We start from the raw sequence: 72,089 nt of genomic DNA, 5'->3' as shown, positions 1-72,089 counted from the left end.
TTTCTGCCCTTGCCTACCGAACCTTTTGGAACCACTGCCTCACTAAAACACTTTCTGTTGCCATTCTCCTTAAACTGTCACCAGTCTGCATGGAAGTTATACATCTACATGTACTTGAGGAGGTTGGGGCTGCTCTGCATGGTGGAGTAATTAACTTAAATGACTTAGTCTCAGTGGGTCTAATTACCTTGAGCAATTCAAAAGTACTTAGTAATAAATGTAATGAAAATGGCTGTGACATAAATTCATGACTAAAATATTAAAATCACACTGCTACGGAAAACGTTAAAACACAGCAGCACCATTTTTGGTGAAGTTGTAACCAAAACAAATACAAAATTTAAATCGTATGCTTATCTGCTGGAGTTTGCCCAACAAGCCTCCATGTAGTCTGTCGACTCGGAGGATACATTCGTCCCTCAGGTTTCCCTCTGGGAGGTCCTTTCAGAGTTTGGGGTATCTGGCCTCTTGTTAGGGCCTACTCGGTACGACCAGAGTGAGATATAGTTCCAACAGCAAATCAGTTGTTGATGTTGCACTAAGTTTCTCCTGTTCACAAGGGAATTAGGAAGCAGGAGGATAACAGATGGATTGGTGAGGTGCATCAATCTGTGAGAAAACAAAGTTCTTGATCTACTGATCAGTCTGCGCTCCTACCCCGACCTGTGGTCACGAGCTGTGAGCAATCACTGAAAGCTTCCACCAAATGATGTCTGGGCTCTTCTTTAGAGACAGGGTGACCTTGGTGGCTCAGAATATGGACACTACTCCGGATCCAAAGGAGTCAGTTGAGGTGGTTTGGGCATCTGACTGGGAGGATACCCTGGGGCAGACCCAGGCACGCTGGAGAGATTTTGTCTCTCGGCTGGTCTTGCAGCGCCTCGGTGTTCCAACAGAAGAGCTGGAGGAGCTGGGCGGGAAGAAGGAGGCCCAAGCACTTCTGCCTAGACTCCTGCTCCCTGACCTGGACCCAGACAAGCAGCACAGAGTGGATGCATGGATGAATTTTTACATGAATTTTGTAACAGTTTTGGAGTCAGTCAGTAGGTTTTGGAGCTTTTCTTACTTCTAACATCATTCATCCTTTTCCATTAGTATTTCAAAATGCTCAGTTTCATAAAGTATTAATAGTACACACACACTTTCAACCTGCAAACAAAACATTCAAATTTAAAGATATTATCATTGCGGTCAGCAGCACTCACAACAACAACACGTTACAGCCCAGTCTCATAGCAACACAGGAATCAGTTAGGAAAAAGCACTTTCATGGTCACATGCTGTCACATTTTTTCATGTCAGCACAAATTAGTAACTAACGTCAGCCATAATAGGAATTACATATGGTGTCTACAGCAGAGAGCGATTATTGTAGAAGCTGTGAAAGGAAACAGTCATTGGTCCAGATAAAGAACATGTCAGACATGATAACCAAGAAACAACGTTTTAAATGACATCAAGTAACAGTTTAAAAATTAAGAACCTATTTAAAAATAACACAAATATCTGTGATTTGTACGACTCGAATCTCTGGTGTGATCGACCCCCCCGAGTTAGTACATAGCAGCGAAAAGGTGGACATCAGGTTAAAAAAATGGCAGAATTTACATCCAGAATCAATAAACTACAAGCTGTGACTACTTGATGGCCTGCTGTGAGACTGCTCTGATTTTATCATAAAGTTTTTCAGGTCAGCAGAGCTTTCGGACCCTGAATGCGTTCAGAATATTTTATTTGCCCTTCTTTGCTGTTCAGACTATAGCTGCCTTTTTTCCCTCTGCCTGCTGGATGTTCAACCCAAACAATGAGATTATCTCTGCATATTTATTTAGTATTCGTGTAACACACAGAAACAAATATTTATTTTATGTTTAACATCAGTGTGTTGCTGTCAGATCCCTAAAAGCTGAAATACCGAAGACAAAACATTCCCCATACTGCACATCACGGCGTCACTCTCGGCTGTATGAACGAGACATAAAAACTTTTCAACTTCTCTGCAGCTTTGCTTGCACCAACTGTAAATAAATAGCCACAGTCCCATGAGTAGTGTGTGTGTGTGTGTGTGTGTGTGTGTGTGTGTAAAAGAGAGTGTATACGAACACTGGCAGGAAGACTTGTACACAGCAGCAGGATTACCACCCCCAGACTGGGACCACCCTGACTTTAACACTTAATCCAGGAGGAAGTGGAGCTGCATCACAGGGCTCATGGGGCCACCACCCCCTCTGCACACACACACACACACACACACACATGCAAAGTAGAACTTGTGTTGCAATGGAGTTTGTATCCTTCCATATTCAAACATACACACACTTCATTTGAGCAGTTCAACCAAAACAAACCAGTTAAGATTTATACTGCACAGCTGGTCTTGTACAAATCCAGCATGTTTGCAAAATGTGGTATTTCCAGAGTGTCTGTGAATGCATCACGGTTGTGTTTGTAAGTGCAGTCCTTTCAGTGTCAAAATACATTAATAGACGTTACAAATAAGAAAAAAAAAAAGAGTTCTGGAAAGTATCGTGATGTTGGAGCACTGAGCGAAACGTACGAATGATTATTGGTTATTGATTTATTGGATTAGAGGTGATTTATAATAGAAACACATTTTTGTCTCCGAGCAAGATAAACAAGAGACGGAGAGAAAAACAAAGGATTACACAAAGCGACTTTAAAACAAAGCTAAATACACTCACTGAGCACTTCATTAGGAACACCGTGACCCTTTTAAGCAGTAACAGTTTGCAGATGGACAGAAATGCACATGCAGGAAACCTGACGACATATTTCCATTTTACATCTACAGCCTGTGTGAATTCAATATGCTGATCAACATTCAAAGCTATGCAGGGAGGATGCACTCAATAAACCGGGAATAGTTTTATTTATCATTGCTGCAAATAAACAATGTGCGGCACATAAACAAACAAAAGGCTCTAATCAGTATTCGTGTGACCTTTAAAACAGAACCAGCTCTCCTGGGTGCAGTTTACAGTAGACTCAGTGGGCATGGACCGATTCTGAGCGTGAAAAGTCCCACAGAAGTCATGTAGCACCTCCTTTAAGTCTTTTGTGTTTCATCTCGTTGTAGTTGTTCCTTCACAGTTACAGTGTATCTCTTTGTAAACGTTTACGTTTCTTTGTAAACGATTGCTTGTTTCACTGTCTTTACAGACTTTGTGTTTCTTCATACTTGTTGCATATCTTTGTGTTGTTTTTGTGTCACTTTGTAGTTGTTGTTCTATTTCTTTTACCCTGTAAAACCTGAGCCATGAAATAATTGCCAGAAGATGTAATTTCTTTGAAACTGGAATATTTATTGAACCTCAGTTTGCAGTTTATGTGAGTTTTAATTTGTATCATTTCTTGACACATCCAACGTTTTTTGTGTAATTTATTGCTCACAGCAGCAGCGCATGAGTCGGATTTTATGCGTCAGATTTTTCAGGGAAAAAAGAATCACGCCGGCACACCGTGGGGTAATTTAATCGCCTTTGTGTTTCCTGTTGTTTTTCTCCATTTGCGGTGATTTATTTGTTGCTGAACTGGAGTTGTTTAGTGTCTCTTTGTAGTGATTTCATCACTCTTGTAGTTGTTTTATATAATGATCCATTTTCTTTCACCTTTCCAATTCAGGGTCACACACGGTTCTTGGAGAGTCTGTCCCAGCTGCCATGGGGTGAGAGGCACGGTACACCCTGCGGTAAGGCTAACACAGAGGGACAGACAGACAGCCATTCACACTTATTGGCAATTTTGAATAGCCAATTTACCTCACCCCACTAACTGGACGGACTGTGGGAGGAAACTGGAGAGAACCCCCACAGACACATGGAGAACACAGGAAGGTCCCGGCCAGATGGTGGACTCTAACCCCAGACCTTCTTGTTGTGAGGCAACGGCACTAACCACTTTTCTACCATGCTGTTTTATTTATCTTTAAGGCAATTTTGCAGTTGACTGACTTGCCAACAAGAAGTGCTTACACAAGCTCTGAATAGCCATATTGAGGCCCCGAGGCCTTTGGCTCGTAGAACCACAATTCTTCTGTAAGGCTGTCTCTGTTTTCTGTCTCTTCATTTAATTCCAGATTGAGTCAGAGAATCAATCCACTTGTTGCGTGACTCCTCGTTCTTCTCACAACTGAAGAAATGTCTTTACCAGCGCACGTTTGGGCTCGTTTTGCTCCTGCAGACTGAACCTGGGGCGATGACTCGCCTGGTATTCTGATCTGAGCTAAATGTAAAGCCTTTCCCTCAGTATGTGGCGTGGCCGTGTCACATATGTCTAGGCCTGGTATTAATTAGACAGCACAGAGTGCTCACGGTGTGATGCTGCTGACTGGCCTTTCACAGCTCATTACATGGTATCCAATCAGAGCGCAGTCAGCATGACTGCTGTTTATTTATACGAAGAGCTGAAAATGGCAGAGTGCGGGCAGCTCGGAGCGAAGCTCAAACACTGGAACACTCCAACACATTGTACTGTTGCAGAGGGTCGCGATCAACACCCGGCTGTTATTGACACAGACGTATACAAGCTCAAAGAAACAGGCACTAGTCTGCGGTACCTTTACTGTCACGTCAACTTTTCCCAAAGAAAATGTTTTTTTCTTTTTTGGAAGAAAAAAACAACACTTTCTGTAAGATTAGTATACAAAAATACCGCTTTATGGATCCAGTATACCAACACTGCACTGACTTTAGCCTCATCACTGAGATCAACCCTATACAGTGGTTACACATAAAGGAAGAAGCTAACAGCACAAACTCTGGTTTTTGATTTTCAAATGCACAGTTTGCAATTTCTGCCACTAGGGGTCTCTCTCTCTCTCTTAACAGCAGCTAAAGTTTGAACCTTACATATGGTCTAAAATAATTCTCTAAACCTTTAGCATAATATTCTGTATTCAGAAGAAAAAGAAAGACAAAGTATTTGTGTACAGTGGTTCACTGAGTCTGACACATTTAGGACCCAAAAGTGAAACTGCCAGTCTTTATGTAATCATTCTTCTTACGTGTCATTACAGCGTTGTCATGGGTTTGAGCTGCATTACATAAAATCTTTACCTCTGCTTCTTTCGTTGTAATTAAACGATTCCTATTAGAAATGAGGGCCGTATCATAGAGAATCACAACTTCTTTAAGATTATTAACGATATTTCACCACCTTCCTTGAGAACCCTAAAAAAAGTGTATTTGACATAAATTAGTCTCTTTAGACCAGAGTTTCCCAACCTTTTGGAGCCACGGCACATATTTCACATTAGACAGCACACCACCAAACAAAAATGTCACAAAAACCATATTGATAATTTTCCCCCACACACCATGTGTAGTAGATTTGGCTCAGTTTGTCCCCAGTATACCTTTTTTCGTTTCTTCTGACCACTACTCATGCTAGGGCGTCTTCATCTGGGTCGGAGTTTTCTCCAGGATCAGGTCAGATTGACTACTTTTTATTTTCAAATATTTATCTATGGCTATTATGCACTGCGTCGTCTCACAACAGGACTAGCGTGTAATTTCTTCTTCGTCTTCTGTTTTACTGGCAGTTGGCAACCCACTTTAATTAGAGCAGGTAGTTGTACTGCCCTCTAGTGGAAGAGAATGTAATTGTTCTGCCCGTTACTAACGCTGATCGCTTAGAGTACCAATCAGGTGGAACCAGATAATCTTCCACGGCACACGTATGTGCTACGGCACAGTGGTTGGGAAACACTGCTTTAGACCACCGTGACCTGGGAGATTGAGATGCATACAAACATCTTGCATTAGTAAAATATTATTTTGGTGTGTGTGCTGTAATGTGCTTCAGTTATTGTGTAACTGTGTGGAGATAGAAACCAAAGTACAAAGATGATTTCCCAACATGTGGCATCACCTCTAAACAGGGGCGCCTCCAGAATATTTTCATAGGCCACCAAAAACAGAATTTCCAGTTTTATTATGCTGTTGTCAAATACAGGTTACTGAAAATAGGTACACATAAAAAATAAATACTATTTTTTTAAGCAGGAATAAATGCTCATTCTAGGGTGAAAAACTATCCCTCTTCGTATTATCTTCATGCAGTCTTTATTTTAAAGTTACACTCATTACTTACAAAAAGTACCTCAAGTGTAATCTGTGCCTACTCACTAAAAATCCTAATGGTATAATGTGTTTCCTCCTTTTTCCATTCATCACCTAAAAATCCAACCCTGAGGAAATTTCCCAAGGAAATTACATCAGAGCCCAAAATGCAAAACAACATTTGTTATTAAGTGCAACCAAATACTATTTTACAGCCTGAAATGGGTATGAACCTTTCTTCTTCTAAATTGAGCTTCTATATCGTTTAGATGGTTTTTGTCAGCTCTATAGCTCTTCTTGATTTCTTCTCATTTCATGCATCATCTGCTATTCATTCCATTTCCAAGTCTTGTCAATCACCTTTAAAGTGCTCTAAATAGACCCAATGAAAGGTAAAAGTTTGGCAGCTAAAGGCTGCAGGTGAATCAAAGAGCACCAAGTGCCACAACAACGTAAGAGTACTTTAATGATTTCACATGGTTTACACTACACAAAGTTAATCTTCAACATTTCACAGCAGACACGCTGGATGTAGAGAGGGCGTGGGCACCACCCATGCAGAGCAAATATAGACATCACTTTATTCAGAGGGAGCTGAGAGTACAGATGAGCCTGGCAGCTAAAATGGGTGTTAAACTACAAGCATCCATTACTGCGTGGGTGGGGGGTATTTACAGTGAGGATGAAAGCAAAGATGTTTGGGTTAATGATGGTCAGCTGTGCCTCTGACAGATGAAGGTCGTCTGTGAATTTGGAGGTTGTTCAGTGGAAGAGCACTCCTCAGAAACCTTGTAACAAACTAACAAATGGAGCTTTGATGAACATTATGTGGAATAACTTTCAACTGAGACACTGATTCCAGCAAAAATGACCCAGGCTCACTGATTTATTGCGTTGCAATCAGACAAACAAAATAAAAATGGAAGCGTCTGATTGTGTAACAGCTGAATCGGTACAGTAAAAGTTTGAGTTGCAGGGATGAAAGCAGGAAGATTGCTTTGCTTTTTCCTGATGATGGAGGCTATGGCGCTTCAAAAACTATGAATTATATAAATAATAAAATATTAAATATATCATCACGATTTGGAACATGTAGAAATTTAAAGAAATTACTTGTGTAACTTTTTACGTACATTTAACCAATTAAATTGTTCTGACTCAGTAACTTAGTTTTAAAAAAAAATTATTTCCATGACACGTTTATTATTTTTATAATAAAAAAAATCATTTATATTTTATTTATTTAGGGTAATATATAGAAGCTTAAAAGGAAATTTGCTGTCAGTTAAAAAAAAATTGGGGTTAGTGTCTCAAAATTGTGACTTCATACAAGTTACATGTGATAGAATTTCAAATAATGTCAAAAATTTAAGTTGGGCATTTTGAAATTCTCAGTATTTCAGGATAATCAAAATTTTCACATAAACTGAAATTTTAAGAAAAATTTTCTGGCAATTTTTTTTTAACTTACTATGGAAACTTTCTGCCAGTGGAAAAAATGTAACTGTTTTAATTTCAATATAATACATTTCATATCAGTTTACAATGCCACTCTTTAATTTCTAATTATATTTTTATAGTGTTTAAACAAAAATCTAACAATATAGCCAAAAAATGATATTATGAAATAAAGTCACCTTTATTTTTTTAATTACATAAACATTTATTGGTTCATTTTATTGGTTCATTTATATCATTTACACAGTTTATTCACTTTGTAAGTTTTTTTAATTCACTTACCACTGAACACTTTGGGGCTCTGTACCTTCACTTACACCTGAATTTGTCTATAGAGGGATATGTTAGAATAAATGTAGTGCAAATTGCTCATGCTTGGCTAAGAAGCACAACCAAAGGCTAACATTAAAAATCAGAGCGTTTAAAGCTGGAACATGGCATGGGGACAAACACAATGGTTAAGTCAGTGTGCACACAGTCTAAGAACGTGGGGAAAAATGGGCTTGGATGATTTGCAAAGACGTCAGTTATGCACGTTGGTCAAGATTGCTATGAACAAATGATTCACATTTCACAAGAACATTACACATCAGTATCTGCACATATGAACACAGCTGGGATGTCCAGGGGGGCACTTACTGTAAGGGTCATATTACAGTGAGACTAAGGTCAAGGTTCACAATTACATCTATGATTTATACATTTATGATTAAACAACAACAGCATACAGAGAAATATACAATATATACATAATAACTTCACTATTGGACAAAAATGGGATTCATCCCGCCTGAATGTGTCAGCCTGACTTTAAAACCTTAATATATTCCTGTTCAAATTCTCCCACTGAGAAGTGCAGACAATGCTGCCCCACAGTGGCAGACTAAAGTAATACAAATATCACATGGAGGCACATGCACCAGAACCAGGCAACATGCTTAAATGATATTAATGTTACATTACAGCCACATGGAAACAGACCACTAACACACACCATCACTGAAGACACAAACAGCCACAGCAGAGGAGCGTATGCCAATGTTTGGTCAGCTGAGTGAGGGAAGATTAAAAGGATAAAGAAAAGGACGCTGACGTGGACAGAAGGCACTTTGGAAAGATAAGGAGTCCCACAGTTACAGTAATAATAACAATAAAACAATAAATAGATAAATAAAATCAGCATCTCTGAATTGCAAATGTGTGAATCTTGAAGTGAAAAACAAAAGGATTAAATAATCATTTCACATAAATCAGAGGCGAAAGATGATTAGCTTAGCATAAAGCCACTAATCATTGTTATATCTGCCTTTTGCATCGATAAATAACTTGATATGATCTTTAGTGAGCTGACGAGAGGAGCTGGAAGGTGGTTGGCCATGTTTGGTCAACACCAGGCTTCCTGTTTCTCTGTAATTCTCATCTCTGTAGCTAAGCTAACCCAATCATTGCTGTTGTTGCGACTTCATATTTAATTTACAGCTTTCAGAATGGATTCATTGAGTAAGGTTGTAACTGTGGTTGTTACCACCGTCTGTAACTGCTGCTCGAGCTAGCGTGACATAAAGGAAGCGGATGCCAGTGCAAAAAGTACAGCTTCTTTAGGAAGTTGTCTTTTATGTTTATGTCATTGCAAAAATTGTCCTTTAAAAAAAAAAAAATTGTTGTTGATTAATGATGTCACCTATAAGGTAAGCCAGGTTAGCTCTTTAGTTTTAGAATAAGAAGAACAAAAGATGTGCTAGCAGATCCAAAAGTTAGCTTTTTAGCCAAATGCTAAGTGAAGCGATGCACCCTGTTTACTAAAACCCAGTAATTGGTTTGCAGTGTTAATTGTTGTGTCCACCATCTTTGTACGCACTGCTCTAAAGAGAACATATGGTAAAATATTGCAATAAAGTTTTGTTTAAATGTAAATTTTATCAAACGATTTTTGTGTATTTACAGAAAAAAAAATGCACAATAAAGTTTTGAGGAATAAAAACTGATCTAAAGCCACCTGAACAGCAGATTAAAGCACAATGAATTCTTATTGCCATTAATGCTGTTAGATAGGTCGCTTCACTTCTTCATATAATAAATATGGTCACTGAGGAACACAGAATAAACAGCATATAGGATACGTAACATACACGTCACTGGTGTAATACATAAATCCAGTGTATCTGAGGCTGTTCGAGGCTTATACTGGATGGTTAATTCTTTTAGTTTACGTCACAGACAGATCTACCAGGTCACAGACACATGACTATTATAAATATTACAGTAACGATGGCCTTATTATTGCTGATCCAGCACACGGTGCAGATGGAAGGGTTTTGCTACAGGTATGGGCACAGCTCAGTACAGGTCGTGTTGTTTTTCAGCAGTGCACCACGCAAAAGCAGCAGGAAATTAAAAAGAGAGCCAGCGGGAGAGTCGGATACAGCGACGTGGAGCTGGAAGGAAACGGCTGATGTGTTGCTGTGTGCTGTCAGATTGTCACGTGGAGGCTTTGAGATGCAGCCAGTCACTCTTAGACTCACTCTGCTGCCATTTTCTCTATGTGCTCAGTCAGCAGCTTGTACTGTTCTGCAGAGGGACAAAATACATGCGTTGTTCTTCCACACATAACAGGAACCACTTTTTAATTATTTACACACAGCATTATGATCACCGACAGACCAGCTGTGCATACAATGAAAATAAAAATATGAGATGGCATTTGGGTATTTTCTGATTACTGAATAACAATTCAAAAGTTTCTATCAGAAGACAATAGGAAAAAAATCCTTATCTTGAAATTTTAAATGATAATTTCAACTTTTAAATAACTGCCTTTTATTATCCTTCTATATGAAAACATTGATCCATTAATACAATAAAACGGACTAATCCAAGGCTACTTCATGCTTTACCTTCATTCAGGTTCCCAATAACAGCCTGCTTCTTCAGGAAGTCATTGCAGAGCTTCCTACTCAGACCAAACGCCAGCATGTTGTGAGTGAACGTCCTGAAAATACACACAGCACCAACATCGTCTCAGTACAAGAGGAAAATATCACAAACACACAACAAATATTGTGCAGTCTTTGGCACATCCTCAGGGCTGTCACAATAACCTTGTTTTACAGTAACTATACAACTGAAACAACTCAGTAATAGCATTACAGATATTATAGATTACACATGTAATATTATAGCATACATGATAATGGTGAAACAAAAATCTGCTATTGGGACAACCCCAATACACCCAGCCGCAGAGGTTTTGCAGCCACCTATCACCTTTTATTAATTGTCTTCATGACTGTGGACTTATGTAGGACTAAAGTAATGGGCCCCACCTTTTAATCTGTATTTAATCAGTATTGCATTTAATCTGCAATACTGTCTGCATTAACAGATGTTTGCGAAAGACTGAGTCAGTGCACAGAGCTCACTGAACACGTGCGTGGCTCGGTAACAGCTTACCACTGACGCAACAAGTCAGTTTGTGAAATTTCTGCCATGCACGCGTTTCACGATCAGCTGTAAATGACGTTACTGCAAAGCGGAAGCACTTAGGAACCACAGCAGTCGTCACGTCATGTAAAGTTACAGAGGGGGGTCTCCGAGTGCTGAAGAACATAACCGGCATTTACATCAGCGCTTAAAATGTGTGCCGGGAGCTTCGTGACGGGGGTTTCATGGCTGAGCAGTGAGCCTCACATGAGTGTTGTAAACGTGGAAAAACACTTCTCATTCTGACAGATGAGTCAGGGTTTGACCAATGCCAGCAGAAAGTTACAAAAAAAAGTTACATACACTACAAAAGTGTGATTTATACATCAAAGCTTATTGTAGAGGTTCAGAAGTCACGACCACTTGTGTGCTGGTTCAGCATTAGTCATGTTTCTACATGTAAACCAGACTGAGGTGCTGCTGCGTGCCCACATGAGCAACAGAAAGGTGACTGATTATTACAGAGATGATTTCAAATTATTTGTTTTTTGAGACACTAAAAAGATGTTCAGATTATTTTATTAATTACCACTTATTATCTTATCACGTGTGTTTTATTACCATTTTATTACCTCCACCTAGGAGGTTGTGTAGGATTTGTGTCATTTGGTCTGCACCATCTGATTTTACTGCACTGCAAACTTCTTAAAGTATGTTTAAAAAAATGAATATACAGAAAATAAAATACTATTCCCTTCAAAGTAAATATTGCCCAGAGAGTGAGCTGCCTTGGCGGGCGTTCATGCTCCTTGTTAGTATTTCTTTCTATTACTACGTGGGAATCACGGAGGTGTTTTGGTTACCCCAGCTGGCCAAAGGCGATGTTCTCATCGATTTTGTAGCTGTCCTTCTTCTCCTCATCCGTCATGTGACACCACTTCTCCCTACAGCAAAAACACAGTCGCAGTCAGACATCAGTTCCACTCGACCTTCAGCTCATCCACAGGAACAGGTCAGGGGTGGGTGTCACACAAATATCGCTGACAGGCAGCACTGGCATCCAGCAAGGTTTCTTTACACAGAACAATGTGATTTTTAAAAAAACTATACTGTGAAAAGCCAAGAAAACCCAAACAAGCATGACGTCCAACCCTGTGACTGTCACTTTCGTTTCATTACACATATAAGGCACGAAAGAGCACATTAACCAGCCATCAGCGAAAAGACACAACAACAAATGATTCATTCACAAAGAATCATCATTGTCAACACATGAAAAGCACTGATTTGGACTTTACTGCTGCAAAACAAATATTTATGAATCTGGAAATGTTTCCAGATTATTGTTGTCTGAGGTCTTTGATGCGAGTTCATTTTCTCGTGTATTATTATCTCGATGATGCAGCTTTACATAGCTGTGTGCTCCGTTTGTCTCTTATAATTTACATTTTACAGTTTTGACTCATTTAGGCGTTAGTCCTGAATTTGAATTGAATTTTTTTATAACGCTTGAAAAAGAAGAAAACATGCCGTCATCTGTCTTTGAAGCAACACGCCACAAACTCCCTGAATAATGAAATCTTATCTGAGTCTGTCCTGGGAAAAAAATCATAACTATAAGTTAAAATGATATTCATGACTTCTGTCACACACAGATGGCTATGTGTGAATATTTTTAATGCACTTATTATTATATCCATTGCTAATATCATCGATTATATATTTGTCGAGGCAGAAATGAAAGAAAACATGTCACCAAAGATCAAACATGTTACATTTCTTTACATTTTTGATTCTTATTTTTACACATCTATATTTAGATGTAATCAGTCTGCAGTGTAAGCACAAAAGCAAGCACACACACCGATTTTTAAAAAAAGACAGGAGAGGGGAACATGCAGATGGAGTCAGAGGGAAAAAAATGCAAGCAGATTAATGGTGTGAACATGCAGTGAGCTGTGAAGAGGCAGAGAGCATCTCCAGACTGCAGTGGATCTGCTGCTATCTATAAATACCATCCCAGACATTATACAAGCCCTCTTTGCACATTCCGGATATTAACTGTGGGTGTGATGCTCGTCAGAGGTAGGCACAAAAATCACTTCAACAGCAGCGTGACAGAGCTGCACCCGACAGCCCCGACAGCCCCGACATGCCAACAGACGCCAAAAAAAGAAAGAAGAAAATTTTTTTATCTTCACAAGCAATGCAACATCTGGTCTCACCGTGCTGTGATTATGCAGATATCCACACAGCACAGCCTCACATTACACTCTGGTCATCAGTCTGGGAATTCACTAACAGAGGATCTCCTCTCACGGTTCACCGGAGCACATGTGACAAATCAGACCCGGGGCAACCGCCAGACCTCGAGACTCAAGTTCGGACATCCATCGGACATTTTTTTGTTTTTTTAGCACAGATTCCTACAGATTACCATCTTTATCCAGCCATCAGAACATCTGGCGAGCACGGCTGTCGCGCAGCGAAATTTTAGGTCGTCTGTTTTGGCGACTATGGAGTCAGAGTGTCACCACAGTAATCGGTCTGGCATAAATCAGTGACACATTTTAAAAAGCTGTAAAGTTCACAATGCTGGGTGTCCACACCGCCCACCGCCCGCTGGTCGATGACAATAGCCCATCAGCCTCTTACGGCTGGGGGAAAAGACTGTTAGTGGTTGTAATACTCATGAAACAGAAGTCATTTTTGTTGCTGTGGATGTTTGAGCTGTCAGCGTTCATACTCATCCATCCAAATCATGGATGGATTTGTGAAGTCACCGCTTCCTATGAGAAATGAAGCTACTCAGTGAATTCACAGTTCCTTTGCATTAGTAACCAGATGAGGTGGTTCTCACAAGCTGCCCCTCAGCAGGCTTCCTGAACGTGGATTTTAAGGTCCCTATTTCAACTTAAGGGGATAGCTTAGCTTCGCTGACAGTGACTCAACCACAAATAATGTAAAGAGAGACAACACCAAAGCAAAAGGAAGCATTAATATGGAGGAAACGGGCACTGCTTGTTTTTTCTGCTCTAAACTTTAAGCTACAAAGACTGAAGGGGGGCAGTTAACTTTTAATACCAAGCACAGCAAACAACAGGGGAAAAGTACTTGACTTTTAGCTAGCAAGGAAGCTATAAAGCAGCCAGACCTCAGTCCAGCAGAGCGCCTTCAGGACGTGGTGGAACAGGAGATTCACATCATTGCAGCCAACAAATCTGCAGCGACTGTGTGATGCTAACGTGTCAACATGAACAAAATCTCTTCCATGAAGAATTACGGCAGCTCAACAGGGGCCCGACCTGCTACTAACAAGGTATCCCTAATAAAGTGGCCCTCTGAGTGTAGTTTGGCTTCTGTTTTGTATATTAGCAGGAAGTGGTATGTACCATGCAAAGTGCAGTATGGCGGCAGCAGAGACCTATGTAAATACAGTGCATGAATCATTCAGATTAACATTCTCAAAGCTCTCTGTCCCCTTCAGGTTTAGTAATCATGAAGATCCGCCCTTCGTCCTCTCCTCCACCTAAACTTTGATCTTTGCTCGTTTAGGTTTTTTTGGACAAACAGAGGGACAGACCTCACATCTTTCTCTTCATCCTGCGTTCCCCTGCCCGGCAGCAAGGCACAAGGAGACAAAGGGTTAAAGTCAGCATGCAGAAAAAGAGAGAACAATAGCAGCTTTTAGAGAGGGAGAAGGAGAGGAGAGCAGACAGGCAGAGAAAACAGAGGAAGGAACAGGTGAAGAGGGGGCTAGAGGCAACAGTACCAAATATTTCATTTAGACAGCAAGTGACAAAGCAAGGGGTGCTCCTTTAAACTCTAGAGATTCATATTTCCATCATTTACACAAAGCTACCTAGTATTAAACAGACTCACCTCGTGGTCGGAGACCTTTTCTTCCTCTCACAATGGACAGCATCAAAAAAGGCAGCGTTCCAAAATCTCAGCGTGTGCCTGACAGACAGAACATGGACACGTTTCAGGCTTCCCGCCTCCACCGCTTCACCAAACAGCCAGAAATAACCGTCACTTCTCCAGGCACAAAGAGGCTCTGGTATGATTCATACTGCAATGCTAACCACTTCTAACATCTGCAGTTCCCAACACACCGGTAATGACTCAGTGAAACTGGGGGGTGGGGGGGCAACAATGTGTAAAAGCTGCTTTTTGAAATTAAGCAGTAAACCAAACAGAGCTCCTTTCAGTGTCGTGCCACTGATTTAAAATGTTACCTTTTTGTTTCTTATCACATTCAGTTCAATATTGTTACTTTTTAATTTCTAATAATTTATGTTATATGATCACTTTATCACATTTTGAACAATGACTGTGAATTAATGTTGTTTTTCATCTCCTAATGTCATATAGTTTATGCCATAATACCACTTAGCACATTTTTCATTTATACAGTTTTCACTGGACTCTGTGCAGTTCTGTGACAAACTCAGTGATTCATAATTTTGGCACACGTTTCCATAGTGTTCATTTATGCACAGCTCTCTGAAGGTCCCGCTGAGGTCTGGACCAATGCAGCATCGTCATTCTTTCCTTTTTCAGTTGTTTTGTTGGAAACGAGGTTCTGTGCGTCGGATCATTGTCCTGTTTCATGACCCAGTTTGGGTGGACCTTTAGCTGTAGCACAGACGGCCTCACATTTGACTCCAGAGGACGGCCAGTACTGTCAAGAACTTTAACATTAAGCATGCTAACTGAGGCCTGCAGAGTCTGAGATGGAGCTTTAGGCTTTTTGCATTTTCTCTGAGCGATACATGGTCAGACTTTGGGGTGAATTTCCCGACGTTCCCGACCAGCAAACCACCCAAACCTCTGCTTTTATAGAGGTGCTATATAGAGGTCAGTTCATCAGGTGCATTTGATTAGCATCACCTGGCTGCTACTTACCCTCTTAATTCACAGAACTCGGTCTATTGTAGTTTTCCCTTAATTGAGTCCCATGAAAAGTTTCTTCTTCATATGACGTGATTCTTACCAGATAGGCTGCTGCTTCAGGTGAGTGTACAGGTACACCTTTTCCCCTTTCTTTTCCTCTGGAGCGCCTGACACTGAAGAGGAGGACGTAATGTAACAAGCAGTGATGGATTCAGGTTTGTTTCTAGAATATTCTTAAAAAAAGTAAGAGCACTGGAGCAGCAAAGTGAAATAAAAAATGATTTCTGAGCTACGATACCTGGTGATTTAGGCTTCGTCTCCCCCGGATTTTCCCCATCGCTACAAAACAGATTGTAAGAGTGAGGAATACAGTGACACGCAAAAGTGTTAATGAACAGACTCAAAGGAGGAGGTGCATATGCTCACTCAGACTTGGGAGCCATTGAGCTTCTCAGCTTGCTCTCCAGGCCCCCAAAGAAGCCTTTGACGTCAGTCTTGGACGTGTGTTTAAGGAGGCGCTCGGCAGCGTCCTTCTTCCCTGTCAGCCAGGTGTTAGCCTTGTTGAGATAAGAGTCCAGACCAGCTGGAGCACCACCGCGATCCAACAGCTCAGAGGGAGACGGCTGAGACTTTCCTGAGAAGAAAAGTTCAAAATGCTGATCTCAACAAGGCATAAAAAATGATTCATATACTAATTAAAGGCGTGCCTTCTGAGGCATGTGCTAACGTTGCCTAACAGCATCTCCCAGCAGCTACCTGTTTTGCGCCGTCTGAGGTGGGGGGTTATTTTCACAGGTGTTCACAGAAGTACTTAAAAAAAAATAGGCCCGTGTGAGATTTAATGAAGTGAACGCTTCACTTTAGCCCAGCAGCAACTCAGTGAGCTGGAAACGAAAACAGTAATTAGTCTGTAAGATTGTATTCACAACACAAAAGCGGAAACATGCTGTTACTCTGTGTTAAATCAGGGCTCTCTGCAGTCTGCAGCAGACCTTTGTGTGTCACTTTGCGCTGGAGTGCAAGTTGTTATAAGCAGAAAAAAATATTTAACTTAGCAGACGTGCCTGCAGACACGCTGATGCAATGTACTGTGTCACAGTGGTGTACTAATCACTCAGTGCTTCCTGCTTGCATAAGCACAAACACTACCTTTATTTGTGATGCTGCTGCAAGAGAAACCACAGAGCCAAACCCTGCTGGTAACATTCCCTGAATCAGCACTGAGGTGACTTTTTTTTATAAAACAGACACAAACACAGATGTCTGTCTTTTGCACTTTTGCAGCTAAAAGTTGGAAAAGAAAAGCCTTTAATTTGGGCTACAGAGGCTCAGCAGCATGCGGCGTTTCTCTTAAAAAGCAACACTTTAAAGTTGCTCTGAGGTGGCGTACAGAGTGTTTTCGAGAACTTCAGCTCATCTTACCAACGTAATAATAAGTGAAGCACATGGTCATGAGGTTTTTTGCCGGGCTGTAGTCGTCCATCTGGTAACACCTGCAACAGAGAAACAAAACAAAAAAACACAGCATTTCTTTAGATGTGATCCTATGAAATAATGACTTTGGTGGAAAATATATGAATGAAATATTATGTAAAGTATGCAGAAGTATATTTTTAGCACCCTTTGTCTGTTTTTGTGGAATTTAAGGAAAAACCACTCAATGCTGTATTTTCTGAAACTTGTTGGAGAGGTAAACAAATGAAGAAAATTCGTCCTTCACTTACACGAAGATGCTGATTAAAGGCTACGAGCACATCTGAGCATTTTAACTGTATTTTATGCATTTACTGCATTGGCGGTGTGTTTGAGGTCATGTTCATGCAGAAAATCTTCAAAAATCCTGGAGAATTATTGCTCAACTCGTTGGAAGTAAAAAGTAAAGAAAAGAGGAGCAGCTCTGTCTGCACATTACTGCAATTTAAAGTTTTTACTTCTTTTTGTTTTGTGGCACAGTTCAATTTTCTAATATTACCATATTTACCTGAAGTTCCTTTTAATGTCAGAATGTAATGTTCTTGACAGATTTATCTGAGCTTTTATGTCATCTGCACAATATAGTCATTTGCGTAATCTGTGACTGATTATTAACAACTGAATATTCTTCAAATTACCTTGAAAATGCACACAGAAGAATAAAAACCTCGAGCTAACGAGAGCGTCACGTTTGGTTCAGTTGGAGCAGCATTTGCAAGACGCAGCTTTGATTTCAGCTCCGCTAAAAACTTATAATGTGCCAGTCACATGACCACTTATTCAAAATGATGGCTCTAGTTCACAGTAAAAAAGTTACAGTTGGACTGTATTTACTTACTCAAATAGCACAACTGCAAAAGACTGCACGAGTCTGTAGAAGGTGGCCTCGCTCACACATTTGGAGTGGCAGCGCTGTGAACACAGTACAAGTACATGTCACTGCAAGGAAACATAACATTTCAGGAGAATATAACACCTGCACTTCTTTCTTCACATGTGTCAGAGTGATTGTTTTCCCGTCACACGACAAACAAGGAAACAATCGAAAACACATCTTGCCCTTTTTCAGCTAACGCCGTATTCACCAGAGTCCTCTCCTTCCTTGATTAAACCACAGTGTGTGGCTTTTCAGGAAATGACTGAGCCTTTAGCTATGAGCTTGTGAGATGCTTTTAAAGACTTTTTTCTTTGTAACAGCCAGTGGGCTCAATGTTGCAAACAGTAAACGAGTCAGAAAGAAGATGGTGGTATTGGTCAGGGTTTGCTGGTGGAAGTTGTGGAAAGAGGAAAACAAATATAAAACAACAGACTTATCTCTGTGGCCACTGCCGAGCCATTTCCTGTTGATGTGAGAACATTGAGAAGGCCAGAAGGAGCTGAGGATGCACAGTGTAAAATCTACACATGATGGTTTTATCAGCAGTTCCCAGTTTTATTCCAAGTTTATCATTTGTTTGAACACTGGTTTGTTTTTGACTCGAAACAAACCCGACGGGTCAGCAGCATCTGTAATTTGGGACTCAGGCACGCTGTCTGCATGTAAAGACAGGTAAGAGAGAGGAGACTAGAATAAAAGAAGAAGAAGTGCAAATGCCTTCTTTAGTGAACTCTGATGGAAATTTGCTACAACTGGCAAACAAAGCCTTCACTGTGGCTCAGCTCTAAAGCGTTTCATGACTACCACGTCGGGCTGGAACCAATTATTTCATTTAATCTGCTGATTATTGTTTGGATTAACCATTTAGTCCATGAACCGTTTCCAATGCTTTGTTCTCGTTTGTATAATTTTGTTTGTTTAAGAAAGCAAACCCAGAGATACATCAGCCTCTGGAACATTTATCAGGAGGGGATCAGGAGCCTTTCCAGAGACACCAAGCCCATTCAGCTGGATATCCAAGAGTCTTCTCAGCTGAGAAGACAGAAAAAGTGGCATGCTTCTTGTAATTGAGGATGTGAAGAATGAGATGCAGAAGGCTCAAGGACTTGAAGAAGCACCATAACTAAAGCTCAGGAACTTTGCCAAGATCTCAAGAGGTGAATGAGAAGCAGAGTTCAAAGTGACAAAACGGGAGGTGGAGAACCTCGACAGAGAACTCCCGAGAGAGAAAAACGAAAGTGGAAATGATCAATTGAAGGCTGTGGGAGTCACAGAGTCTCTTCAAGGAAATAAAAAAAAACATGCAGAAGGTCTCAGAGTCAGAAGAGTGTTCAGCTGAGCTCAGTTTGGAAAACTCAGAACACGACAAATTTCATCTTGAGATCCAGGAGCTGCAGCAAACGCTCAAGTAAGAGAAAGACTCGAGGAACCGGATAGAAACCGCAAATCTTCAATGTGACAGACTGTGACGCTCCGGGAGGGCCGAAGTGACAGATGATCACATTTATGACTTTTCCTGAAGACTGGAGGAGGCCCAAACAGTCGGAAAAAAGCTATCAGCTGACAGCAGGACAAGCTGAGGGAGCCAGAAAAAAAGCAGGAAGTTGTAGTCTGAGACATCGTGGAGCTCACACAGATGCTCAGAAACACGTTTGACGGTCCAGGCAGAGAACTACGAAGCCGAGGCTGCGGAGAAACTGCACCGAATGGCTAAAAACAAAATCAGCTGCCAGAGTGAAGACGGCTTCAATCACAGTTACAAACTTCTCATTTGACAAATAAATAATCATATCTCAGCACATCAGTTATGTCTGTGTCTCTACACAAATTACTCCATCACAGTGCAGAAATGAAACCTTCAGAGTGTTTTGTTTGAGCTCCTTATAGCTCATTTTTGCACAATAGAAAGCAGTAAGATCGTTTTTCGTACAACACAGCAGCAAATGGAAAAAAAATCAAAAGAATTTAAAAAGGACACAGAAGCGACTAAACTGGCTCGTAACAATGTGCAATAACGTGACTGTGTGAGTGTGGACTCTCAGTCATTAAAATGAGAATATTGTAACAAAAACCATCCAAAAACACAAGTTTGAAGTCAGCGCCACTTTAGAGTAATATCACAAACCGAATGCTGTTTTTCAATCATCTGCAGCAGATGCACAGTTTCCACCTCTGCTGAAAGTTGTTTTCCAAAAAGTCCGAATGACAGCAGCAGTCAAAGAGCTCCAACTCCTAAGAGTTTGTTTTCCTTTCCACCTGTTTCCACCTACATTTGGCTTCAGATGCCTACATTTACCCACAGACAGCTCACTGGTTTCTTTAGAGGAGGCTGACTACACTGCAGCTCCATAGCAGTAATTTTCTCAGTATATTCTGCCATGGGTTACTCTTAACATCACTTAATACCACCACTGGTTGTTTGGTTGGTGCTTATAGACTATTATGGGTATAACGAGGGAGCGTTTGATTTTCTCCGCACTTACCTGAGCGCTGACATACTTGGCAAACCACTCCCTGCCTTTTCCATTCTCTCCACTGCACAACTCTCCAAAATGAGCCTTCTCCTCTTGGTCAAAGTCCTCTCTGTAAAAACATGGTGCCGAAAACTCATTACAGCCGCTGTGAAAAGACACTTTAAAGTCTGCTTTGATGAAAATGAAACAGAGAAATATGAAAAATACAAAGAAGATGGTTCTGAAGTTTGGACAGACAGACAAAAAACAAAAAACACTCTGGCAATCACTGATTATAGATCACTGAGCTAACAGTCAGCTCTTACAGGTGATTTTAGAAGATTGCTTATGTTTAGTAATGTGAAAGATGTCACTGCTGTCCCAATGAAACAGCATGGCTTTAATGATGTAGTGAAATTACCTAAAAAGTAGATATAAAAATAGTAGCATTGCAGGGCAGCAAATCTCCAACCGTATACTGCACAACATTCAAAGTCATCCTGCGTATTCACTGTCTGCCTTCATGACGCACAGCTCGCTTAGTCGTGCATTACTGCATTAGCATCTACAGGATCATATCTCTAATCCTTTCACTATTATATTAAGGGTCAATCAGAAATCCACTAAGAGGGTGATGAAGATAATTAGAGATGACTGGACCGTCCCAGACAAAGGTAAAGAGGGCAAACTGCTGAATCAGAGTTCTTTTTTTTTTTTTTTTACTTTTTATTTTGTACTTTTCCAAATTTATAGTACACGCAAACAAAAATATGAAAAAGGAACACAAAAGAAACAAACTCAAAGTTAGAAAGCATACCTAATCTGTGGGGAAAGGAAAACAAAGAATAATTATACACATATATATATAGATGGGGCCAGGGAATACCCAAAGTACTGTCTTATCAGTCCCGTCCCAAAAACACCATCCACCCAGCCCCTTACCCCCATATGAGGACTGCCAAGCAAAGCCTGAATTCCGGTCCTCTCACCGGCAGGTCCGGTTCCATCCACAATCATAACATATTTGAACCCAAAGCGGGGAACAGAAGGACCCCATTCTCTCAGGACCCGGCCATCCGCCTATGCCTCAAAGAACCAAAGACTAAAATTAATTTGAATTAGACAAGAGAGAGGAAGAGAGAAAAAAACAACGAGGAAAGGTCCCTGCCTTATGGAACTGAATGAGTCTTGTAGGCTATCCATTTTGTCCACTGTTTTCGGTGTTTGTCAGATTTCAGTCTCAGAGTGTAGGTCATTTTCTCCATTATATATATTTCCTCGATTACATCAGTCCATTCTTCCAATTTTAAAGGGTCACTTTTCAGCCAGTTTTTTGTTATTACCTTTTTGCTTGACAACAACATAATTTTAAACAAGTATTGGTCCTCTTTTCTTACATTTTCCCATATTCCAAAATACATTACTCGTGCCTCACACGGCACTTCGTACCCCAGCACTGTCTTCATTGTTACTGCAATGCTTTCCCAGTAAGGTTTGATATGTTTACACTTCCAAAACACATGAGAATGATTGGCGTCCCAGTCTCCACATAATCTCCAGCAACGTTGGGATGTTTTCAGCTGCTTGCTTTTAATATAAGGAGTAATAAAGAACCTAATCACATTTTTCCAGCCATATTCTCTCCATCGTCTAGAGCTGGTGGAATTATGCTGTGTGAGACATACAGTCATCCTCTGACAACTCCAGATGTAATTCAGATTCCCACTTTTGTTTGATATATAATGTTTCATTCCTATTCAAATTTTGCAGACCATTATATAATTTCGATAAAATTCTTGATGGAGGATTTTTATATGCACCTGTTATTATTTCTATTATCTGGCTTCCTTCTCTCAAGGGCTTCTTCCAAATTTCTGTATTGTAAAAATGTCTTAATTGAAAGTACCTAAATAAGTCTGATTTATCCAGTCCAAATTGTCTCTGTAGATTCTCGAAGGATTTGAATGTTTTCCCATCTATTAATGTGCACATTGCTGTAATTCCTTTATTGAGCTGAATCAGAGTTCTAATGGCAAGAAGACCGTTCTTTAGGATGAGATGCGTTATGGCATTGACCCACAGAGAGGTCACACGGTGACCTCTCTGTGGGTCAATGTGCAAAGAGCTCAGTGGTCAATGCTTGAGGGCTCAGAAATAAACACACCTAATAAAGTTCAATGAAATATGAAGCTGTCCTGATATTTAGAAGTGTCTTTGACCAACCTCACATTTCACTCCATTAGATTTCTTACGTCAGCAGGCCAGTGACCCCCGTGACCCTGCGGCAGTGTCATGACAGGCTCAGCGTGTAAACCATGAAGCACGAGCACGACTGATAACAGCAGAACCACCTATGCATGTGATATATGTTGATCATATACTGCAAACACTGCTGCTTTAACAGAAACGTGCCCATGGCTACATTGAGACACCCTGGTTGGAGTTCGTAACCCCCTCTGTGTTCAAATACCAACGATATCTTTTCCTTATCTGGCTTCACAGTACAGAGCTCCTGGACAGAATTTAGCACTCTGGTAAATGTCGAGGCCACCTTCACCCTACAGCTCTTTCCCTGCATTGATAATTTGGTGGCTTCCTTCCAGACCCACACAATGCTCACCGACATCTCTCGCAGGCGCTGTGGGATCGTGACATCGGCTCCTCTATGACCCGCTTTGGAGTTTCTGTGCTGTAATTAACATCCTGCATGTATTTTCACAACATTTCTAGTTTCATAAAGACAGGCTGTTAGAAACATTCACTAAATCTGTTGTTAAAACACAAACACATACAGACCACAGTTAAAACCCATCTACGGTAGACTCGTCTCCACGATCAACATGGACGGCTTACAGACTCTTTGATCTAGACTTCTCCACATTCTTTCTTTCGTCATCACAAAAGAGGTTTCAAAAATCTAAAGGTGAAAGGCTAACACCTTTTCATCATACCAAGTTACATTTTAACAATGCAAGTTAATCCAACGCCCTTTTCAGTAAACACTGTCCACATTAACCTCACATGACTCACGGTGCTTTCAAAGCCCACACTTTTGTGTGGAGATCAAAGCATTTCAGCCCAGATCGTCTCACCCTGCCTTGCTGATTTCATGTGGTTCAGATCTGACAGTTCACTTTCAGCAAAAGACAAAAACCCCAGAAAGTTTCAATAGTCTCAAAGGACGACTGAAACAAACAGCGGATTTCAGGATGATCGTTTCTCTCATTTTTATCTGTTTTTTCCACAGATCCCTGTTTGTAATTTCCCACATGTATGGCACAATTCTGATCTGTTTCAAGTCAAGAACATTTCACTAAGTCAGACAGTATTATTTGCAAAACATGATGCAACCAGTACGCCACTGATTCATTCTAAAAAACCACAATTTTCAAGTTGCATGTTTTCTTACGAATGCCGACGCTGTAAAGACAGTGTATACTTGTGCAATTTCAAACCTTTGCATCATTTTTCTGTCATTCTGCAAAAACTGATGGGATTACTCCATCGTTTACGAACGCAGAGAAGCAGACAGTTATTCATGCTCACATTCACAGCTATGGTTATTATCCATATCACTTATTAACCTTTATAATGTGTGAGGAAGCCGGAGCACCTGCAGAGAACACGCAACATCTTCTCTCTAACGTTTCTCAAACTCAGGCAGTCTTTCAGTCAGCTTCACAATCTCATTTATCAAACAAATGTAATGCAGTCCTTTTTAAGACTCACTCAAACACAAAAGTTCAAAATGTTGCTCCTTACTTTCCATGAAACACCTTCTCCACATACGTCTTCATGAACTGCCTCCTCTCCACCGTCTCGGCGTCGGCCTCCTCCCCGCTGTGAGCCGACGAAGACGACGACCTTCTTAGTTCCCATTCATGAGAGGGTGGGTCCATGTCATTTTCACTGTCTGCCGACTCTGTAGCATCACTGTCGTTGTCTCCTTCCTCTGACTGGTGGTGGGAGTTGGGCTTGGTTGGAGCCATGGGCTCTGGCAACTGGTGGACTCCTGTGGAAGAAGCTGGCTCTGGGGAAAAAATGTCTGTGTGTCCTTGGTGTTGACCTCCATCTATGTTGAGAGTCTTGGTCTCTGAGGGTATGTCGAAGTCTATTAGGTTGTCCACTGCCACACCCTCCATGGTGGAAAGCCTCTTCTTTGTGACTGTGCAACAGTGGTGTTAAACAGAGCTATTTACTGCTGTGCAGGAACATGAGAGTGCTGGTCCCAGTTTAGGTTTCCACTGAAGCCGCCGGCCTTGCTAGGTTAGGATTCTGCAGAGCATTCCACCCCTGAGGGTACTGACCCTCACAGAGTGAACTCACAAAGCATCTGTGGACCAATGAAAGAGAGAAATCAGCAATATATCAGCAAAATTATCAGCAATAATTTTAAAAACAAGCTTTACAAATGACCTGCAATGCAAACAAATATTATGTGGTTTGACAACAGAAAATACCATTAACAAAGGAATATATTTGGCCAAAAGCTGCAGTTCCTGCTACGTCCACTTGAGGCTATCCTTGAAAGTGAGCCAGTCCCCACAGACTCCCATTTTAAAGCGCTCACATGAATAATTTTGTTTGCAGTTAATGTGTCCAGTATGTGCGTCTGTGTGTTACATCCAATATACGATGGAGTTTGTTCACCAAGCTAGCTAGCATTAGCTGTTAACTTAGCATTCCACACTCATGCCCAAATATGGTCACTTCTAGCTCCAAGAAATAACTCATAGTAGCTAAAACATTGAAGCCTCAGCAGGCAGACTGCAAAACCAACGGCCATGTCCATCTTTTATATACAGTCTATGCCCAAATCATCCTCCTAATACATCTGTTTTATGCTTAATAAAAAACATGCCATGTGTTACAAATACAAAAAAAAATAATCTGAGATCTTTCTGTTGCTGGTGTGCTGAAGTTTTTCTTGCAAATGTTCTCAGTGATATAATTTCAGACCAGGTACAAATTCAGAGCATTTATGTAAAACTGATCCCTACACAGACATCAGGATTACTCATTCTGAAGCTTTACTAATAACTTTTCAGTTACTGATTTAGGAATTTCCAGCCACTCCTATTGCAGATCACTTCAACTTCAGTTAATTTAATGTGACTATTGAGTCCACTAAATTGTCTCCTAATGGAGATTTCTCTCCCCTCAGAAAGTTTTTTCCTTGTTGATGAATCTAAAAGGTTCAGTTCAATATTTATTAAAAAGCAACATGGTGATCATTTGAAACATTTAGAAAAAAGTGAACAAGCAAATCAGAGTCCTGAATACATTTAGATCACCTTAAATACATTAAAACCTGGTTTAGCTATAAAGCCTTGAACTAACATTTTTTCCCCCCGAGTTTGACCTTAAAGCAGCACTTCTGCAGGACTTGGTGCAGTTTTGCAAGAGTGGTTGGGTGGAGGTGCTGCCTTAAAGGCCAAAGTCAGAGAGTAAAGTAAACAAACACCTCAAATTACAAGAAAGACTGCAACCCTCACTTTGCACCAAACTGAGACAGTGCTTTGCGACGGTCAGGTCTAAGAATCCTTTTCTGCTATGAAAAAGAGAAAACATCCATAATGAAAAGAAAAGAGGGTATCACAGGCCGTGTAGCTGTAAATGTAAATTTAACAGCCAATAACAAATTGTTATGTAAATAAATCTATACAAGTTCACTTCTTTCTAAATTTGAGATGATAAAACAAAACCAGTGTGACATCTGACTCAACACAAGGCCTATAAAATGTGTCTACGGTGACACGGCACTTCTTATTTAAATGGTTGAGGTGTGAAAGTGAATATAATTTCCTGTTGTTTCTGATCGCAGACATTGTGCAGACAGAGTTAGCTGAGCAGAGCAAAGTATGCTTTGTGGTCTGACATAAAAAACCCACAAACCTCCTGATAGGACACACTTGTCCTCCCTGACTGTGATGCTTGAAGAAGGAGAAGAAGATCTTTGTATCCCAGAAAGCTGATCCTTACCTGGATGCATCAAAACAGATCTACTGATCACTTCTCAGAGGGAAAAAAGAGCACGAAAGAAAACGAGCGCATACACTGTCAGTTAGATTCTGTTCAGTTGTCCTTGCTTTGAAATCTCATTCCCCGTTCATCTCTAAACCTCAGTGTTGTATTTTTAGAATCTTTTCTTTGATCATGTTACAGTGCAAACAACAGGAAGTTGAAATGATTGATTAAAAACCACAAAGAAAAAGGCAAACAAATCTTAAACTGCACTTCTATACATCACCTGACACACACACCTTTCATCTGTTTGAAATAAATGCCCAGTCATGGGACAGCATCACACTGCTGACTCCTCAAACGGCCTTCCCAGGATTCTTCACCCAGCAACAGCTGGCATCCTTCACACACACACACACACACACACACACACACACACACACACACACACACACACACACACACACACACACACACACACACACACACACACAGAGCACTCTGTCCTTGAGCTAATCTGCTTTAGCTCCTCTATATCAGGGCATTTGGTCTCCTGATTGAACAAATATTGAACACACACACACGCACGCACACACACACACACACACACACACACACACACACACACACACACACACACACACACACACACACACACACACACACACACACACACACACACACACACACACACACACACACACACACACACACACACACACACAGAGCCCCTGGGCCAATGCTTGTGATGCAGCTCTGAAGATGAGGTTATATAATGCAGCATTTAGTGAGTAAGACCAAGGGTGAAACACTCGAGACGCACAAACACACTCATGTGTACCTAAACACCCACATCACCAAAGAGAAAGCAAACGTTTGGCCTGCAGACCCTGCTTAACTTGTGCCATTTACTTAAATTGTTTCCTCTGAGCAGGACGCTGGCTGGACCTGCTGTCCCCGATGACACGGCTTCCTCCCCTAATAAAACTAAACACCGGGGGGCGCTCTTTGATGTGTCCGCAGTCCAGCTGTCACTCTACATCACCACTCATGGTTTGGTGTGCAAGTCTGAGTAGAGGTCAGGGTTCAGCATCATTTTTGACAGAGTTAAAATCACATTGAGTAACTTAACTGGATAAGTGGTGAAGAAAACTGATGGGTGGGTGGGTCTTCATTTACCTTTGCAAACAAATCTCAGTATTATTTTTTCCGGTTGGGAAGAATTTTATCCAAGAATCTGTGACCAACCATTATATTTTCACTCAGGACTGTAAACTGAGTTCTGTTCATTTGCTTTAATTTTCATCATGCTTGATTAGGTTTAAGAGTGGTTGCTCCAGGTGATGGAGTCAGTAATAAGACCCGCCCACCTAACAAATGCTGGAAAAGGAGTAAGAGCAGGAAAGAAAATAAATCAGAGATATGTTGATGACAAATGTATTTGTGTTACAGCAAAACAAATCAAATCTAAGTCTCCGTTTGAGCTGTACTTTTATTTACTCAAACCCTCTGAAGCTTAACGCCAAGAACTGCCACTGCACAAAACCCTTGTCACGTGTTACAACGTGGAAAAATACTGGAAAAAGTGAGAATCTTATATTTAAACCTCATTGTGTTCCTTTCTGTGATTAATCTGACACACTGGACTTCTGGTTATAACTCAGTGTAAGACTTGACCTTTCATTGTCATTGTGTTACCTTTGTTCGAGTTACAGCTTACAAAGATCTCTTAGACCTAAAGGCCAATTATAGGCTTGACAGTAAGCCATTGTGTTTCATACTATTTTAAAGCCTTGTGCCAACAAAAGGCTTATCAGTTGTTGGTTTTGTCGTTTAAAAAAGGTGTTGTGTTTCCTTTCCCATTGATTACCTTATGAGCCTTTCAGATTTATTTTGCAAGGCTTGGCACGGGGCCACATCCTTGGTTGGCAAACACTTCCTGTGGACTGGGCGCTCTTATGAATCACTACGCATTTCCTGTTAAGGTGAAGTCACAAGATCTTTGGCACTCTACACATTATTTCTGCAGTGGTAGTGTAGATGGTAGAGGTTTCCACAGACACGTCACTGGATCAAACAGGATCTCTGCTTGGCTTTTTGAGCCTTCAACAGTCTGCACTGATGTTGGGTCAAGCTGAGGTCAGGCGATTGTGGAGAATGGTCACTCCTTGGGTTTCCTTTGATGCTCGAGTAGTAGTAGATGGAGCAGATGAAGAATGGCCTGCTGGTTGATCTGGTGCCAGTGTTCAACTACAGGCTTCAGCTATTTCTGCCTCCATGTCTTCTTACAGCTTTGAACAGCGAGAGTGGTATAATTCTGTCTTGTGTTGGCCTTCCTCCACACACCACCAAACTCCAACTTGGATCGCTTATTGGACTTTTTGCATTAACCACAGTGAAATCATTTCTCAGCTAAACCCCGAGAGTTTGGCTTTATTTTTGATCTTTAGTAGTGGTTTAGAAAGGCTGCTCATCAGAACTTTTGCTAAGTGGAGTCTTTTGTTCTTCAATTAACACATTCTCCAACTTTAAACATGTTGCCAGTGAACCAAACTCGATGTATTCATCTTCTGACAGTGAGCTCACTTTTCGCTGCCCTGATTATTTCAGTATTTCAAATATTTCAGGAGGCACGACCCCTTTAGAATCTGTCAACATGGGGTGGCCGATAGCTTTGTAATTAGAGCCCACACCATATGGGCATTAACACCCAGAGCAGCAAGTCTCCGGCTTACATCCCAACAGGTCAGAACATTAAGCGCATTTCATGCCCATGCAGTTTCTGTCTTTCTTTCTACACTATTCTCGTCACTACAGGCATAAAAAAACGTTCTTTTTCTGAAACAGAAACCTTCAGTTTAACCATGACTTGTCTTGGAGAAAGCAACTTAACCACAATAAATAGTTTTACAGGACATCCAGGCCTTCGTGTTTTTAGACATGGCTGTAATTTAATCATCTGATCATGTTTAAGTGGTAAACATCTTGCATGGGTTACTGAGCATATGTCCCACAGTTAAACAGTCGTGCCTGTGATGCTCAGAGTGTGAAATGTTGCTTGTCACATCTCTTCCCTGCAGCACTTTTTTTAGACGCCCGAGAAAACAGCAAAGCCCCTCAGTCAGCAGTCGTGATTCCCTGTTGAGGATGGGTGGCAGCGGTACAATCACCTGCTGGCCATTGACGCCATTTGGCCTGATTAATGTGCCCTGTCCTGCCACAGCAAATGCACACATGCACACACACACATAGTCAGGGACTCTATAAATCACACTCCTCTCTGACTGCAAAGGATGCAATATTTTTGCTTCCCTGAACCAGAAAGGGAGCTCCCAGCCCCCCTCCTTCTCCCTGAAAATACACAAACACACAGTGACATGCAATCCCGGAGCCCGAGTGTACACAAACACAGCCCCTCCAGGTAGCATGCACACAGGAGGGTGGTTCAATCGTGATGAAAGATACTATAAAGCTCGAGGGCTCTACACCAGCATCGCAAGACCTTCTCCCATCTCATTTTCAGTGTGTGCTGCACGACTCACACAGGGAAGCCATTACGCAACCTTCCCCCCAAACCACTCCCACCCCCAGGAAATATTATTCAACAGACTTGTCTGCAAAGAAAAAAAAAAATCAGCTGAGCAAAACCGAACAGGGCACCGTTACCCTCGACACAGTTCATCCATCTCTGTCGCCCCGGCTTTATGAGCCTAAAGCACCAAACGCAATCCAATAACTCAGCTTTCTCCACTATGTCAAGCACGGCACTACAGAGCATCAGTTCAGTGCATAAGCAAGGTGACTTTAAGGTCTCCGGCTCAGGCCACTCATCCATTTCTGTTCTCAGAGGCATTCCTGAACAATGCTCGGCCTTAATTCAGGTGAGAACCAATACCCAACTTGGTATTTCCCTGACCCACAATCCTTTGCAATTTGAGAGGGTACATATTCAGTGTCCCCATTAATGTGCCTACTGGGATGTCTCAGTTACCAAAACAAAAGCAGTGAATGCATTCTCTGGGTCTTCCTTTAGAACACGCACTAAGTCTGAAAAGATCTGGGAAGAAGGCTACTTCTCCTTCCTCCTAACATCCACCCTGTTACGGTAACATCCTTCCTTGTATCTCAGGTATTGTGAAATAATTAAATTTTACAACTTTCACAATGTTCTAAAGCAGTTCAAACAGTGTTTTGTACTGTAACTGTATTCCAAGCAGTCTGCAGTATCTGTGACACCAAATGTTACAGTCTGTGGAAACTGGAATATCCACAACCTGCATCAGGTCTACTGGCAGCAGCCTGCTAGCAACCAGAGCAGTCACAAGAAGGATTGTGGTGCAGCACTGTACACCTCTTTGTGACTGATTTCAGCATGCGACAGCCAGCAAAAACCTGCAACCAGTCAGAGACCGAGACAATAAAAAAGACGGATGTAGCTTTGTGGTGGGAAAACTATGGCCCATCTGAGGCCACCAGATGGCGATAGTTGTGACTGGAAAAAGTCCATAATCTCTGTTTACAGAGGTCAAGGCCTTTCTTGACCTCTGTAAACATTTTGCTGCAGAGTGCATGGACTTCGTCACTTTGTTGGGTCATACAAGTGCCTGTATAACACCCTGGTATTTGGCTGCAGTATAGTTCACAAACTACTCATTACAGTTAAATTGTTACCATGCTGTATATGGAATGTATCCAAACCTGTCAGACAGGTCAGACAGCATGATGACAGAGCAGACAGCTATTACAAATATTTAAAACTATGCTATTAACATCTCCAGACCTAAGAGAGTACACGGGGAAGCTGACAGTTTTAGAGACCTGAAAGACTTAAGTCTCTTCCTGATGCCCATCTTATGAGGAAGTAATAAAGTTGTTTCTAACAGAGGTGTTTTAGCTGTTGGCTGGGCAATGAACCTTCATAAAATCAGATAAAGCAATGCTATCGTGGATGTTGAACTTCCTAGTGCAGATCCATGCCGTGATAGCATTTTGCGCATGGCACCTTTAACAGGCAGCAGGGAGTGGGTGCTGTGGGAGCAGTGGGGTCAGAAACTGAAGCTCATCTCGAGTCTTTACTGGTCTTCAGAGGTGCAAATAAGATTAGACGATCTCAGAAAGAGCTGTTTGTGTGATTATAGGGTGTTAAAACAAGGGGGAACTGAAGCTGTGTGGGACAGTTTGGAATGACTGACAACACTAATAAATGCATCTTTATACAATCCTGCTACCTAGCCAATATATCACAGTTTAACATCAGAAGCAGTATAAAACTGAGTTTTATGATGCAATATAAACATGATCTAACAGCAGAACTACAGCGGCAGAGAGCGACGGCTGAAGCGCACAGGTTTCTGTCACGTGTTCAGTGGATGTATGACAAGCAGAAGTGTGTGACGGCAGATTGGTGAAGGCGTAGAATCTCGGCTGAGGGGCCTGCAATCCAGATAGGATTTCACCACCACAGGCGACAATCTCACCACACAATAACTCTAAATAATGCTCTCAAACCTCATCCACAACACCCACCATGAAACTTGATTTTTTTATATTGGTAATAAAAATCCAGTGCAGAGGTCACAGAGAACAGGACTCTGTACAACACTAATACCAGCACGTCAGATCTCTTCCTTCATTTTCCAAACATGACTCCCTTGTGTAACGTTCCCATTTCCTCGTAATGAATTGTAAATGAGAAAGAACATCAGTCACAATCTCTGAGAAATAGCCCAAACCCTTTCCTCATGCTTCATGACAGAAGGCAGAGGATGGAGGGCAGCACGGAGATGCAAGCTTCATTTATAAAGGCAGCTAAACACTTCTGCCCCACGGATGAGGAGAACTGAGCAGTGAAAACTGACAGGAAGTTCATCTCCGTGCATACTTCCAGATACCACCAAGCACAGTCCCTATCTCTGCCACACACACACTGTGGTGGTTCCACACAGAAGATGGAAATAGGCACATCTTCACTCGCCAGTTAGAAGTCTCAGTGTGAAGGACACCGCTTTTGCTGACTGCATGATAAAACTAACATCATGTTGTAACATGGGCCTTTTCCGCTCCTAGACGTCAAAAGAGGCCCCCTAGTGGTTATTAAAAAGAATGCAGTCGTGAACACAGTAATCGCACTCGGTGTGGACCAAAACAACCGCACAGAGACCCTCGGAGACCCTCGGAGAAGGTGATCTCGGTGTGGTTCCAAATGAACTCCAGAGGGGATCGTTTCTGGCGTGAACTTGATCCGACCTCAATCCAATCCAACTACCAGGCTGTACATATGTGGTTACTTCCCGTAGTCACGTATGTACAGTCAAAAATAGTATCATCTGATGCTCATAATATTTGTTTCTTTTTGTTTCTTTTGTTTTTGTTATTTAGTCCATGTTTCTTCCACAAGAAATTCATAATTAATTTAAAAAATAGGCAGATATATTTTGCATCTGTGGTCTTAATTTTTTCTATAAAATCGCAAAAGACATCTTTCACAGTTTACTGCACACGCCCCTCTTTTCAGTCCACATTTACATGACACTATTACATTCTGTCTGATCTCTTCCCTGCTGTTTCTCGCCCATGGGTTCTCTCCTTGTTTCTCTTTTCTCCTTCCTCTTTCAACCAGCTGCAGCAGATGTTTGCTCCTCCCTGAGCCTGGTTCTGCCAAAAGCCTTTGCTTATAAAAAAGGAGTTCTTCCTCCCTGCTCTTGCCAAGTAAATGCTCATAAGGGAACTGCCATATTGTTTGGGGCTCTTCATCTAATACTGAAGGGTCTTTGCAATATAGCAAAATATAGCTTTTCTTCTTGGCAAAGAAAAGCAAAGTAGCTGAACTGAAAAAGCAACTATCAGTAAAATGATATTAAAAGCTGGTAAACCTGAGTGTACAGTAAAGGTGAGCTACTCTCCCATATTCATTATTACAGTAAAAAAAAATGACAAAAGCCAATATTTGGATGACACATCCGATGTGTCTCTACATCCTTAAAAACGATGCTCCCTGTTTTGGTTTAAATCCACCTTCTTCAGCAAGAAAGCACCACTCAAAGCGTCACAGCTCTCAACGAGGTTTGGCTTACGAGTATTCTCCAATCACAATCTGTCACGAGTTCATTAACATATGTAAAGTTCTAAAGGCACGAAGGAAGCAGGAGCTCGCACCGCCAGCTCCTCATCATCGGTGACCCGGGCGCACTGACAGCTCAGAGGAAGCAGCGCTGAACAAACACACACGTTTCCTGGAAGGCTGGGAGCTCCGTGGAAGACTAGAAGCTGACTGTGGAGCCATTTTAAGGCAAACAGGGAAACCCCACATCAGTCACAGAGAGGTTCGTCAGCAAGTGCAGCCGAACACATCCAAACACATCCAAACGAGAGCGGCTGCGGCGTCCAGCAGACCTATACGCTTTGACCCCAGAGCCATTCAAGGGACCACAAACCCCGCTGTAAAATAACGTTTACGAACCGTAAATCACGCAGTCCGGAACATGTAAAGTGACATCTGACGAGCTGACAACGTAAATAAAAGCTGTACGTACATGAAACATCCGGTGCTGGACGGAGAATGAGCCGCTCACTGCTGCTCGTACGCGTCGCTCATCTCTCGCTCCTGCGTCTTCTTCTTTTTCTGTAGTGGTGTTTCGAAAAGACTTTTAGTTGCATTACCGCCACCCTCTGGATCAGAGAGTAGCTCAAATCAGCTACACCCTCAGTCTCTTCTCCAAAAAACAAGCCGATAAAATAAACCTTGCGCATACGTGCTGTGGGAGTTATTATCCCCCGTGATCGTCTGCCAAAAAATGATTGCACGTATTTAAAGTGTTGTAAACGGCTTGTTGGCGTATTATCTGTCAGACAAATGTCAAACCTACCTCTCATGAATGATGTAAAGTCACTTTGTGCCACAGACAACATCGCTGTTACAAGGAAGAAGCTACATTTAGTTAGTTTTAGTTAGTTTTCTTTATTTAAATTATTTAAAAACTTCATTAAAAATATCTTTCCTGACCAACAAGCCAGCAGAATTTGTAAGAAATATGACATCACTGCTTTGTAAAGCTATAATAAGTGTCCAGCAAAGACTAGATTGATTCTAATTGAGGTACAATAAAGCAGAGTCATATACTTGCAAAACAAGTCCACGCTATCTCCACGGACACAATAACCGTGCAGAAGAGCAGGCGTGACAGCAGGCTTACGGTGTTTAGTGCTAAAACCCAGGACACGGGACTAAAATGTTCCCATCTGCCTCAACCACACGTAGCGCTGCATGAATAAAACATTCACCGTCGGTTCAATCAATGGTCAGTACAAACGTGTTATACGGCATGCTCTGGTATCCAAAAACTACCGCTGGGTTTTGTTATGATTTAATGTTGTCAGTGTTTTATGTTATGTTTAAGGATTTGTTCTCGTTTCGTGTTTTATTGTGAAGGTCTGCGTCTCATGTGAGTGTGTTCAGTTTTACCTCTGTCTCGTCTTGTTGATTATTCCCAGCTGTGTTCCCCACCTGTGTGCAATCTCCCTGTGTTTCCCTGTGTGTATTTAAGTCACGTCCTCTGTCTTTGTAGTTTGGCTGGTCCGTCTGTGTATCCACCATGTCTCATCCGTGTGTTTTCCCTGCTGCCCAACCGTCATCTGTTTTCTGCTGGCTGTTATTCGTGTTCAGGTTTGTGTTTCTGTTCAGGGTCAGTAGTTTAGTTTTTCCCAGTATAGTTTAGTTCTCCGTTCACCATTTTGTCCATCTCTTTTGTTGTGTTTGCCTTAGTGGCACCAGCCATTTTTTTTAGCCAACCTGGTTGTCCATTTTAAGATAAAGCCTCTTCTCACCCACAATCCGGTATCCATCTTCTTTTATGTTGCGGCTATGAGCCGGGTCGTAACAGTTTAAAGGCCCGCTGTTTTCGTTTTGCTGTTAAAAGCCGCAAAAATGCTCTCACGGGAGTGTAAATGTCTGCAGGTGGGCTGCAAACAACGTGTTCATCTATTGTTTTGTTTATAAAAACACGGGCAGAACTGGCTGGCAGCACAAATGAGTTTAAAAATGATCAGCAGCAGTGAGGGAGTGTGGTCGTTTAAGAACACATTGTTCGTGCAGGCAGTGGCGGTCCTAGCCTATTTGGCGCCCTGGGCGACCACTCCCTCTGGCGCCCCCCCCCCCACACACACATATGAAGACAGAGAAAATATAGTATGCAAACGGCTACTAAACAGACATCATAATTCGTCATACAATGAGAACAGGACAAATCAACAATTGACACTGACTAATTACTATTATATTAATATATTGTTTGGGGTTTAGTCTGTTACTGTAACTATTTTTACCATTTCTTCTTGGAGGAGCTGTAACCCACATAATTAAGAAAGTATTCTGAAAGTTTTAGGATACATGACCTGCCTACATGACATCTGCTTACCTGTATCTTTTGCTCGTTTCTCCTTGTAGGAGCCATAATTAAAAATTGAATTTTAATGATCACTGGGTTTTCATTTGTTTGGTTGCTATGGTGATGTGTAACAGGAGTCACGTGGGTGCTAGCGGTGACATTAAGAGGGCGTTGTCAGTCTGTCATTCACTGGTTTGATTTTGACAGAGAGGAGGGCTGGGTAGCCGTGGTTTTTGTTGACCGCAGCACAACGAGTTTCCCTTGTTGCATTAGAGCCTGTGATGTTTTAAGAGTTTGAATCATGAGCCGATCACATTGCTCTGTAAACTTTTCAAGCACTTTAATAAACAAGCAAGCAATTCCACCTCTCGCATTATTGCGTAAAGTTGACAGCGCGTCAGGCAAATAGGCAGGCTCAGTCCCGGCCTCTAGCGACTGTGGAAGTCGCTACACTCCTCTTCTTTTCTCTTTTTAAACTTTAAAAACGGGTTGTGTGTGAGACTTTAAATCAACAAAATATAAAATATACATTTTAAATTGTTATTGATCCCTTTACCCCGAGTCCTAAAGTGTATATTTATTTTCTTACTCTTAAATATTTATTGTTCGTTTACTTGCACTGCTGTAACTGGAGCCTCGTCATCTCGTCTCTCTATATACTGGACTGTATGTAGCGGAGATGACAATAAAGTTTACTTTGACTTCAGCAGCGAGCAGGCGCACCGAGGGCTCTCGCGCTCACTTTTCGTGTATTGATTGATTGATTGATTGATTATGCTTTATTCATCCCGAGGGAAATATAGAAAAACATCGGTGCAAATTATAAGTCTTTATCATGATGTCTGGTGTTTTCGTGTTTGTTGGTTTGTTTTTATTTTGTTTTATTTTGCGAGTTGGTTATTAGATGCTGCTCCAGCCAGCCAGAGAATCCCCCGCCACCCCGCCCTCTCCTCCCTGTGCCCCAAGCAGCAGGCGCACCTCACAAACGGAGGGCACCCTTACTCCCAGCAAATGGGCGATAGAAAACCGATCGGTGCCTATGCCATCCCCAATATGCGCTGGCATGATGTCGGGGCAGCATGAGTACGAGCAATTTTTTATTTATTTTTTTGCCGATGCCCGTGATGCCGCCCCCCACCACGATGCCGCCCCGGGCAACCGCCCGTGTCGCCCGTATCTAAAACCGCTACTGCGTGCAGGTTTTCCGCGTGTTTGTTTCACAGAACATGATGTTAACTTAGATAAATGAAGGAGAAGCCAAGGGTTAAGATAAGGGCGGACTGTGTGAGGTCCTTCCCCTTTCCCTTTCTTTGCCCGTGCGACTGAAGAACACGTCAGATCAGATAATTAATGAATGTATTTTGCCACGTGCGTAAATACGCGCATCCTTCTTGCTTTTGGGTTGCAGACTGTGGGAGGCTGCAGGCACTTATTAATGTTAGTGTTGTGTATTTTATGATTCAGACATGGATATAACACACTATCAGAGTTTTGTGCAGAGCTGCATTTTGACTGAAAAATCCATATGAGAAAATCCATATGAGATGCAATGGCACCGAGAGAATAGTTTAAAAAGTGCATCAGGGTGACACTCCTGGAGAGTGTTGTTCGCTTGGTCGGCTGTTGTGAAGCAGTTTCTCTTCACCATGGAAATGATTCTGCCATCATCCACCACTGCTGTCTTCTGTGGATGTCCAGGTCTTTTGTGTTGCTGAGTTCACCAGCGCTTTCTTTCTATCTCAGGATGTACCAAACTGTAGACTTTACCACTCCTAATATTGTAGCAATTTCTCAGAAGGTTTTTTCTGTTTTTGCAGATTAAGGATGGCTTGTTTCAGCTGCATGGAGAGCTCCTCTGACCGCATGTTGTCTGTTCACAGCAAAATCTTCCAAATGCAAGCACCACACCTCACATGAACTCCAGGCCTTGTATTAATTGATAATGATATAACAAAGGAAGTGCTCACAGCTGCACATGAAATAGCCTTTGAGTCAATTGTCCAATTACTTTTCAAAAGAGGGTGGCACATGTTAGAAGCTGAAACTCCAGTTTGAATGTGAATACCCTCAAATGAAAGCTGAATGTCTACACACTATGTCCATGTCCATTATATAACTATAACTGAAATATGTTTCAGTAAACAGGTAAGAAAACAAAACTTGTGTCAGTGTCCACATATATATGGACCCAACTGCAGTGAGTGAAAAGCTACTGGACTGAGCCAAAGCTTTGAGCCACTCACCTGTTCCAGTTACTCGTTCTGACAGCATTTCCCCCTCATGCCTGTGCTTCTTGTACACAGGTGAACAGCTGTCTGTTTTTTAACAACTTCAAATATCACAGAAGATAAAAATCAAAGTTTTTTTGTTTCCATCTTCAGTCAGGAATGGTAAATCAACAGCTTTGCTTTTATGCTCAGCTCGATCTTTACCACAGCAGATCAGAACAGCCCACCACAATCCGTCTGCCAGTCTCACCCTACACTCTCAGCTCACTTGTGAACAAGACCCCAAGATACTTCAAATCCACCTCCTGGGGTAGTAAGTTGTTGCTGTGCCAAAAAGTTATATGTGTGTTTTTTGTGTGTAATCGGTAAATAGACTGTAGTAAACAGGTTTTACAAAGGGGTTATATATAAAATACAGAGATGACCTTTACAGGTATCTTTATGTCTCTTTTAATATTTTACCTAAATTATAACCAATCCAGACTTTTTTGGTCTAGAAATAAACATTTTATAGAACTATTGTGTTATATTTGTTCCATTTCCCCTGCCCTCTTGGCTACATCTCTCTTAAAAACAATTTTAATGTCAATGATTTTTTTTAAAGTGGATAAAAATAGGATATATGAAAGTCACTACCAAAAAACTGATTGCAGCTTCTACCTTGTGACAGGAATGTTGTTTGAAGGCTGAAGATGACTTGATATCATTCATGAGAGATACATTTGACAGATGTTTGACATATTAAAGGCCAACAAGTCATTTATCTAATCTTAATCTAATTTCATCTTTAAAATTCAAATAAAATCTTTCACTTTTTGGCAAATACCCAAAACTGCTTATCAGTTTCTGGCACAACACCGGCTTCCAAAACGGCAGAATATCTTTCAAAAACGGGAAAAATAACAAAAGCAAAATAAACAAAACAACCTGAAATGAATGATGCCAGAATGTCACTCAGCTGTCTTCTTCACTACCTCTGATCAGTCATTTGGAAATGCTGTCAGTGTAAATACCTGAGTTTGGCCACTTGGGGGCAGCAGAACAAGACAAAAACAGCAGATATGAAGGTTGTAGAAGCTGCTGCATGGACACGCTTGAAAAGTGGGCACATGCCTCTGAGGCCAGAGGCGTTCTTGGGCTTAGGAGGGTTTAATATATACAGCACTATTATTTTTTAAATTACTTGAAATAAATTATTTTGAAAATAACTATAAAATTATTTCAATCTTTTGTTATTGCCAGAGTAAATTTTATGTCATAGTGGCATAGCCTCTAAATCTAATGTGTATTTGGCAGCCATTAATTAGAAAGCATCAAGAGACTGGGAGAAAGCTGCACTTGAGTTCCTGGTTGTTAATGCTGACCCACATTCACAGCAGGTCTGCAGCTCCCAGACTAATGAGAGTGGTGGATCCACAGTGTTAGCACTACTGGATCAGATGGACGCTGTCTGACATTTCCTGTTGAAGAAAAAGGTCCCTGACTGTGGATTAGATTTAACATTTTCAAGTGTTCAGAATGTAACCGAGCAGCCCGTCTCCTTAGGGTCATTTTTGAATGCACTGCTTATGTGTGGATTTCCAGTGTGAGGAAGAACAAAACCCTACAAAAGTCTTGTTGGGAAGCTTTATCAAAAAGGAAAGTTAAGTTAAGCCTAATCCTGAAAGTGGAGAGGGTCTCTGCCTCCTGAATCCAAACTGAAAGCTGAAGCTAAAGCAGCCCGCGAAGTGCTCTGTTGAGGTGATACTGCACTGTGGGGTTTTTCAGATAAGATGGGGCCTGATTAATCAAAAGCTTAGATGTGAGCAGAAGGATTTTTAAGTTTGATCATAGTTTATGTTAAAATACAACATTTCATAATGTTAATCTTAACCTGTTAACATGTGTTAAATATGTAGCAAGCTTCACTGACATTACCTGGATTACCAGTGTTAGGTGTCCACGATTGTGACAGCATTCATTCATTCATTCATTCATTTATTTGTTCATTTCAGGCACAACAAAATACATATATTGAACATAAAGTGCACAAAACAAAAAACAAACAAACAAAAATTACCTGAAAAGGAGTGGGACGAAGAAAACTTATTAAATCCCACCCCTATACTCACTCATCAACAAAAACAATAAGCTTCCCGCAGCTACGCCCATCGTTGCAAAGCATCATACATATACATACATACATATATATCTACACACACATGGACATATATATACATACACACGCGCACACTTTTTTTTTTTTTTTTTTTTTTGAATCCATACCAGCAATGGTAAGAGAACAGACATTACAGAGCACACTAAAACCATCATTGAGTATACTGTGACCAGACCAACTGTTTGTAGAGGAATTTAAATCTATGAATATTTTTGCATTGTTTCAGTTGTAAACTCAGACTGTTCCAGATTTTCACACCACATACAGACACACAAAAACCTTTACGGGTTGTTCGAATTCTGGGTAATTTGAATTTTCCGAAGCCTCTCACATTATAACCTCTTTCTCGAATTTCAAATATAGTTTGTAAATTTGCAGGTAGAAGTTTATTAAAAGCTTTGTATAAGATTATGGTTGTATTGTAATTAACCAGATCCTGGAATTTAAGTAACTTTGCCTGAAGAAAGAGTTTGTGAGTATGATCTAGATAACCAGCCTTGTGAATAATGCGCAGTGCTCGTTTCTGTACTGTGACTAATGGATTAGTTGTATTTTTATATGTGTTTCCACACACTTCCACACAATATGTAAAATATGGAAGAACCAGGGTACAGTGCAGAGTACGAAGTGCATCTTTATCAAGGTATGGTTTCACTTTGTTCAAAACTGCGAGGCTTCTGGAAATTTTGGTTTTTATGTGTCTGATGTGGGGTTTCCATGAAATTTTATTATCAATTACGACTCCCAAAAATTTGTTTTCACTCACATTATCAATTGGTACACCTTCAATGATAATTGGCCACGTCCATCTCAGACACTGAGAAGCTCTTAAGGGGGAAACTGTTTAATGGATAAACAGTGTATTACAATATGAAGCTATCATCGTAGGGTCTTTACCTTATGATGTAAACCACCCTGAGACCGTTGTTGTGATTTGGTGCTTTCCCTGAAGTGAACTGAATTCATCGGGTCCTGATCAAGCATCAACTGGACCCACCAACACAGCTGGTCTTTTTGGTAGTCAGTTTTAATGTGTATACAACCTTCCTTAACTGAGATTACAGACGTCTCTCTAAGCAGAAGTGATGTGTTGTAGGAAAAAAATAAGAACATTACTGTTATTTCAAAGCTTTGATGAACTTTGAATTATTTCATAATTCCTTTATGTGTCACGGTCTGTGACCCAGTCCTTTGTGTTTGTTGGTTAATTTATATTTTTGCATTATTGTTATTCATATTGCTTATATTCTTAGTTCCTAGGTTTCTGTTACTTAGCCTTCCCTGTGCTCCACGTCTAATCACTCTTGTCTCCCCACTCAGTCATGTCTCTATGTCTCAGTGTCAAGTCCATGTCTGTCTTTGTGAATGTCTCATGTTTCCTGTTTTATTAGTGTGAATGCTTGAAAAGCATTCACAGTATTGTTGTTGTAATCTTTATTAGTGTGAATGCTTGTAAAAGCATTCACAGTATTGTTGTTGTAATCTTTATTATTATTATTAGTGTGAATGCTTGTAAAAGCATTCACAGTATTGTTGTTGTAATCTTTCTTATTAGTGTGAATGCTTGTAAAAGCATTCACAGTATTGTTCTTCTAATCTTTATTATTATTATATTTAGTGTGAATGCTTGTAAAAGCATTCACAGTATTGTTCTTCTAATCTTTATTAGTGTGAATGCTTGTAAAAGCATTCACAGTATTGTTCTTCTAATCTTTATTAGTGTGAATGCTTGTAAAAGCATTCACAGTATTGTTGTTGTAATCTTTATTCTATTTTATTATTATTATCTATTCCGTACGTTTTTTGTACTCCTACTCCTTCAAAACCGTTCAACTTAGAAAAACCATTCAAACACCGTTAGATTCCTCTTCTTTTGGACATGACTGCTTCTATTTTTCTCATTTTTAACATTTATATTTTTAATTTTATTCAACTTTTTTCAACAAAAATTTCCCATGTATTTCAATGGGGAGACCCTTCAAATCCTCATTCAACTTACTCATTTTTAAACTCCTACTACTTCCACATACGTTGACATAGAGCCACCATTCAAACTTTAAAACGAAGACAAGACATTCAACTATTCAACTTGTATTTATCTTTTCAATATCTTTTATACTTTTTCTTCAGTTCCAGTTTAAGTTTCATGATGTTTTTTCACCCGTTTCAGAGTTTATAATGGGTGTGTATGGGACGGAATGTTGGGGCCAGAGTGAGACAGCTCAACTGCTACAGTGAGAGAAGCAAAAAAATTAATCTTAAAATCTTTTTTAAAACTGCTGCTGTGTCCGCAGCGTTCGCTCTACCGGTCTGATTTTACCCTCAAAACGTAGCCATCGCTGTCCTCTTTCATCCAATGTGTTTACTATTGTACTAGGTCTTATGGTTCTTTCATAAATGTCACCAAAGCACAGCCTACTCCCTCCAACTCTTCCATAGTCTTTCATGTTAAAATGGCTCAGAAGGTTCATCTGAAAATCAGAAGAGCATGGTGTCTTTACACTGTCACCACGTCCATATAATAAACTCCACAGGCATGAAAACCGAGAATTAGGTAGACTAGACATTGCCGGTGCTCACGGTTAAAGAATTTTGTCAATACGACTTGTACTTTTCATTTGGGAGCGATTGGTTTCGGCCTGACTTTTCTGTTCATTTTAAGCAGCAAAAGTGAGGTGCATGTCTGTGTCCGTGTGTATGGAGCCGTTGGGTGCAGTCACTATAGCAACCAGGCTCACGCCTGCCTGCCTAACGAGCTCTGTCTCTCACTGTGCCAAGATTCATCTTAAACACTTCTCTTTCAACTGCTGCTGTGTCCACAGTATTTGCTCTACAGCCATCATTTTACCCTCAAAACGTCGCCATCGTTCTTCTCTTTCCAACACCGTGTCTTTCAAAACTCATAGATACAAACTTTTTAAACTGTGTGGATCCAAGTGGAGGGTTCACATTTTAGTCATTCAGTGATTCAACGAATATGAACTTTTAATATTCATTCAGAGGTTTTCTGACTCTAAATTTTCTTTTCTCATTTCTTAGGTTTTTCTAATTTTTATTGAAAAACTTTTCAGCTATTTTCCAACTTCTTCTGTGTGATTGTCAGCTTTTAGCAGTTCAGCACTTTTGTTTTCAGGTTAAAAACTCTGTATTTTCCAGCTCATTCAACATTTTTAGCTTAATATTCAGTAATTAATTCATTTCAGTGCATACATTCAGATTCAAGCATTCACACTGCAGTTTCTTCAGAAAATGCACTTTCTAGTTATTAGTGTGAATGCTTGTAAAAGCATTCACAGTATTGTTCTTCTAATCTTTATTATTATTATTATTATTTCATATTTTATTATATATTCTTTATGCGTTTTTGTACTGTATCTCCTTCAAAACCGTTCAACTTAGAAAAAAAATTTCAAACACCGTTAGATTCCTCTTCTTTTGGACATGACTGCTTCTACTTTTCTCATTTATAACATTTATATTTTTAAAATTATTCAACTTTTTTCAACAAAATTTCCCATGTATTTCAATGGAGAGACCCTTCAAATCCTCATTGAACTTACTCATTTTCAAACTGTATCTACTTCAACATACGTTGACATAGAGCCACCATTCAAACTTTAAAACGAAGACAAGACATTCAACTATTCAACTTGTATTTATCTTTTCAATATCTATTATACTTTTCTTCAGTTCCAGTTTAAGTTTCATGATGTTTTTTCAGCCGTTTCAGAGTTTATAATGGGTGTGTATGGGACGGAATGTTGGGGCTAGAGTGAGACAGCTCAACTGCTAGAGTGAGAGGAGCAAAAAAATTAATCTTAAAATCTTTTTTAAAACTGCTGCTGTGTCCGCAGCGTTTGCTCTACAGGTATGATTTTACCCTCAAAACGTAGCCATCGCTGTCCTCTTTGATCCAATGTGTTTACTATTGTCCTAGGTGTTATGGTTCTTTCATAAATGTCACCAAAGCACAGACTCCTCCCTCCAACTCCTCCATAGACTCCAATGTTAAAATGGCTCAGAAAGTTCCTTTGAAAATCAGAAGAGCAGGCTGTCTTTACACTGTCACCACGTCCATATAATAAACTCCACAGGCATGAAAACTGAGAATTAGGTAGACTAGACATTGCTGCCGCTCACGGTGTGAAAATTTTGTCAATACGACATGTACTTTTCATTTGGGAAGGATTTGTTTTGGGCTGACTTTTCTGTTCATTTTAAGCAGCAGCAAAAGTGAGGTGCATGTCTGTGTGTGTGTATGGAGCCCCTGGCTCAGTCACTATAGCAACCAGGCTCACACCTGCCTGCCTAATGAGCTCTCTCTCACTCTGCCAAGATTCATCTTGAACACTTCTCTTTCAACAGCTGCTGTGTCCACAGTGTTTGCTCTACAGCCATCATTTTACCCTCAAAACGAAGCCATCGTTGTTCTCTTTCCAACACTGTGTCTTTCAAAGCTCAGAGATGTAAAGTTTTTAAACTGTGTGGATCCAAGTGGAGGGATCACATTTTAGTCATTCAGTGATTCAAACAATATGAACTTTTAATATTTATTCAGATGTTTTCTGACTCTAAATGTTTTTTTCTCATTTCTTATGTCTTTCTAATTTACATTTAAAACATTTTCAGCTCTTTTCCAACTTCTTCTCTGTGGATGTCAGCTTTTAGCAGTTCAGCACTTTTGTTTTTAGGTGCAAATTTTTGTATTTTCCATCTCATTCAACATTTTTAACTTAAAATTCAGCAATTAATTCATTTCAGTGCATACATTCAGATTCAAGCATTCACACTGCAGTTTCTTCAGAAAATGCACTTTCTAGTTATTATTATTATTATTATTCACAGTATTGTTGTTGTAATCTTTATTCTATTTTTTTTTTTTTATTATTATCTATTCCGTCGTTTTTGTACTCTATCTCCTTCAAAACCGTTCAACTTAGAAAAACCATTCAAACACCGTTAGATTCCTCTTCTTTTGGACATGACTGCTTCTATTTTTCTCATTTATAACATTTATATTTTTAATTTTATTCAACTTTTTCAACAAAAATTTCCCATGTATTTCAATGGGGAGACCCTTCAAATCCTCATTCAACTTACTCATTTTCAAACTGTATCTACTTCAACATACGTTGACATAGAGCCACCATTCAAACTTTAAAACGAAGACAAGACATTCAACTATTCAACTTGTATTTATCTTTTCAATATCTGTTATACTTTTTCTTCAGTTCCAGTTTAAGTTTCATGATGTTTTTCAGCCGTTTCAGAGTTTATAATGGGTGTGTATGGGACGGAATGTTGGGGCTAGAGTGAGACAGCTGAACTGCTAGAGTGAGAGGAGCAAAAAATTAATCTTAAAATCTTTTTAAAACTGCTGCTGTGTCCACAGCGTTTGATCTACAGGTATGATTTTACCCTCAAAACGTAGCCATCGCTGTCCTCTTTCATCCAATGTGTTTACTATTGTACTAGGTGTTATGGTTCTTTCATAAATGTCACCAAAGCACAGCCTCCTCCCTCCAACTCCTCCATAGACTCCAATGTTAAAATGGCTCAGAAAGTTCCTTTGAAAATCAGAAGAGCAGGCTGTCTTTACACTGTCACCACGTCCATATAATAAACTCCACAGGCATGAAAACTGAGAATTAGGTAGACTGGACATTGCTGCCGCTCACGGTGAAAGAATTTTGTCAATACGACATGTACTTTTCATTTGGGAAGGATTTGTTTCGGCCTGACTTTTCTGTTCATTTTAAGCAGCAAAAGTGAGGTGCATGTCTGTGTGCGTGTGTGTATGGAGCCCCTGGCTCAGTCACTATAGCAACCAGGCTCACACCTGCCTGCCTAACGAACGAGCTCTCTCTCACTCTGCCAAGATTCATCTTGAACACTTCTCTTTCAACAGCTGCTGTGTCCACAGTGTTTGCTCTACAGCCATCATTTTACCCTCAAAACGAAGCCATCGTTCTTCTCTTTCCAACAGCATGTCTTTCAAAGCTCAGAGATGTAAAGTTTTTAAACTGTGTGGATCCAAGTGGAGGGATCACATTTTAGTCATTCAGTGATTCAAAGAATATGAACTTTTAATATTCATTCAGATGTTTTCTGACTCTAAATTTTCTTTTCTCATTTCTTATGTTTTTCTAATTTACATTTAAAACATTTTCAGCTATTTTCCAACTTCTTCTCTGTGGTTGTCAGCTTTTAGCAGTTCAGCTTTTGTTTTCAGGTACAAATTTCTGTATTTTCATCTCATTCAACATTTTTAACTTAAAATTCAGCAATTAATTCATTTCAGTGCATACATTCAGATTCAAGCATTCACACTGCAGTTTCTTCAGAAAATGCACTTTCTAGTTATTATTATTATTATATTTTATTATATATTCCGTTACGTTTTTTTGTAGTCTATCTCCTTCAAAACCGTTCAACTTAGAAAAACCATTCAAACACCGTTAGATTCCACTTCTTTAGGACATGACTGCTTCTATTTTTCTCATTTATAACATTTATATTTTTAATTTTATTCAACTTTTTCAACAAAAATTTCCCATGTATTTCAATGGGGAGACCCTTCAAATCCTCATTCAACTCACTCCTCTTTAAACTGTATCTACTTCAACATACGTTGACATAGAGCCACCATTCAAACTTTAAAACGAAGACAAGACATTCAACTATTCAACTTGTATTTATCTTTTCAATATCTGTTATACTTTTCTTCAGTTCCAGTTTAAGTTTCATGATGTTTTTTCAGCCGTTTCAGAGTTTATAATGGGTGTGTATGGGACGGAATGTTGGGGCTAGAGTGAGAAAGCTGAACTGCTAGAGTGAGAGGAGCGAAAAAATTAATCTTAAAATCTTTTTAAAACTGCTGCTGTGTCCACAGCGTTTGATCTACAGGTATGATTTTACCCTCAAAACGTAGCCATCGCTGTCCTCTTTCATCCAATGTGTTTACTATTGTACTAGGTGTTATGGTTCTTTCATAAATGTCACCAAAGCACAGCCTCCTCCCTCCAACTCCTCCATAGACTCCAATGTTAAAGTGGCTCAGAAAGTTCCTTTGAAAATCAGAAGAGCAGGCTGTCTTTACACTGTCACCACATCCATATAATAAACTCCACAGGCATGAAAACTGAGAATTAGGTAGACTAGACATTGCTGCCGCTCACGGTGAAAGAATTTTGTCAATACGACATGTACTTTTCATTTGGGAAGGATTTGTTTCGGCCTGACTTTTCTGTTCATTTTAAGCAGCAAAAGTGAGGTGCATGTCTGTGTGTGTGTGTATGGAGCCCCTGGCTCAGTCACTATAGCAACCAGGCTCACACCTGCCTGCCTAACGAGCTCTCTCTCACTCTGCCAAGATTCATCTTGAACACTTCTCTTTCAACAGCTGCTGTGTCCACAGTGTTTGCTCTACAGCCATCATTTTACCCTCAAAACGAAGCCATCGTTCTTCTCTTTCCAACAGCGTGTCTTTCAAAGCTCAGATATGTAAAGTTTTTAAACTGTGTGGATCCAAGTGGAGGGATCACATTTTAGTCATTCAGTGATTCAAAGAATATGAACTTTTAATATTCATTCAGATGTTTTCTGACTCTAAATAGTCTTTTGTCATTTCTTATGTTTTTCTAATTTACATTTAAAACATTTTCAGCTCTTTTCCAACTTCTTCTCTGTGGTTGTCAGCTTTTAGCAGTTCAGCTTTTTGTTTTCAGGTACAAATTTCTGTATTTTTCATCTCATTCAACATTTTAACTTAAAATTCAGCAATTAATTCATTTCAGTGCATACATTCAGATTCAAGCATTCACACTGCAGTTTCTTCAGAAAATGCATTTTCTAGTGTGAATCTTTATTGTTCTTATTATCTATTATTCCATATTCCATATTCGTTTTTGGCATCTAACTCCTTCAAAACCGTTCAACTTAGAAAAACCATTCAAACACCGTTAGATTCCTCTTCTTTTGGACATGACTGCTTCTATTTTTCTCATTTATAACATTTATATTTTTAAAATTATTCAACTTTTTCAACAAAATTTCCCATGTATTTCAATGGGGAGACCCTTCAAATTCTCATTCAACTTACTCCTCTTCAAACTGTATCTACTTCCACATACGTTGACATAGAACCACCATTCAAACTTTAAAACGAAGACAAGACATTCAACCATTCAACTTGTATTTATCTTTTCAATATCTGTTATACTTTTCTTCAGTTCCAGTTTAAGTTTCATGATGTTTTTTCAGCCATTTCAGAGTTTATAATGGGTGTGTATGGGACGGAATGTTGGGGCTAGAGTGAGACAGCTCAACTGCTAGAGTGAGAGGAGCAAAAAATTAATCTTAAAATATTTTTTAAAACTGCTGCTGTGTCCACAGCGTTTGCTCTACAGGTATGATTTTACCCTCAAAACGTAGCCATCGCTGTCCTCTTTCATCCAATGTGTTTACTATTGTACTAGGTGTTATGGTTCTTTCATAAATGTCACCAAAGCACAGCCTCCTCCCTCCAACTCCTCCATAGACTCTAATGTTAAAATGGCTCAGAAGGTTCGTTTGAAAATCAGAAGAGCATGGTGTTTTTACACTGTCACCACGTCCATATAATAAACTCCACAGGCATGAAAACTGAGAATTAGGTAGACTGGACATTGCTGCCACTCACGGTGAAAGAATTTTGTCAATAGGACCTGTACTTTTCATTTGGGAAGGATTTGTTTGGGTCTGACTTTTCTGTTCATTTTAAGCAGCAAAAGTGAGGTGCATGTCTGTGCGTGTGTATGGAGCCACTGGGTGCAGTCACTATAGCAACCAGGCTCACACCTGCCTGCCTAACGAGCTCTGTCTCTCACTGTGCCAAGATTCATCTTAAACACTTCTCTTTCAACTGCTGCTGTGTCCACAGTGTTTGCTCTACAGCCATCATTTTACCCTCAAAACGAAGCCATCGTTGTTCTCTTTCCAACAGCATGTCTTTCAAAGCTCATAGATACAAATGTTTTAAACTGTGTGCATCCAAGTGGAGGGATCACATTTTAGTCATTCAGTGATTCAAAGAATATGAACTTTTAATATTCATTCAGATGTTTTCTGACTCTAAATTTTCTGTTCTCATTTCTTAGGTTTTCCAAATTTTAATTTAAAACTTTTCAGCTATTTTCCAACTTCTTCTGTGTGAACATCAGCTTTCAGGAGTTCTGCACTTTTGTTTTCAGGTTAAAAACTCTGTATTTTCCAGCTCATTCAACATTTTTAACTTATAATTCAGCAATTAATTCATTTCAGTGCATACATTCAGATTCAAGCATTCACACTGCAGTTTCTTCAGAAAATGCACTTTCTAGTTATTATATTATTATATTCCGTATATATTCAGACATGGTATCTATCTCCTTCAAAACCGTTCAACTTAGAAAAACCATTCAAACACCATTAGATTCCTCTTCTTTTGGACATGACTGCTTCTATTTTTCTCATTTATAACATTTATATTTTTAAAATTATTCAACTTTTTCAACAAAAATTTCCCATGTATTTCAATGGGAAGACCCTTCAAATCCTCATTCAACTTACTCATTTTTTAAACTGTATCTACTTCAACATACGTTGACATAGAGCCACCATTCAAACTTTAAAACGAAGACAAGACATTCAACTATTCAACTTGTATTTATCTTTTCAATATCTGTTATACTTTTTCTTCAGTTCCAGTTTAAGTTTCATGATGATTTTTTTCAGCCGTTTCAGAGTTTATAATGGGTGTGTATGGGACGGAATGTTGGGGCTAGAGTGAGACAGCTCAACTGCTAGAGTGAGAGGAGCAAAAAAATTAATCTTAAAATATTTTTAAAACTGCTGCTGTGTCCACAGCGTTTGCTCTACAGGTATGATTTTACCCTCAAAACGTAGCCATCGCTGTCCTCTTTCATCCAATGTGTTTACTATTGTACTAGGTGTTATGGTTCTTTCATAAATGTCACCAAAGCACAGCCTCCTCCCTCCAACTCCTCCATAGACTCTAATGTTAAAATGGCTCAGAAGGTTCGTTTGAAAATCAGAAGAGCATGGTGTCTTTACACTGTCACCACGTCCATATAATAAACTCCACAGGCATGAAAACTGAGAATTAGGTAGACTGGACATTGCTGCCGCTCACGGTGAAAGAATTTTGTCAATAGGACCTGTACTTTTCATTTGGGAGCACTTTGTTTCGACCTGACTTTTCTGTTCATTTTAAGCAGCAAAAGTGAGGTGCATGTCTGTCTGTGTGCGTGTGTATGGAGCCATTGGGTGCAGTTACTATAGCAACCAGGCTCACACCTGCCTGCCTAACGAGCTCTGTCTCTCACTGTGCCAAGATTCATCTTAAACACTTCTCTTTCAACTGCTGCTGTGTCCACAGTGTTTGGTCTACAGCCATCATTTTACCCTCAAAACGAAGCCATCGTTCTTCTCTTTCCAACAGCATGTCTTTCAAAGCTCAGAGATGTAAACCTTTAAAACTGTGTGGATCCAAGTGGAGGGATCACACTTTAGTCATTCAGTGATTCAAAGAATATGAACTTTTAATATTCATTCAGATGTTTTCTGACTCTAAATTTTCTTTTCTCATTTCTTAGGTTTTCCAAATTTTAATTTAAAAACTTTTCAGCTATTTTCCAACTTCTTCTGTGTGAACATCAGCTTTTAGCAGTTCTGCACTTTTGTTTTCAGGTTAAAATTTCTGTATTTTCAGCTCATTCAACATTTTTATTTTTAACTTAAAATTCAGCAATTAATTCATTTCAGTGCATACATTCAGATTCAAGCATTCACACTGCAGTTTCTTCAGAAAATGCACTTTCTAGTTATTATTATTATTATATTTTTATATATATTCCGTCGTTTTTTGTAGTCTATCTCCTTCAAAACCGTTCAACTTAGAAAAACCATTCAAACACCGTTAGATTCCTCTTCTTTTGGACATGACTGCTTCTATTTTTCTCATTTTTAACATTTATATTTTTAATTTTATTCAACTTTTTCAACAAAAATTTCCCATGTATTTCAATGGGAGACCCTTCAAATCCTCATTCAACTTACTCATTTTCAAACTGTATCTACTTCAACATAGGTTGACATAGAGCCACCATTCAAACTTTAAAACGAAGACAAGACATTCAACTATTCAACTTGTATTTATCTTTTCAATATCTGTTATACTTTTCTTCAGTTCCAGTTTAAGTTTCATGATGTTTTTTCAGCCGTTTCAGAGTTTATAATGGGTGTGTATGGGACGGAATGTTGGGGCTAGAGTGAGACAGCTCAACTGCTAGAGTGAGAGGAGCAAAAAATTAATCTTAAAATTTTTTTTTAAAACTGCTGCTGTGTCCGCAGCGTTTGCTCTACAGCCATCATTTTACCCTCAAAACGTAGCCATCGCTGTCCTCTTTCATCCAATGTGTTTACTATTGTACTAGGTGTTATGGTTCTTTCATAAATGTCACCAATGCACAGCCTCGTCCTCCAACTCTTCCATAGACTCTAATGTTAAAATGGCTCAGAAGGTTCGTTTGAAAATCAGAAGAGCATGGTGTCTTTCCATTGTCACCACGTCCATATAATAAACTCCACAGGCATGAAAACTGAGAATTCAGTAGACTAGACATTGCTGGCGCTCACGGTGAAAGAATTTCGTCAATACGACGTGTACTTTTCATTTGGGAGCGATTTGTTTCAGACTGACTTTTCTGTTCATTTTAAGCAGCAAAAGTGAGGTGCATGTCTGTGTGCGTGCCATTGGGTGCAGTCACTATAGCAACCAGGCTCACACCTGCCTGCTTAACGAGCTCTCTCTCACTCTGCCAAGGTTAAACCTAAAATGTCTGCTGCATCTAAGCAGTTGTAGTAAGATTAACTTTTTCAATAGGTACAATAAGACAGTTTTGACAGGGGTCAGTAGTTAGTATATGCCAACTAAGTAGAGCATTGTGATTGGCACATAGGTTTTTCAGATCTGGGCAGTTGGAGTCAGTTGATGACTTTAAAATCATCCTTTCTGACTGGATAATTAAAGCTTACAGCATCTACCTGTCTGTAGTTGATTTTCCCACATTTTAACTAACGTTTAACTAATCTAATCTCCTTTATTGTCTGTGTTTATAGTCTGTATAGTTTATCTCCCCACTAACAAACTTAAGTAGTCTTAAAATAAAACCCACAAAACAGTTCAAAATGAAATACTTTTTATTTGCTCATGTAATGCCAGTTGCCATATTTTTCTGTATGTCACTCATTCGCTTATACAAAAGTACCAATTTGTACACTAGTCTAGTGGATTTTTCCCTCTATCTCTCTATGTCTCTTACACACAGAGACTAACACAGACATGTATATGCTCATTATTGCTGTTCAAACTGATGTTCAAATTTCCAAGCACCACCTGAACGCCTCATTTATTTTTAACCCATCACTGGACCAACTGTCATCATTCCGCTTTGCTCTCTGCTGTGGTAAGTACAGTACACTCAGTACTGCACTGTTTTATTTTTATGATGATAAAAATACATGTTTGACATTTAAACTCACATATCAAGTCCAACAGAGTTCAAAGAATAAAAAAGAAAGAAAAAGAATAACCTTCGCTATCATTTATATTTGTTTATGACGTTTTGCTGTTAGCAGCAGTGCTAACGCTAGCTTCAATGCTAATGCTAGCAACGATGCTAATGCTAGCAACAATGCTAACGCTAGCTATAGTGCTAACACTAGCACTAGCAGTTGTTAACTGACAAAAGAATATTCCTGTGATATTCCTGTGATATTTCTTGGCGGTCAGTGAGACAAAAGTAACAAATGAGCTTTATTATTGCCATTGTGGCTCAGTTTTAACAGTAAGAGTGCTAGCGCTAGCAGCATTGCTAATGCTAGCTGCAATGCTAACGCTAGCTGCAGTGCTAACACTAACTGAAGTGCTAATGCTAGCCGGAATGCTAGCGCTAGCAGCAATGCTAAGGCTAGTAACAGTCGAACAGTAGCCTTACATAAGTGGAAATACTTCAGGTAATTAGTTTGAATTATAAAATGGTTGCTGTGTCTGTTGGTGTGCTATATTATTCCATAACCTGCTGACTATAAGTTCAGTGTATCATGTCATGTGGGCTTTGTATTTCTGTTAGTCTAATAATACTGTACAGACAACTAACATTATTTCTCGTCTTACACTTTCAGGAACTTGACTGACATCTGTGCTTTGCCTGGTAGGTGTGCACATACTGTAAGAGAAGTATACCAAAATAAAAAAATAATCTGACTTTTATAAGCTGTAAAGTGATGGGTTCAATCTTTCATTCAAACTAGACCTTTTAAACACAATTTTATAATAAATACACATAAGTGCAGCTTAACAATTGGGCTAAAATATTTTTTTCGTACATTTTTGTAGTCACACTACATGTGATTAGTTAATGATTCACTCAATCATATTTGTATTAAAAATATTATTGCTGAATTTAAATAAATATTCTTTTAAAAAGTGCCCAATTATGCAACTTTTTGCACATGGCAGCCAACAACAGTTTAGCTTCAATATTTGTTTTGTCCTTTTTCAGTAGTCACAATTAGTTCATACAATTACCATGTGATATAATTTTAATAAAATTATTATTTTTTTCTTCTTTTTTGTTCACAGTGTGCAGAAGAACAAGGACCAGATCTCCAGTCTTCTCTGTCACATCCCAACCCCCCATCCCCTCTATCCTCTGTCCTGCTCCACCTGTTGTCTCTGCCTTCTTTCCATCTGTATTTCACCCTGTGGTTTGTGAGAAATTTTGCCAAACCAAGAATCTTATTGCGGTTTGATTTCAAAACCGTGTCTCTCCTGCTCTGTCTGTTCTCTCTGCTAAATTTTCTCTCTACCTGTTTTTCACTCTTTGGCTTGCTGCTGAGAAATGCACAAGCCAATAAAGCAATAAAGAGTGCATATTTTGCCTCAACCTTTGAACAAACTGAACAAACAAAGAAAACTCTACGGTTTGATTTCAAAACCGTGTCTTTCCTGCTCTCTCTGTTCTCTCTGCTAAATTTTCTCTCTACCTGTTTTTCACTCTTTGGCTTGCTGCTGAGAAATGCACAAGCCAATAAAGCAATAAAGAGTGCATATTTTGCCTCAACCTTTGAACAAACTGAACAAAGAAAACTCTGCGGTTTGATTTCCAAGCCGTGTCTCTCCTGCTCTGCCTGTTCTCTCTGCTAAATTTTCTCTCTACCTGTTTTTCACTCTTGGCTTGCTGCTGAAAAATGCCAAGCCATTAAAGCAATAAAGAGTGCATATTGCCTCTACCTGAGAACAAACTGAACAAATAAAGAAAACTCTAATTCACGGTTTGATTGTCATTTCCCAGCCGTGTCTCTCCTGCTCTGTCTATTCTCTCTTCTAAATTTTCTCTCTACCTGTTTTTCATTCTGGGCTTGCTGCTAAGTTGTGCCAAGCCAATAAAGAGAGTACATAATATTCTCTCGACTGACAAACTGTCAAACAAACAAAGACATTGTTTCTGAGAAATAAAAACTGAAATATAAAGACAAAGAAAACATCTCCTGCTGTGTGCCACTCTTGTTTTTTGAATACATTTTCTAAAGACTAACAGAAACACTTAAAGGTGTGTAAAAATGCCAAAAAAAACAGCAGAAAAAGTCACAAGCTGCAAAACAACGCTGGAAGAAGTTCCATGAGTTTCACAAAGTACCAACATGTGAACAAACTGAGTGTGATTCTCCTCAGAGCTCTGCAGAAGACCGTGTGTCTGCAAAGACCAATGCTGATGGTGTCAAACAGGCAGGTCGACATGTTCCTGCACATGTAAAACAGGTATCCTATGCAGATGCTGTAAAGACTGGATTGCAGCATGCATTTAATGAACATCAGGTAAACCATAGAGACCAACCTGAGGTGTCAAGTGCCCCGCAGGTGGGTTATGCTGATATTGTGAAAAGAGGCCATCACAGTGATGTGGCAGGGCCATCTCATGCAGAAAGAGTGAACCTTGAAAACCAGCCCTCTGTAACACATGTCTGTGCATCTCACAGTCAGGCTCATCCCAAATATGGAGACTCCAGAAACAGTCAGTGCACATGTAACTCACTCACATTTCTTGCTTTCCTTCATGAGAATGAAAACATAACTACAGCTGACCTTAATCTGGTCTTGGATAAAGGTGATGTGATGTACAAAGAGGCCAAGAAAAGATTCCCCAAGAGTATTCATTTGGCAACCGATGAGCTGCCAGACAAAGTTGATGCTCGCAGGTCTATGTATCATGTCGACATGACACAGCCTTCCCGGTATGGGACATTTGAAGAACCTCCAGAGGAGGCAGTAGATACCTTTCTCAGCTTAGAAGCAGGACTGAGCTGCCTGTTGTCAGATGTGCAGTATGCCTTACTGATTATGAGTGGATTGTGTATCGCAGTGTTCAGATCCACATCAGGCAAATATGGTTTCTTTGATCCACACTCCAGAACAGCCAGTGGTCTTCCTCTACCACTACAGTCACGTAATCGTGGTACAGCTGTGATGCTGAAATTTACACTCCTCAGTGACATGATTAAGAGGCTCCAGGATTCTTATGAAGGGATGGAGATATCACCCTCTTGTACCTATGAACTGAAGCCTGTGCAGTTCTACAGTATGAGCACAGTCAACCTGAGTGATACTATCACAGACACAGTCTGCAGATCAACAGCTGCCACTGCTGTGGCACCTACTCACTCTGATACAACTGTTGATGAAGCAAACTCCTCTACTCCAGGGAGAAACACAACCACTGGTCTGACTGAGAACATCTTTTGTCAAATGTCCATTTGTACGCCACTGGTGAAACAAAAAGAAGTCCACATGACTAATTTCACATCATATGAAGATCAGAATGAACCTCCTAATATACCAACTGAAGAACTATGCAGTGAATTAAATTTCTTTCCATCAAATGATGCTTTTTCATGTCAATCAAATGCTGCAATAACAAATGTTGCTGCCTGTGATCTTTCTGATATAGTTTTACAAAAACTGAAAAAGGTTAATAAACAACAAAGGCACAAAATGAAAAGAAGATTAATGGCATCAGAGAAACCCAGAAATCAGAGAAAAGAAAACCAAAAAGGAAAGAACGACAAAAATATGCTTCAAATAAAGATTACAAAGAAAAGAAAAATCTTGCACAAGCGAGGCATATAAAAACAATCCTGAAGTCAGACAGAAACATCAACAGTATATTAAAAGACGTTATTTTGAGAATGATGAATTCAGACAGAAACAACAGCAATATATTACAAGATGTTACTGTGAAAATGATGAATTCAGAAACAAACAAAAACAATATGTTAAAAGACGTTTTTCTGAGAATGCTACAGTTAGAAAGAAACAACAACAATATATTAAAAGACGCTACTGTGAGAACGATGAATTCAGAAAGAAACAACAACAATATATTAAAAGGCGCTACTGTGAGAACGATGAATTCAGAAAGAAACAACAACAATATATTAAAAGGCGCTACTGTGAGAACAATGAATTTAGAAAGAAACAACAACAATATATTAAAAGGCGCTACTGTGAGAACAATGAATTTAGAAAGAAACAACAACAATATATTAAAAGACGCTACTGTGACAATGCTGAATTTAGACAAAAGCAAAAAAGCTATATCACTAAAAGGTATCAAGAGAGCCCAGAATTCAGAGAGAGACAGAGATCTCGAGTGACTCAGCGTTATGCACGTGACAACGCATTCAGAGTAAGACACAGACAACTAATGAAACAACTAATGCGAGACAGGTATCAAAGTAATCTTGCATTCAGGATTATGCACAATATGAGATGTGCCATGAAAATAAAAAGGAAATACAGATGGGTGAACATACAAACCCAAGAGAGCGACAACAGTGTGATCAACGAGGCCATATCTGTGTTCAAATCACAAATCAAAGCTGGACCATCTTACCCATGTACTGTCTGTTTCAAGGCTTCATTTCCAAACCAAGTGCGACCCTGCACAAGGTCAAATTATGTGAAAAATCCACATGTGGTTGCAACATGTTTGACAGGAAGGTTTGTTCATCTTTGTGATGAAAACTGCAGAAATGAGCAGTGCAATGTGCCTGATGAGAGAAAGAGAGAGTGGATTTGTCACACCTGCCACAGTCATCTTAAAAATGGATCCATGCCAGTACTTGCTGTTGCCAATAAACTGGATCTTGCTGATATTCCACCTGAACTGTCTGATCTCAACATACTGGAGAGACATCTCATAGCCAAGTGCATACCATTTGCCAAGATTATTCCTCTTCCCAAAGGCAGACAAAGAGCAATTAGAGGAAATGTGGTCTGTGTCCCATCAGAGGTACAGGAAACTGTTGAAGCATTGCCTCGATTAAAATTAATTCTCAAGTCATGAGAGTTAAACTGAAGAGACGCTTGTCTTATAAAGGTCATCAGCTGTTTCAGACTGTAAGCTGGTCTAAACTTGTGCAAGCACTGCATAAACTCAAGCAGATTCATCCACAGTATAAGGATGTGAGCATCAGAGATGATGCTGAGCTGTGTGATCCAACACTTCCTGATGAAGATGAGGAGGGCGATGATGATGATGATGAAAACATGAATGAGGACGATTACGATGAGGCTGATTTAATGGAAATTGACAGCTGTGAGAAAAATGCACTGAGTGAAGCACAAAATAAAAATGAACAGAATATCGACATGTTACCCTGTGATGGTGAACAACCATGTGAACAGATGAGAGATGATTCAGAGCAAGCAGATGGACTGACTAATGGTGGTTTTGCACTCGAGTCCTGTTTGCAGCCCCCTGATGTGGCTGAGGAGATATTATGTTTCAGTGAAGGAATCTACTCTGTTGCTCCTGCAGAGAGAAACAATCCAATAAGTTTTTTCAAACACCTAAACTGGAGGCCATGGCCTTCCCTGTGCAGTTTCCTACAGGCCAAAACACACTTGATGAAAGAAGGCTGATCAAAGTATCCCCCAGTGGGTATTTCAAATCAAGACTTTTCTGCATTGATGACCGTTTTGCCAAAGACACAAACTATTTGTTCTTTGCACAGTTTGTGACTGAAATACACTTGGCTACTTCCAGCATGACGATACAGTTAAGGAAGGCAAAGCCTTTGACCAGAGATGGGAGAAAAATAACCTCAGGCATGTTACAAGATAAACATGAGGTGGAGAAACTGGTGAGAAATAAAGACGCAGTGAGATTCATGCAGCCTCTGAGAGGAACCCCAGCCTATTGGGAGAAAACAACAAGAGATCTTTTGCCATGATCAGACAGTTGGGAACTCCCACGTTCTTTTGCACATTCTCAGCTGCTGAAATGCGCTGGCCTGAAGTGATTGAAGCAATAACAAGGCAGCAAGGTGAACAAGTGAGTTTTGAAGGACTTGACTGGTCAGCAAAGTGTGACATCCTGAGAAGCAATCCTGTCACAACAATGCGCATGTTTGACAAGAGAGTTGAAGCATTATTCAGAGATTTACTCTTATCTCCTGCAGAGCCACTTGGCAAAGTCATTGACTACTTTTACAGAGTGGAGTTTCAGCACAGAGGAAGCCCACACATACACTGCCTCCTGTGGGTAGAAGGTGCTCCTGTGTTTGAGGATGATGATGATCAAACTGTTGTTGATTTTATAAACAAATACATCACAGCTCAGCTGCCTGATCCACATAAACAACCTGAACTGTACAAGAAAGTAACAGAAGTGCAAAAACACAGTAAGAACCACACAAAGACGTGCTTTAGGGTTTAAGCTCTGGGTGCCGTTTTGTTTTCCCAAACCACCCTGCAATGAGACGATGATCACAAGACCCAGTGAGGATGATGAACTGGAGGTAGAAACTGCAAAGAACAAGCTCAGACCACTGAACCAGCTGCTGAATGAGCCTGAAACTGCTTCCATGAGTTTAGAGCAGCTCTTGGCAAGATGCAAGTTGACACATGCAGAATATGAGAGATACCTGAATAAAATGAACACAAGGAGTACGATCATACTAAAGCGTGATCCAAAAGACTCTTGGATAAACAGCTATAATCCACATCTGCTTGAAGCCTGGAACAGTAATATCGACATAAGCTTTGTTTTAGATGCTTTCGGTAGCTGCAAATTATTTAATGAAATATATATCAAAAAAAGAGGGCGGGCTTTCTGAGTACCTGAAAACTGTCATTGAGAACTCCCATAAAGACAGTGTAAATGAGTGTGATGAAATGAGAGCCGTCATGCAGGCATATTCAAAGAAGCGAGAGATCAGTGCCCAGGGTGTGTTGCTCGTGCATGTGGTCTTCACATGAAGCAATGTTCACGTGCTGTAATATTCATTCAACTGATGATAATCCTGTGAAAATGAGTCGTCCCCTGTCAGTTCTGGACAACACAACACCTGAGTCTTCCAATGTTTGGATGACATCTTTGAATGACAAATACAAAGCCAGACCTGAAACACCAGAGTATGAGGAGATGTGCATGGCAGACTTTGCTGCTACTTGCAGGATTGTCTATGGCCAACAGACAAAAGGTAAAGATGTTTTGCCCTTCTCAATGAGATGGGATTTGTGCAAAGGCGCAAAAAAGCGATAAGCCTGCTATCATCAGATTTCACCGATGCTCACAAGAAAAAAATCCAGAGCAATATTATGGAAGACTGCTTAAACTGTACCTTCCTCATCGTTCAGACAACGAACTGAAAACGCCATCGTTGCCAACCTATCAGGCTTTCTATGGTGCTGGCTGTGTACACCTACCAGGTACTGACCGTCTTGAGTACGTGCAACACATTGTCAAAAGAAACAGAGAAAAATATGAGAAAAACAGTGAGGAGATCGAGGCGCTGTTGAGGAATATGAGCAGAACAGAGGTGTGATTGACGAATGGTGTAATCTGGCACCTGAATCAGATCTTGTAAGGTTGCCACTTGTTGAACAAGAAAGAGAGCGAGACAATGAAAATGAACAGGAAGATGTGCCCGACTACAGCCGTCAGGCTGATGCTTCAACAGAAGTCAGAGCCATCAGGGAACCCCTGCTATTGATCCCACATTGTTACGTCAGATGTTTCAGAATCTGAATAAGAAGCAAGCCTGCATATTTTATGCAGTTAGAGACTGGTGCATTAAAAGGGTCTGTTCTCTAAATCCAGAGCAGTTTTTCTTTTATATTAATGGTGGTGCTGGAACAGGAAAATCACATCTTATCAAATGCATCTACTCAGAAGCATCTAAGATACTGAGCAAAGTGCCCAGATATGCAGACGACGTTGACATATCAAAACCCACTGTCCTGTTAACTGCTTTCACTGGGACTGCAGCATTTAACATTTCTGGAACAACACTGCATTCTCTTCTCAAGCTCCCTAGAAGCTTAAAACCTCCCATTCAGGGACTTGGCAATCAGCTGGATGAAGTCAGATCAGAACTTTTGAATGCTGAAATAATCGTCATTGACGAAGTGTCTATGGTGTCAAGACATCTCTTTGCATATGTAGATGCAAGACTCAAACAGATCAAAGGGACTCGGAGACCCTTTGGAGGCATGTCAGTCATTGCTGTTGGAGACTTCTATCAGCTACCCCCAGTGCGACAGTCAAAACCTCTCTGTGTGCACGACCCGTCCGAGATCGACCTGTGGCGGGAGCATTTTCAGATGATCACTCTGACTGAGATTATCGTCAGAAAGATGATGTTGTCTTTGCTGAGATGCTGAACAGAATCCGTGTGAAAGGAAAGTTGGATGTGCTTTGCGAAGCAGATAGAAATTTGTTGTCACAGGCCATAACTGAACCAGCCCTTTGTCCGACTGATGCGTTGCACATTTTGCAACTAATAAAGAAGTGGATGCGCACAACTCTGCAACACTGGCTCTGCTCCATACTCATATCATTGACATCCATGCAGATGATTATAGAAAAGATCCTAGAACTGGCAGAATGGCACTACAAGACAGACCATTGAAAGGAGGTAAAACGAGTTACCAGATACACTGAAAGTTGCAGAAGGAGCTCGTGTCATGCTCACCAGAAACATTGACATACAAAATGGTTTGGTTAATGGAGCTTTTGGAAAACTACTTAGAGTAGTTTACTCTGAAAATGACCAACACATCATCAAGCTTGGACTTAAAATGGATAATGAGACATCTGGAAAGAATAACCGAACACCAGCAGACGACATGGTGTACATTGAGAGAGCAGAAGAGAATCTAAAGCAGAAAGGAGTGGTACGAAGACAGTTCCCAGTGAAGCTGGCCTTTGCATGTACAATACATAAGGTACAGGGAATGACAACCACATCAGCTGTTGTCTCTCTTAAGAGCATTTTTGAGCCCGGCATGGCCTACGTAGCTGTCAGTAGAGTGGCGTCTCTCAGTGGACTGTATCTTCTTGATATGGAGGAGAAAAAATATTCACCAATCCAGAAATCACTGCAGCGCTTGAGAACATGAGACAAGCCAACCTTGATGACATGATGCCTCTTCTACACGTGATACAAACACTGAGCAGGTCAGAGGTTTTCACCATTGTTCATCATAATACAGAGGACTGCCAGCTCACATTAATGACATCAAGAATCACCATGAATTGTGTCTAGCAGATGTTTTGTGCCTAACAGAAACACACCTGCGGGGCTCTTTTGTCGCAGAGAGTCTCCACTTGGAAAATTACAATTTGTTCAAACGCAACAGACACCTGTCCTACACAAACTTTCCCCAGATGGCAAACAGAAGTGGTGGTGGAGTTGCTGTTTATGTGAAAAGTGACTTTCAAGTGCATGAAAAACAGTACATCCATAATGTAACTGACCTTGAATTTCTGGCTTTAAAGGTTGAAGCACCAGTCAGTGCTCTGATTGCAGTTGTGTACAGACCTCCAGACTACACTCTGAGGCCATTCCTGAAAAACCTGGTAAGCCTATTAGACTCATTAGAGATCATGGACTGTCATCCCATCATAGTGTGTGGTGATTTTAATGAGAATGTTTTATCCAGTGCAAACAAACCAATCCTGGAGCTGTTTGAATCTAGGGGATACGCACAGGTCATCACTGCCCCTACAGAGAGAACACACTGCTTGACCTAATTTTCATTTCTCAGCCAGGCGATGTCTCCATTCTGGAGTCATGAAGACCTACCATAGTTACCATGACCCTGTATACTGTGTATTGTCCTGTGATGATTCATGAACTATATCTTTGAATACAGTAAGTAATTTCTATATTTTTGAATGACTTAAGAAAGTAGAGCGATATTTAAAAGTTGACTTAAGAAAAAATGCCCTGCATTGCAGTATAATGTTTGAATTTTTTTACATAAAATACAATTACATGAATTAAGTAATGATATCAGTAAAATATGACAATTATATTTATTACAGAAAATCTAAAATCAGTAATCTATGAATGTCAGAAAAATCAAATATAGCAGTTTAAAACGAACCGTGCAGGCATATCCTCTCTTCAGCCAGGCTTCAAAATCCTGCCAGGCTGCCCCAGTCTCACTGTGGCTGGGAGGGAGGAGGGTGGACCAGAGGATTGCCCACACAACACATAAATGTTCAACAGCTTCTTCATTGTTTCTGAATAAACAACAATGACTAAAGGTTGCTTTTAAAAAAAAAAAAAAAAAATAAGAAAAAAAAAAAAAAAAGAAAAACCTAATTACAGCAATAATGACAGTTAAGCCAGTTTATCTGTGCCTCTATTTTGAAATAATATTTACAAAATGTTATTGATTTCAGTTTATTATAATCTTTAAACTTTTTCAAAAGTATATGATTATATTTTTGGACAAATCTTTCGATGAAACATACATTTTTATGAGCTTTTATCATGTTTCAGCCAGTGCATTTATCAGGGTGGGTCTGGGTCTGGGATGATAAATGCACTGGCTGATAACTGCACATTTCTGGCCAGAAATGTTTCAGCAGTGTTACATATGTACTACATATGTTTCACTTGCTTTTGTTACCAGCTGATACCCTACATTTGTATAGACATTGGATGGTGTGAGGCTGGGGAGTTGAGTGGAGTGAGTAGGCGGGAGTTGAATGTGGGGGGTACGGTGGGAGGTTGTTAGGTTTCTTTTCTTCTTTTTTTTTTTTGTTAAGAGAGACACAGTCCTCCTGTGTCTTCTCCAAGCTTCACATGTAAAATCCAACAGTGTGAAGCACATAGCAGCCAGAAACTGTAATGCCACAGATCAGAGAGGCTTCATCATCACCATCTTCATCGCCGTGTCGATCAGGCGTGAGACTTCACATCTGGAGCACAGGAGAGATTCTGTGATAAGTCCTCCTTCTAGCTTGTCCCACTAGCAGTCGGTGAGATTTACTCACAACAAAAGGGTTAATGACATTATTTTCATGGAAACATGTATTAATTCTTTGTAAAGTGTTTAAATTGTGTTTTCACTTGACCTTATGAGTGCTATTTTGAGTGTATTTTAATATCTGTACTTAGGTGTTTCCCTCTGTGATCCATCCCTTCAGAGCTGAGACACTCAGGACTGAACAGACTGCACAGCTTCTGTGACTGAGCCTACAAAACACCTTCTTTGAAACCACACATGATAGAAGGGCTTTACGTTTGCAGCAGCACTACTAAAGGTATTCAGTTTATTACAGGATGTGTTTGTTTCTTAGGACCAGCTCTAAGTGCACACTACCTAACATATACACCTTTCTGTTTATTGCAAACCAACTACTCTGGATCATATGGCCAGTCGGCAGGAATGTTGCTGCAGGAAAACATCCTGCAGATCACCATCATTGTCAGACTGACTGTGCCTCCTTTGTGCAGTGTCAAGATCCTCCCTAAATGAGTGTGTAAGTTCATTATTTTATTCCTTTGACAAGACAAGTATCACTGATATTTACATTTACAACTACATATGTTCCTGTTTTCTGCTCTTCTTTTAAAGTCCTCAGCTATCCTGCTTCTGTGCTGCTTGCCACACATCAAACACTGGCCGGATGACAGGGAGGATCCACTCTGAAGTCACTGGACATGATGAGGATCATATGGGACTTTATAGTTTCACAGAAATGTTGTGCTCTTTGATTACAGGTTTTAAATGGACATAATGACTGCCTCTCTCTGATCAACAGGCTAAAGGATTGTTTTCATTGTTAGTGCTCTGTACAATGTATGCTTATTTAACATTTCATCACAGAGCAAACCTTTATTTATTTAACATATTTTTATTTTGTTTTAATGTTGAATTAACTGTGGGGATTTTTTTAAGTGGGCACTCAGGATGTCATATGACCAGAAATGTGGTAACTGGAATTCAACAGTATGTAAAGAAAGAATCTGCTAAGAACAAAACACACACAAAAACCCCCCAAGAGAACTCAAATTCATTCCATGTAATCCAGTCTAAAACATTTTAAACTGCTGAACAGCAACACAAACAGTGTTAAAGAAACAGTGTTAACAGAATAATTATGATGAGTTTGTACCAAAGTTTCAGGTCACATGGCACACCTAGTGTGTAGTGTGGGGTATCAGCTGGTAAGTATAGGTTTTTTCATATTTGTGTCCTTAGAGTTCAGATAGATTAAGCCTTGTGTATAATAATTAGTCATAACCACAACTCAAAGTCAGGGACTAACTAAATTTGTGACTTTGTCACTGAGCCCAGGTTAAAACACTGTGTAAAAAGCATTTAGTGGCATGGCTGAACAATGCTGTAAACTAATGATACTTATTTATCCACAAAAAGGACTAATGTGTTTATTTGATTATTTGTATGTGTTAAACTGTGTCACCACCTTAGGCTTTCGTTTGAGTTCACTCAAAAATCTCTATACAGTTCTCTTTTACCACTGTGTGGACACTGTTTACAATAAAACATAAAAAAAAGAATGAGTAATAAAAGATGTGTAGACAGATCAGACCGATAGAAACAGCTGTTCAGCCATGTTCTAAGAAACCAACACAATTTAAAGGTTCAGGATTGTGGTTTTAAAAGTTGAATTTTCATGTATTTCATATGTTGCTTATTATTTTTATTTGCTTATTTAATTTTGTTATTTTTATTTATTCTCCTGTGAAGTGTTTAACAAAAAAGCTACTTTAATTTCAATTTTATTTGTTTATTATTTGGTAATTTGTTCTTTAAGAATCGAGTCTGTGCCAAAAACTAAAGTTGAACAGACACATGACAGGATCAGATTATTAACACCTTAAAACATTGCAAACGTCTCTTTTAAAATGATTTTTATTGTATTTCGAAAAAAAAAAACATTTGTTGAATTAATTTAAGTTCTTTTCAGAAAGAAGCTGTACAATATGACTTAAGATTTTTATGTTATTTTCTATGACATACAAAACAAATTGATGTATGTAATACCATTAAACATGATATACACATGTGTATATGCCTGAAAAACATTATCCTGGATATTAAAGCTTGTATTTTCTCCAGAATGTTTGTTCATCTTTTCAGTTCAATTCAACAAATTTGTTTTTACAATTATTTTTATTATTTTTTATGAATTAGAGATTTATAATACATAATTCCACTCTTTAAGTGATTAGAAGAATATGAACTTTTGTTTTTCATTCAGAGGTTTTCTGACTAAATTTTCTTTTGTCATTACTCATCTTTTTCTAATTTATATTTTAAACATGTTCAGCTATTTTCCAACTTCTTCTGTGTGAAAATCAGCTTTCAAAAGTTCTGCACTTTTGTTTTCAGGTTACAAATTCTGTATTTTCCAGCTAATTCAGCATTTTTAGCTTAATATTCAGTATTTAATTCATTTCAGTGCATACATTCAGATTCAAGCATTCACACTGCAGTTTCTTCAGAAAATGCACTTTCTAGTTAGTGTGAATGCTTGTAAAAGCATTCACAGTATTGTTCTTCTAATCTTTATTAGTGTGAATGCTTGTAAAAGCATTCACAGTATTGTTCTTCTAATCTTTATTATTCTATTTTATTATTATCTATTCTATTCGTGCGTTTTTGTACTCCTACTCCTTCATAACCGTTCAACTTAGAAAAACCATTCAAACACCGTTAGATTCCTCTTCTTTTGGACATGACTGCTTGTATTTTTCTCATTTTTAACATTTATATTTTTAAAATTATTCAACTTTTTTCAACAAAATTTTCCCATGTATTTCAATGGGGAGACCCTTCAAATCCTCATTCAACTTACTCATTTTTAAACTGTATCTACTTCAACATACGTTGACATAGAACCACCATTCAAACTTTAAAACGAAGACAAGACATTCAACTATTCAACTTGTATTTATCTGTTCAATATCTATTATACTTTTTCTTCAGTTCCCGTTTAAGTTTCATGATGTTTTTTCACCCGTTTCAGAGTTTATAATGGGTGTGTATGGGACGGAATGTTGGGGCTAGAGTGAGACAGCTCAACTGCTAGAGTGAGAGGAGCAAAATAATTAATCTTAAAATATTTTTAAAACTGCTGCTGTGTCCACAGCGTTTGCTCTACAGGTATGATTTTACCCTCAAAACGTAGCCATCGCTGTCCTCTTTCATCCAATGTGTTTACTATTGTACTAGGTGTTATGGTTCTTTCATAAATGTCACCAAAGCACAGCCTCCTCCCTCCAACTCCTCCATAGACTCTAATGTTAAAATGGCTCAGAAGGTTCGTTTGAAAATCAGAAGAGCATGGTGTTTTTACACTGTCACCACGTCCATATAATAAACTCCACAGGCATGAAAACTGAGAATTAGGTAGACTGGACATTGCTGCCGCTCACGGTGAAAAGAATTTCATCAATAGGACCTGTACTTTTCATTTGGAAGCGATTTGTTTCGGCCTGACTTTTCTGTTCATTTTAAGCAGCAAAAGTGAGGTGCATGTCTGTGAGCGTGTGTACTGAGCCATTGGGTGCAGTCACTATAGCAACCAGGCTCACACCTGCCTGCTTAAGGAGCTCTGTCTCACTGTGCCAAGATTCATCTTAAACACTTTTCTTTCAACTGCTGCTGTGTCCACAGTATTTGCTCTACAGCCATCATTTTACCCTCAAAACGTAGCCAGTGTTATTCTCTGTCCAACACTTTGTCTTTCAAAGCTTAGAGATGTAAACTTTTAGAACTGTGTAGATCCAAGTAGATAGATAACCTCCTAACTGACCTATAGAAATGCATTGTTTTCAGTCAGGAGTTTGTCTCAACAGCAGAAAAGACCCCACCTTTTAAATTACTCCTGTGACCGCATTTTTGACAGCGGGAACATAAAGAACTGTTGTGTTGTGTAGAAAATTCCTCTGGATCTCTATGGTTTAAAAGTTGGCTTGACAGGAATTACAATCTTGGATTTAGAAGCAGTTTTTCCAACAGATGCCATTAAGCAGATTTGAAAGGGGTCACAGAATAATATTGTCATTGTCCGGAGTCTGTGACTGCGTGTTTATGTTTAAGTTTATTATTATTATGGGTTTTTGTGCTCCTTTTTCACATTTCATGTTCCTATGTTCTGTGTCCCCCAGTCTGTGTTAAGTTTGTGTGGGTTGTGTTCTGTCGGTGTGTTTCCTGTTTTACTTTGAAGGTCCGTGTCTAATCTCAGTGTGTTCAGTTTACATTTCCCCTGTCCCATCATGTCTGATTACTCCCAGCTGTGCCCTCCTTCTGTGTCTCATTCCCTCGTTATCCCTCTGTGTATTTAAGCCTTGTGTTTGCCTCTGTTTGTGGCTGGTTCATCTGCGTATCACCCTCAAATCGTCCTGTGTGGCTTCCCTATGTTTTCACGTCTCTGTCTCTGTTTCATGTTTCAAGGTTTCAGGTTTGTTTTGCATAGCCTTTTCCAGTTTAGGTTACTCTTAGGTGTTGGTTTTTGTAAACCGCGTTCCTGTTTGTTTTGCCTTCGTGTTAATAAAGCTCACTCTCTACTTAAGCAGTCTGCATCTTGGCTCCGTTAATAATTCACAAGTCAGTAATTAGTGTAGGCCAACTGAATAGAGCATTCTGATTGCCCTGCTAAATTCAAGCTGATTGTGTATTGGTGGACTTGTCATCTGCACACAGGTTTTTCAGATCTGGAGTCAGTTGATGACTTTAAAATAATCTTTTCTGACTGGATAATTAAAGCTTACAGCCTCTACCTGTCTGTAGTGGATTTTCCACATTTTAAATAATCTAATCTCATTTAATGTCTCTGTTTTTAGTCTGTATAGTTTATCTCCCCACGAATACACTCAAAGTAGTCTTAAAATAAAACCCATAAAACAGTTCAAGATGACATACTTTTTATTTGCTCGTTTAATGCCAGTTGCCCTCTTTCTCTGTATGTCACTCATTCGCTTATACTCGGGCAAAAAGTACCAATTTGTACACTGATGAGTCTAGTGTATTTTTTCCCTCTCTCTCACACACACAGACCAACACACAGACATGTATATGCTCATTAATGCTGTTCAAACTGATGGTCAAATTTCCAAGCACCACCTGAACACCTCATCTGTTTTCAACCCATCACTGGACCAACAGTCGTCATTCCGCTTTGCTCTCTGCTGTGGTAAGTATAGTACACTCAGTACTGCACTGTTTTATTTTTATGATGGTAAAAATACATGTTTGACATTTAAACTCGCATATCAAGTCCAACAGAGTTCAAAAGAGTTCAAAGAATAAGAATAAAGAAGGAAAAAAAAAAAATAACCTTCGCTATCATTTATATAGGTTTATGACGTTTTGCTGTTAGCAGCAGTGCTAACGCTAGCATCAATGCAAATGCTAACGCTAACTATAGTGCTAGCCTTAGCAGTTGTTAACTGTCAAAAAGAATATTCCTGTGATATCCCTGTGATATTTCTTGCCAGTCAGTGAGACAAAAGTAACAAATGAGCTTTATTATTGCCATTGTGGCTCAGTTGTAACAGTAAGAATGCTAGCGTTAGCAACATTGCTAACGTGTTAGCAACATTGCTAATGCTAGCTGCAGTGCTAACACTAGCTGAAGTGGTAATGCTAGCCGGAATGCTAGCGCTAATAGCAATGCTAAGGCTAGTAACAGTCTAACAGTAGCCTTACATAAGTGGCAATACTTCAGGTAATTAGTTTGAATTATAAAATGGCTGCTGTGTCTTTTAGTGTGCTGTATTATTCTATAACCTGCTAATTGTGCCATTGTGGCTCAGTTTTAACAGTAAGAATGCTAGCGTTAGCAACATTGCTAGCACATTAGCAACATTGCTAACGCTAGCTGCAGTGCTAACACTAACTGAAGTGCTAATGCTAGCCGGAATGCTAGCACTAGCAGCAATGCTAAGGCTAGTAACAGTCTAACAGTAGCCTTACATAAGTGGCAATACTTCAGGTAATTACTTTGAATTATAAAATGGCTGCTGTGTCTTTTAGTGTGCTGTATTATTCTATAACCTGCTAATTATAATTTCAGTGTGTCATGTCATGTGGGCTTTGTATTTCTGTTAGTCTGATAACACTGTACAGACAACTAACATATTATTTCTCCTCTTACACTTTCAGGAACTTTACTGACAGCTGTGCTTTGCCTGGTAGGTGCGCACATACTGTAAGAGAAGTAGACCAAAATAAAAAAAATAATATGAACTGTAAAGTGATGGGTTCAAAGTTTTTGCTAGACCTTTTAAACACAATTTTATGACAAATACACACAAGTGCAGCTTAACAATTGGGCTAAAATATTTTTTTTTTCGTACATTTTTGTAGTCGCACTACATGTGATTAGTTAATGATTCACTCAATCATATTTGTATTTAAAAATATTATTGCTGAATTTAATTAAATATTTATTCTTTTAAAAAGTGCCCAATTATGCAACATTTGCACATGGCAGCCGACAACAGTTTAGCTTGAATATTTGTTTTGTCCTTTTTCAGTAGTCACAATTAGTTCATACAATTATCATGTGATATTATTTTAATAAAATTATTATTTTTTTCTTGTTTTTTGTTCACAGTGTGCAGAAGAAGAACACGGACCAGATCTCCAGTCTTCTCTCTCACATCCCAACCCCCCAACCCCTCTATCCTCTGTCTTACTCCACCTGTTGTCTCTGCCTTCTTTCCATCTGTATTTCACCCTGTGGTTTGTGAGAAATTTTGCCAAACCAAGAATCTTATTGCGGTTTGATTTCAAAGCCGTGTCTCTCCTGCTCTGTCTGTTCTCTCTGCTAAATTTTCTCTCTACCTGTTTTTCACTCTTTGGCTTGCTGCTGAAAAATGCACAAGCCAATAAAGCAATAAAGAGTGCATATTTTGCCTCAACCTATGAACAAACTGAACAAACAAAGAAAACTCTAATTCACGGTTAATTGGGATTTCCCAGCCGTGTCTTTCCTGCTCTGTCTGTTCTCTCTTCTAAATTTTCTCTCTACCTGTTTTTCACTCTTGGCTTGCTGCTGAAAAATGCCAAGCCATTAAAGCAATAAAGAGTGCATATTGCCTCTACCTGAGAACAAACTGAACAAATAAAGAAAACTCTAATTCACGGTTTGATTGTGATTTCCCAGCCATGTCTCTCCTGCTCTGTCTATTCTCTCTTCTAAATTTTCTCTCTACCTGTTTTTCATTCTGGGCCAAGTTGTGCCAAGCCAATAAAGAGAGTGCATATTATTCTCTCGACTGACAAACTGTCAAACAAAGACTGTTTCTGAGAAATAAAAACTGAAATATAAAGACAAAGACAACATCTCCTGGTGTGTGCCACTCTTATTTTATAAACATATTTTCTAAAGACTAAGAGAAACACTTGTGTAAAATGCCAAGGAAGCAGAAAAAGTCACAAGCTGCAAAACAACGCTGGAAGAAGTTCCATGAGTTTCACAGTGTGCCAACATGTGAACAAGCTGAGTGTGATTTTCCTCAGAGCTCTGCAGAAGACAGTGTGTCTACAAAGACCAATGCTGAATGTGTCGAACAGGCAGGTCAACATGTTCCTGCACATATACAACAGGTATCTTATGCTGATGCTGTAAAGAGTGGACTGCAGCATGAATTTAATGAACAACATGAGGTGTCAAGTGCCCCACAGGTGGGTTATGCTGATATTGTGAAAAGAGGCTGTCACAGTGATGTGGCAGGACCATCTCATGCAGAAAGAGTGAACCTTGAAAATCAGCCATCTGTTACACATGTCTGTGCATCTCACAGCCAGGCTCATCCTAAATATGGAGACTCCAGAAACAAGCAGTGCACATGCAACTCACTCACATTTCTTGCATTCCTTCATGAGAATGATAACATGACTACAGCTGACCTTAATCTGGTCTTGGATAAAGGTGATGTGATGTACAAAGAGGCCAAGAAAAGATTTCCTAAAAATATTCATTTGGCAACCGATGAGCTGCCAGACAAAGTTGATGCTCGCAGGTCTATGTATCATGTCGACATGACACAGCTTTCCCGGTATGGGACATTTGACGAACCTTCAGAGGAGGCAGTAGACACCTTTCTCAGCTTTGAAGCAGGACTGAGCTGCCTGTTGTCAGATGTGCAGTATGCCTTATTGATTATGAGTGGATTGTGTATCGCAGTGTTCAGATCCACATCAGGCAAATATGGTTTTTTTGACCCACACTCCAGAACAGCCAGTGGTCTTCCTCTACCACTACAGTCACGTAATCGTGGTACAGCAGTGATGCTGAAATTCACACTCCTCAGTGAC

At 39.7% G+C, this 72,089-nt stretch overlaps 1 protein-coding gene and 3 long non-coding RNA genes across 8 annotated transcripts; 2 read left to right on the top strand and 2 right to left on the bottom strand.

Annotated features, from left to right (window-relative positions):
- Window positions 1-7,713: 7,713 nt before the first annotated feature.
- Window positions 7,714-34,248, bottom strand: kiaa0513 (KIAA0513 ortholog). Of its 4 annotated transcripts, XM_031737986.2 has the most exons (13): window positions 34,154-34,242; window positions 24,420-24,990; window positions 20,688-20,787; window positions 18,166-18,239; window positions 17,277-17,347; window positions 16,281-16,488; window positions 16,153-16,193; window positions 15,955-16,027; window positions 14,841-14,918; window positions 14,542-14,571; window positions 11,822-11,902; window positions 10,433-10,527; window positions 7,714-10,106 (listed from the first exon to the last, which is right to left on the bottom strand). In XM_031737986.2, the coding sequence occupies exons 2-13, from the start codon at window positions 24,797-24,799 to the stop codon at window positions 10,057-10,059; spliced, it is 1,281 nt and encodes a 426-aa protein (XP_031593846.1). In that variant the 5' UTR covers window positions 24,800-24,990; window positions 34,154-34,242; the 3' UTR covers window positions 7,714-10,056. The 4 variants fall into 4 exon arrangements, with proteins under 4 accessions (XP_031593846.1, XP_031593847.1, XP_039471122.1 ...); XM_031737987.2 differs by lacking the exon at window positions 14,542-14,571 and having other exon boundaries at window positions 34,154-34,248; XM_039615188.1 differs by lacking the exon at window positions 14,542-14,571 and having other exon boundaries at window positions 34,081-34,229.
- An 18,499-nt stretch (window positions 34,249-52,747) lies between these two features.
- Window positions 52,748-54,380, top strand: LOC120441350. Of its 2 annotated transcripts, none has more exons than XR_005614004.1 (3): window positions 52,748-52,896; window positions 53,615-53,643; window positions 54,075-54,380. It is a non-coding gene; the product is annotated as an uncharacterized LOC120441350 (long non-coding RNA). The 2 variants fall into 2 exon arrangements; XR_005614005.1 differs by lacking the exon at window positions 52,748-52,896 and adding an exon at window positions 53,246-53,446 and having other exon boundaries at window positions 54,075-54,212.
- On the bottom strand, window positions 54,193-71,121 carry LOC120441351. The gene is made up of 2 exons (XR_005614006.1): window positions 70,471-71,121; window positions 54,193-54,272 (listed from the first exon to the last, which is right to left on the bottom strand). It is a non-coding gene; the product is annotated as an uncharacterized LOC120441351 (long non-coding RNA).
- On the top strand, window positions 63,696-64,202 carry LOC120441352. Its single transcript, XR_005614007.1, has 3 exons — window positions 63,696-63,771; window positions 63,940-64,056; window positions 64,173-64,202. It is a non-coding gene; the product is annotated as an uncharacterized LOC120441352 (long non-coding RNA).
- Window positions 71,122-72,089: the final 968 nt, after the last annotated feature.

The sequence above is a fragment of the Oreochromis aureus genome, linkage group 7, assembly GCF_013358895.1.
Source record: "Oreochromis aureus strain Israel breed Guangdong linkage group 7, ZZ_aureus, whole genome shotgun sequence".
NCBI classification, from domain to species: Eukaryota; Metazoa; Chordata; class Actinopteri; order Cichliformes; family Cichlidae; genus Oreochromis; species Oreochromis aureus.
The sequence above is the reverse complement of the archived record's forward strand: the minus strand, read 5'-3'. Positions and strand labels throughout refer to the sequence as shown.

Excerpts from the sequence above, each read along its gene's own strand:
- kiaa0513 (XM_031737986.2), bottom strand. The coding sequence starts at position 24,799 with ATGGAGGGTGTGGCAGTGGACAACCTAATAGACTTCGACATACCCTCA. Across the intron at positions 20,788-24,419 it reads GAGAAGGTGTTTCATGGAAA|AGAGGACTTTGACCAAGAGG; the intron begins GTAAGGAGCAAC and ends ATGTTTTTACAG. Across the intron at positions 16,194-16,280 it reads TCAATGGCTCCCAAGTCTGA|CGATGGGGAAAATCCGGGGG; the intron begins GTGAGCATATGC and ends TCTGTTTTGTAG.